This window comes from Gossypium hirsutum, chromosome A09, assembly GCF_007990345.1.
Source record: "Gossypium hirsutum isolate 1008001.06 chromosome A09, Gossypium_hirsutum_v2.1, whole genome shotgun sequence".
Taxonomy (NCBI): domain Eukaryota; kingdom Viridiplantae; phylum Streptophyta; class Magnoliopsida; order Malvales; family Malvaceae; genus Gossypium; species Gossypium hirsutum.
In genome coordinates this window covers 54,944,653-55,016,741 of record NC_053432.1, presented here as the reverse complement: position 1 = coordinate 55,016,741, position 72,089 = coordinate 54,944,653, and the positions used below count along the sequence as shown (strand labels likewise).

General features: G+C 33.0%; 2 protein-coding genes and 1 pseudogene across 2 annotated transcripts; all 3 read right to left on the bottom strand.

Annotated features, from left to right (window-relative positions):
* Positions 1-20,990: 20,990 nt before the first annotated feature.
* Positions 20,991-22,542, bottom strand: LOC107889988 (1-aminocyclopropane-1-carboxylate oxidase homolog 1-like). The gene is made up of 3 exons (XM_016814518.1): positions 21,974-22,542; positions 21,574-21,895; positions 20,991-21,134 (listed from the first exon to the last, which is right to left on the bottom strand). The coding sequence occupies exons 1-3, from the start codon at positions 22,525-22,527 to the stop codon at positions 20,991-20,993; spliced, it is 1,020 nt and encodes a 339-aa protein (XP_016670007.1). The 5' UTR covers positions 22,528-22,542.
* A 17,866-nt stretch (positions 22,543-40,408) lies between these two features.
* Positions 40,409-46,756, bottom strand: LOC107889989 (1-aminocyclopropane-1-carboxylate oxidase homolog 1). The gene is made up of 5 exons (XM_041076160.1): positions 46,699-46,756; positions 41,914-42,103; positions 41,506-41,865; positions 41,103-41,424; positions 40,409-40,663 (listed from the first exon to the last, which is right to left on the bottom strand). Exons 1-5 carry the CDS (start codon positions 46,754-46,756, stop codon positions 40,409-40,411), a joined length of 1,185 nt encoding a protein of 394 aa, XP_040932094.1.
* Positions 46,757-46,832: 76 nt separating this feature from the next.
* On the bottom strand, positions 46,833-60,603 carry LOC121206006 (uncharacterized; annotated as a pseudogene).
* Between the last annotated feature and the right edge of the window lie 11,486 nt (positions 60,604-72,089).

Here is a 72,089-nt window from a genome sequence, read left to right as displayed (position 1 = left end):
CTCAAATGATATAATTTCAAAACAAAACTTTCACACAATTATTTAATCATACTATAAACATTAAAATAATAATAAAATAATCATTTTGACTTTAGATTTGTGGTCCTGAAACCACTGTTTCGATTTGACTAAAAACGGGCTATTACAAATGTCTTCTTGGAGGATTGAATGAATTTGTAGTGAACTATTTTTGTTTAATTTTGAAAATTGATGCTAAAATTAGTTGTGTTAACTGTCGATTTAAGTGTAGGGGTACTTGATTGTTGATTTTAGGGTCATGTGCCAGGCCATGTGGTAGGCCGTGTGTGACACATGGCCGTGTGCTGGATCGTGTGAGACACACGATTTAAAATTTTTCCCTAGGGTTGTATTTGTTGTACGAGTCAAACGTGAGCCTTTTGTAGGGTCTGTACGATACAAATTAGTTTATAAATCATGATATCCAATGTTCTGATGTGATAAATATGATATAAGTATGCATGATTATTATGTTATGCACTTAGTATGACCTAAAATATGATATGTATAATATGATGTTTGTAAGCACGATTTATATCTATATGAGAGCATGTATGATATGTGTGTTCTGACATCCGTTAATTTTGTATGTGCATTAGGCCGAAATTTGTGTTATGGGGGAAGTATAGGTAGTTTAATTATATGTCGTACCTGGTGGCACTACTATATATATATTTGTATTTGGTGATAAATCACCTAATGATCTCGCAGCTAAGCTGCAAATATTCTGAAAAGTGTCATACCGACACTAAGCAGTGTGTAGGGATGGATAGGTATTTAATACCTTATATTGTGTGTTAGGATGGTCGGAGATGGTGTGTGATGCGTCGTTGAGAGTACAAAAAATATCATATCCCTATAAAATAATGAAAAGAATAGTATAAAGAAAGTAGGGTCAAATCCTCAGGGATTGGATTTGCACAAATTCCTGTTCGTCGAGATCCCGAACAGAGTTGTGCCCAAGAAAACCTGCGTACTTGGAAAAAAAACATAATTAAAAGTTTGATTGCATTGAAATTACGAAAATTAAAATTAAAATTGTATAGATAAACAGAGTTGAGGAAAAAAAGTTTTTTATGGAGAGATTTCAGCCTCCAGTTGTCTCGACCCTTCTTAGGTTCAATCCTAGGCTTTTAAGTGATCCTTCTCGAACAGAATAAGCCAGTTATAATGCAAGAGGATGCCTACAACCACCAACTCCACTTAGATTTTAGACTTACAATTTAGAATAAAATAGTTAAATAAGATAAGTTTTCGAATGATCTAGGATTTTAAGAGTTCATGTTGATTTTCAAAATATACGAAAGTTAAATTGTCAACCGTTGTATGTAAGAACTTCAGATTTGGTCATAATGTCTAGGCCGGGTTTGGAGTGTTACACATTGCATAAGTTAATATATAAATTTTTATTTAATAAATGAAAATGAAACTTCAAAAAAGTTAATGGTTTTTCTTTTTAATTAACAACTCTTTTATCCATAAAATCAAAAAATAAATGTGTGAAATACATATTTCTTACATATATCATTATGTTAAAAATATTTGAAATTAATAACTTCTTTATATATAATATAAACATCAACTAATTTTTCTGATATATTTTTCTTTATATATAATATTTATATGTAAAATATTTATTTTCTTCACGTAAATTGTGAGTATGGTGATTTCTAATATTATAAAATGAAATAATTATTTCAAATATAATTATTATTTTTATATGTAAATTACTAAGCCAATTTGCCACCCTATTTTTACATACCTGCACAAGCATAATTTGCAGCATTTTTTAACTCAATAGGCAGCCAATCCATAACATTTCATACACATATTATACCAATTCAACATAAACAAATTTCACGTATTTGATACACACAATCAATCGAACATAGTATTCAAATACCTAATTAATATCATGCATTTTCCATTCATATGCCTACTACATATCAAGACAACATTTGCATATTTCCATTCCATCTACTACTTGCCAAAACATACCATATTTGAATACTTATACACAACCAAAACATTATACCAAGTTAAGCCAAATCACATGGCTTTATCATATACCACAACATGTACCAAAATCACTATCTCAAGTAACCATAACTATCATTTTTATAACTAGCTTATACACAAGCATTCATCAACATGTTAGTCCCATAAGGACATATAATCAACCTTTATCTCAATTTCATATATCAATGTATTATATCATACCAAATTCATGTAACATGTATAATATATGTAACAATTCATCCTCATTCATATACTCGACAATCCATTTATATAACCAGTAATTCATCCGTATAGCCATTAACAGAACTATGCCCGTTGAACCTATTAGAATATCGATAGATACACAGGTGATACACACTAAGTGCATTAATCGGTAATCGGTAATCCATCAATTCATCATCGTATTCGCTCTTTGAGAGCTATGATCGATAAGCTCCTCCTGAGCTGATGAACAGTAAGCTCTATTGAGTTGAGACAGTAAGCTTTGACGAGCTGAGAACAGTAAGCTCTTATGAGCTGATATATCGGTAAGCTTATACGAGCTATGGTGAGTCCGCAACACATGCAGGATCTTGACCAAAACAGTAACCCTAGTGACATGTCACTCGTATCCAACAAATTCCTACGGTTCAAACGGGGCTCGGTAACCATTAGACTATATCAATAAGGCATTCATATTTCAATTAGATCAATTACTCAATTACATACATTCATTTCAAATAATTAAAAGTATTTAAAAGTTTGATTTTAATTATACGAACTTTCCTCGTATTACTCGAATAACAAATATTGGCTAATCGTCAACCTTTCCTTTTTTTCCTGATCCAGATTCAATCTTTACTTATCTTGATCTATATGTATTTCAAAATTAGCACATTCAATATTTGATCTATTCAATTTAACCTTTAATTCATATTTTGTAAAATTTACACATTTACGCTAATGTTTCACACTTTTACAATTTAGTCCCTATCATATAAAATTGCAAATTCATACAATTAATCACAAACCCATGCTTAGTCAAATTTTAATGGAGTCCCTAGCAGCCCATATTTTTTATTTATTCACACATTTACCCACATAATTTTACATTTTAACAAATTAATCTCTTTTTGACATTTTTATAAAAAATCACTTTACAAAACTAGTAAATCTATTAATAAACCTTCAAAATCTATCATCAATATCAATTTACTCAAACATTCAACAATGGAAACATGTTAAATCTTATCTAGATCCCAAAATTATTGGTTTAAATTTTTTTAAAATTTTAACCTTTTTTATATATTCTTTAGAATTTTTTAGAAAAATATATATGTTTAAAAAAGTGTTATGAAATATTTATGTGGACGTCATTATCAACCCCATAAGTTATAAAACTTTTCCTATACCCCATAAGTCATGAGACTCTTCCTATACCCCATTAATATGGGAGATAAAAGGTCATGACCCTTTACATGCCCTATAATAATTAGAGAGTTACTTTTAACCCCTATATATATGGGGCTCATGTACTCATGAAAAATATATATATAAAAAAAGATACACTCTCTCTTCTATATTCTCTCTACACTCTTTCTTCTATCACATTTTAGTTTATTCTTTCTTTATTATTTCACAACACGTTATCAGCACGAGTCTCTAATACAAGAAATCAAGGCCAACAAATTTTTCCTTAAAGATTGCCGAAGGACGCTTAGGTGAAGTAAGGGTAACAAGTTGATCTATTTCATTTGCATATGTGTTATTTCATTTGCATATTAACATGCTTTATTTTACATTATTGACTTGTATATTTTGTCTTATAGTTTATAATGTCAAATCTTACAAAACTCGAATTTGTGGCTCTGGACATCACTGGAAATAACTATTTATCATGGGTACTAGATGCTGAAATTCACTTAGATGCAAAGGGTCTTGGTGAGACTATTAAGGAGGGAAATGAAGAAAGTACACAAGATAAGGCCAAGGCCATGATTTTCCTTCGCCATCATCTCCATGAAGGTCTAAAGACCGAATATTTGACTGTTAAGGACCCTCAAATTCTTTGGGCCAATCTAAAGGAAAGATATAACCACCAGAAAACTGTAATTTTGCCTAAAGCTCGTTATGAGTGGCTGAATTTAAGATTGCAAGACTTTAAGTCTGTTAGTGATTATAACTCGGCCATGTTTAGAATTACTTCACAATTGAATTTATGTGGAGAGAAGATTACTGATGCAGAAATGTTAGAAAAACATACTCAACTTTCCATGCAAATAATGTTGTCCTACAGACACAATATAGTGAAAAAGGCTTCCAGAAATATTCTGAATTAATTTCTTGTCTCCTAGTGGCGGAGCAAAACAACGAGCTGCTAATGAAAAACCATGAATTACTCCCAACTGGCTCTGCTCCATTCCCTGAAGCGAATGTGAGTTTACACAATGGGCAAGAATTAAAAGAAACACACCATGCAAATAGTAGTGTGCGTGGCCGTGGTCGTGGCCGAGGGCGTAGCCGCGGACATAGATATGGATATGGTCGAGGTGGTCGTTTTAAAAATTCACATTCCTACCAGAAGTGGGATCGAAAAAATGGTAACAGGGAAGAGAAAGAAAAAGTTGAAAATGTGACTAATGTATGCTATCGTTGTGGAGGAAAAGGACATTGGTCTCGCGTGTGTCGCACACAAAAGCATCTAGTTGATCTTTATCAGCAGTCCCTAAAATAGAAGGGAAAGAAAGTAGAAACCAATCTTGTGTATAAAGATGGCGAAGGTGATTTTGATGATGGCAATGCAACCCATTTAGAAGTGGCTGATTTTCTTTCTACCCCTGAAGGAAATTATTAAGGCCACAAATTTCGATAAATAATAAAATAAACCTCTACTACTCTATGTTTCATTTAACAACTTTAATAATGATGTTATGATCTTTACTAGTGCTATGTTTTATGTGATAATTTTGTTTTATAGACCTTTTAGTAATTTGAACTTTGAATACCTATTTTCACCATTATGTGTGACATTTTGTGGTTATTTTGTTTCTTTGAAGAACATTATCTCACAAAGGAAATCAGTTATGAATGGTGAAAATATATGTCTAGCAGACAGTGCAACTACTCACACCATATTGAAAGATAAGAGATATTTTTCTCATTTAATAATGAAAGAAGAAAGTGTGAGCACTATATCTGGTAGTACAACTATTATAGAAGGCTCCGGAAGAGCAATTATTTTATTACCAAGGGGAACAAAAATTGAAATTATTAATGCATTATACTCCCCTAAGTCTCAAAGAAATTTATTGAGTTTTAAAGATATCCGCCAAAATGGATATCATATTGAGACTTTAAACGAAGGAAATTGTGAATTCCTTCAAATTACGAGTATTGCTCAAGGCAATAAACAAATTGTTGAGAAATTGCCTGCATTCTTTACTGGTTTGTACTACATAAAGATCAGTTCTATAGAAACACATGCTATAGTAAACCAGAAGTTTACTAATGACTTTGTTTTTTGGCATGACCGGTTAGGCCATCCCGGTTCAATAATGATGCGAAAAATAATTGAAAACTCATGTGGACATTCATTGAAGAGCCAGCAGATTCTTCAAAACATTATATGTGCTGCATGTTCGCTGGGGAAATTAATAATCCGACCATCACCAGCTAAGATAAATAACGAACCACTTATTTTTTTGAGCGAATTCAAGGGGATATATGTGGGCCTATACATCCCTCATGTGGACCACTTAGGTACTTTATGGTTTTAATCGATGCATCGAGTAGATGGTCTCATGTATCTTTGTTATCAACTCGCAACCTGGCGTTTGCGAGATTGCTTGCTCAATTGATTTGATTACGAGCTCATTTCCCAGATTTTCCTATTAAGACCATCCGTCTTGATAATACTGGTGAATTTACTTCTTAGTCTTTTAATAACTATTGCATGTCTATTGGAATAAGTGTTGAACATCCTGTAGCTCATGTTCACACACAAAATGGTCTAGCAGAATCTTTAATAAAACGACTTCAATTGATAGCAAGACCATTACTTATGAAGTCAAAACTCCCAATCACTGCTTGAGGGCATGCAATTTTACATACAGCTGCATTAATTCACATCAGGCCAACAAGTTATCATAAAGCTTCCCCCTTACAAATAGTTCATGGTCAGGAACCAAATATTTCCCATCTAAGAACATTTGGATGTGCCGTATATGTTCCAATTGCTCCACCACATAGAACTAAGATGGGACCTCAAAGAAGGTTGGGTATATTGTTGGATTTGAATCCCTATCCATAATTAAATATCTAGAACCATCTACAGGGAATCTATTTACGGCTCGTTTTGTAGATTGTCATTTTGACGAGTCAATTTTTTCAACATTAGGGGGAGAAATCAAACAGCTGGATAAGAAAATTAGTTGGAAAGAGTTGTCATTAGCCCATCTTGATCCTCGAACTAAGCAATGCGATTTAGAAGTTCAAAAGATTATTCATTTACAAAGTTTAGCTAATGAATTGCCAGACGCATTTTCTGACCCAAAGAAAGTGACTAAGTCACATATACCAGCTGTGAATGCTCCAATAAAACTTAATGTCCCAGAAGGACAAAATCTAGTTGCTACTGAGTCTAATACACGCCTGAAGCGTGGTAGACCAATTGGTTCCAAAGATAAGAATCCTCGAAAAAAGAAAGGAGCAAAGATTAATGATGGAAAAATCAAAGAAAAAATTATTATACCGGGATCTCCTGAAGAGACTATAGACATGACTGGAAGAATATTTTCAGAAGAAAATCAGGTACCTGACAATGAAGAGATCTCTATTGATTATGTCATGTCCGGTATAAAATGGGACCGAAATCAAATCGACGTCGATGATATTTTTGCATGCAATGTAGCACTAGATGTTATAAATAATAAAGAGGATTATGAACCAAAATCGATTGAGGAATGTAAACAAAGAGATGATTGGCCAAAATGGAAAGAAGTAATTGAAAATGAATTGAAATCGCTAGCGAAAAGAGAAGTGTTTGAACCTGTAGTCCGTATACCTACAGGTGTGAAACCAGTGGGATACAAATGAGTTTTTGTGCGTAAAAGAAATAAAAAGATTGAAATTGTAAGGTATAAAGCACGTTTAGTTGCACAAGGATGCTCACAAAGACCTGAAATTGATTATGAGGAGACATATTCTCTTGTGGTGGATGCAACTACATTTAGATTTTTTGTAACACCCCGTACCCGAGTCTGTCGCCGGAGTCGGACACGAGGGGTTTGCAGACTTAAGTCACTTCTTTGCACAATCCATTTTAAATTTTCCAGGCAAGCTGGCTAACTGCGTCACTGTCACCTTAAAAATCATATCTTGAGTTTCACAACTCGAAAATCAGCTTCGTGATTTTTCCCTGAAACTAGACTCATATATGCATCAAATTTTTTTCTAGAATTTTTGGTCTGGCCAATTAGTACAGTTTATTAGTCAAAGTCTCCCATGTTACAGGGATCGACTACACTGACCTTTGCGCATTACGACTTGGATATCTCCCTGTACAGGGCTTCAATACTGATGTCGTTTGTTTCTATAGAAACTAGACTCAAAAAGGAATCTATGAATATATGGCATGACTTCTAATTATCTCTGGTTAATTTATAATGAATTTCCAAAGTCGGAACAGGGAATCCAGAAACTGTTCTGGCCCTGTCTCACGAGAACCTGAATATCTCTTAACATACTGTCCATATGATAGTTTCGTTACTTTCCTATGAAAATAGATTCATCAAGGTTCGTTTACATAATTTATTCACTATTTAATTACATTCCTACTATTTTTAGTGATTTTTCACATCCACATCACTGCTGCTGCCAGCATCTGTTTTTTTAAGGTAAACTTTACCTATTTCATGATCCTCCATGGATCAACTAGGGTTTGTCATACATATTCCAAAAGTGATCAAGAATAACCCTTCCCATGGCTAACCGTTACCAACATTTCCATACCTCTCGACGGACAACATACAAAACGATTATAATGCTATGATCAAAGTATATTTAAGCCATTTTCGCATGGCTATCCAAATTTACACATGACCAACAACAAAAGGGTAGTCCTATACATGCCATTTCAAAGTTCAACCAAAATTGTACCAAAAGGGGGCTTTGATAGTGTGGGAGACTTCGACTTCCAAAAATCCCGAGTCCGATAGCTGACGAGCCAAAATCTATAAAACAGAGAAACAAAGAAACGGAGTAAGCAATTTATGCTTAGTAAGTTTTGAGCAAGGGATTCCAGCACAACAAAAGTATAGCATTCATATAGCTAAACGGATAATTTCATATGCACAAATTTTCAATATCATACTTACTTCACATTACCAACCCTTATGTTCATACACAAAAGATCAACTTAGCCAAAGGCCGGTAGCTCATTTATCGACTGAGCGAATACAGATTTGTAAGGGATCAACTAATTCAAAGCACACACGAAACATACCTCATCGCTGGGATTTTACGAGCGTATTAATTTAAATTTTTACAGCAAGATCGCTCGTTCCCAAATCAAGCATCTTCGGGGTTTAGCCGGATATAACCACTCGCACAAGGCCTTCGGGTCTTAACCCGGATATGGTCACTAGCATAAATGCCTTCGGGACTTAGCCCGGATATAGTCGCTAGCATAAATGCCTTCGGATCTTAGTCCGGATGTAGTCGCTTAGCACAAAAGCCTTCGGGACTTAGCCCGGATATCATTCGAGTAACCATGCACATATATCAATAAATCATGACACATTCATATTTCATTTTCATTACCAAAGCTCAAACACAAGACACTTATCACATTTACAATTTTGGCTCAATAGCCACATATAAGAGCATGATTTTGATTTACTTAAGACATAATCTAATCGAATCATAATTTAAGTCCCATTACTCGAAAACTTACCTCGGATGTTGTCGAACGATTCCGATGGCTATTCGACCACTTTTTCCTTCCCTTTATCGGATTTAGTTCCCCTTTGCTCTTGAGCTTAATTTAACAAATAAATTGATTTAATCATTTGAGCATCGAAAAGAGGAACTCAAGGTACTTGGCCCACATATATTCATTAGACATTAAAGTCACATATGTACGGAATCATGAATCAAACTCAACACATTAGTTAATACTCTCCTTAGCCGAATTTTCTAAGTCAAGATAAAGCCTTCAATATGCTTACCTATGGCCGAACAACACATCAACCTATGTACTCATTCATGTGGCCGATTATGCATGTCTATGTTGAGGCCAATTATATACTTAATACCACACACAAATGGCATACCTTTTACTAACTAATGCATTACATATTATAACTCAATACGCATCCATCATGTACTCCATAACCGAAACACCATCATATGTAAATATATACCTTGAGATATTGTATATGTCATACCAATACGTCATGTGCAAACATATATATATATGTGCAAGAGCCGAATCTCAAAGTTGATTATAACTAAACATGAACATAAATCCAAAACACAAATCTTACCTACCATGCAATAAGCATAAATCATACTTATGGATATACCATGGCCGAATACATCACAACACCATACCATTTCAATTTTGGTCATGGTTAAACAAAGAACTTAATGTCTCACTCAAAAATGCTAAAAAGAAAATCCAAGAGTCATCAATCCACCATCACATGTATCATTAACAAGCTTCATATTTAGCATGCAATGGCATTAACACAAAATCCACCTAGGCCGAATATCATCCCCATGACATAGCAAAGATTTGAACCATGGGCTAATTAGAACTCAAGCTAGCAACTAAAAACATGCATGAATCTCATGGCACAACCTCAAACATACCTTAATCTAGATACAAGTATGGCCAAACCTCCTCCTAATCCTCTTCCAAACCAAACATGAAGCAAGAACTCCTTCCTCCTTCCTTAGAATTTTCGGCCAAAAGAAATGAATTCCTCCTTCCTTAGAATTTTCGGCCAAAAGAAATGAAAAAGGATGAACAAATTTTTTTTTCTTTTCTTTAACTCACGGCAATGGGGGGAACACTCACACACATTCTTTCTTTCTTTTTTCCATTTCTTTATTACCCATACTCCTTATTTTATTTTTCCTAACATACCTCACTAACATAACATGTTTGTGACATGTTTCCACTCATAGCATGGCCGGCCACTACTAATTAGGGGGAAATTTGACATGCAAGTCCTCCCTTTTTATTACATGCACTATTAGATCCTTATAGATTAGCCTATCACATTTCAAAAGTGTCACACAAATCCTACTAACTGAATTCACATGCAATCGACTAAATCGAAGCTTGAAATTTTCACACATTCATAATTACATATTCTAGACAATAAATATCACATTCAAACATTTCGGTGACTTGGTTTAGTGGTCCCGAAACCATTTCCCGACTAGGGTCAATTTTGGGCTGTCACATTTTTGATAAGTCTGGCTATAGGAGAAGGGCTTGATTTACGCCTAATGGATGTAGTAACAGCTTATTTGTTTGGCCCACTGGATACTAACATTTATATGAAACTCCCTGAAGGATTTAAACTGCTTGAAGCAGTGAGTTCAGGTTCTAGAGAACATTATTCGATCAAATTGCACAAATCCCTTTATGGATTGAAACAATCCGGACGCATGTGGTATAATCGCCTAAGCGAGTATTTGTTGAAAGAAGGATACAAGAATGATCCAATTTGCCCATGCATTTTCATTAAGAAGTTTAGATCTGGATATGTAATTATTTCAGTATATGTTGACGATTTGATTATCATTGGAACTCTTGAAGAGATCCAAAAGACTGTTGAGTGCTTGAAGAAAGAATTTGAAATGAAAGACCTTAGAAGAACGAAATTTTGTTTGGGGTTACAAATTGAGCACATAAAAGAAGGAATCCTTGTGCATCAATCAAAGTATATTGAAAAGGTGCTAAAGAGATTTTATATGGATAAGGCACATCCAATAACTACCCCGATGGTTGTAAGATCACTTGATCCAAGTAAAGACCATTTCCTTCCTCGGGAAGATAGTGAAGATTTTCTTGGTCCTGAAGTGTCATACCTCAGTGCAATTGGGGCATTAATGTATCTTGCTAGCCATACCCGACCTGATATATCTTTTTCTGTAAATTTGCTAGCAAGATTTAGCTCATGCCCAACTCGGAGATATTGGACTAGAGTAAAACAGATATTTCGTTATCTCCAAGGCACAAAGAATATGGGTCTATTTTTCCCTAATAAATCAAAGACAGAGTTGATTGATTTTGTAGATGCAGGATTTATGTCAGACCCTCATAATGGAAAATCACAAACTGGATATGTTTTTACATATGGAGGTACTGCAATCTCTTGGCGCTCAATGAAGCAAACAATTGCAGTAACCTTGTCTAATCATGCAGAAATCTTAGCAATCCATGAAGCAAGTCGTGAATGTGTATGGCTAAGATCTATGATCCAGCATATAAGGAATAATTGTGGTTTATCATCTGGAAAGGAAGCTACAACTATCTTGTTTGAAGACAACACAGCATGCATTGATCAGCTCGATAGTGGATACATCAAAGGTGACAGAACAAAACACATTGCACCAAAATTCTTCTTTACTCATGACCTCTAGAAGATTAAGGAGATAAAAGTTAAGCAGATCAGTTCAAGTGAGAATTTAGCAGATTTATTCACTAAGGCGCTTCCTACATCAGTGTTTCAGAAGCTTGTTTACTACATTGGAATGCGTCACCTTCGAGATCTCAAGTGATGTAGCCATTAGGGGAGTTAATACGCGATGTACTCTTTTTCCCTTAACCTTGGTTTTATCCCACTGGGTTTTCCAGGTAAGGTTTTTAATGAGGCAGCATATCAAGCGTATAATTATGTACTCTTTTTCCTTCACTAAGTTTTTGTCCTACTGGGTTTTTCTTAGTAAGGTTTTAACGAGGCATAATTAGATAATGAACATCCAAGGGAGAGTGTTATGAAATATTTATGTGGATGTCATTATCAACCCCATAAGTTATAAAACTCTTCCTATATCCCATAAGTTATGAGACTTTTCTTATACCCCATTAATATGGGAGATAAAAGGTCATGACCCTTTACATGCTCTATAATAATTAGAGAGTTACTTTTAACCCCTATATATATGGGGCTTATGTACTTATGAAAAATATATATATAAAAAAAGATACACTCTCTCTTCTATATTCTCTCTACACTCTTTCTTCTATCACATTTTAGTTTATTCTTTCTTTATTATTTCACAACAAAAAGATAAATTTTGAAATTTTTATAAATATTTTGAATTTTAAAAATTATTTTATTTTTTTGTTGAGAGAGATCAATTTGATCATTTTCAAAATTGACAGGGATCAAAGTGATATTTACACAAATTTGTTATTCGAATTATTCGAATTATTTAAATTATTTAAATTATAAAATTTAACTCGATTTGAAATCAAAACTCAAATTATTTATTAAAATTGATTTAAAAAATTAAATAACTCAAAATTTTCAATTTAATCACCTCAAAATTTAACTATTCAATTATTATAAATTTAACTATCGTTACAAAGGGGCAATGCTGGTGACGGGAAAAGCCCTGCACCCCATCTACCCCATGGAAATGCTTTTTTTTTTTTTTTTACTTTTGGACTTTTACTAAAGCCTCCAACTCTCTTATTTTTATATCTATTTATTAACATTATTGAATTCTAGAGTATCCACCTCAATCAAATTGAATGTGACAAGTTAACTTTGGTTTTAGTATGATATAATACTATTAAAACCAACAATAATTTAACTTCCCTTATTACATTTAAAAATGTAATTATAAAATCGGTTAAATTTTAATTTAATTCATATCAATATTATTATTAGTATAAAAAATGTCAATACAAGTGTATTAAAACATATTATTTTTTTATTTAATGATTAAAAAAAATTATAAATAATTCTAAACATTATATATAAAATTATAAATATAATAAGAATTTATAATAAATTTTATACACCATTTACCTCGTGGAAATGCATTATTTACTTTTGGACTTTTCCTGAAGCCTACCTCATGGAAATGTATTGGTTACTTTTGGACTTTTCCTAAACCCTCCGACCTCTCTTATTTTTATATCTATTTATTAACATTATTGAATTCTAGAGTATCCAATTCAACCAAGGTGAATGTGACGCCGTAACTTTTGATTTCAATATGATATAATACTATTAAAACCAACAATATTTAATTTTGTCTTATTACATTTAAAAATATAATTATATAGTAAATTGAGTTTTAATTTAATATTATTATTAATATAAAAAGATATAAATTTAAATACGTTAAAATATATTATTTTTTTATTTAAAAATTAAAAAATATATAAATAATTTCAAACATTATATATAAAAAACATATAATAAGATTTTCTAATAACTCTTACACCCCATCAATCTCATGAAAATGCATTTTACCTAAACCTTCCAGCCACTCTTATTATTATATTTAGAGTATCCAATTCAATCAAGCTGGATGTGACACAACAAAGAAACTTTTGGTTTCCGCATCATTATAATAGTAAAAAAAAAAAAAACCAACAGCTTCACTTAAGTGGACTCATTGTTTGAATGGAAGAGATATCCTCCCATCAAAATAAAAGGCTTCTTCATCCAACAACTAAATAAATTTTGGGCTCATCAGAATTTTATGTTCAATTCGTTTCAGTTCACTCATTGAGCACATACTTTCATTTCGTCATTCCTTCAATTTGGTTCACATATTTTATCTTTTTTTCTGTTCAACGGATGTTAATTGTTCTCCTGTGTTTAAATAATTTTTAGCGTTTACATATATATTGGTGATTATGAATTAAAAATATTAAGGTGTTGTTTAATAACTTACGGTAAAAAAAAATTCTAAGTTATAGATTCTCGTCTTTGTCAATTGGTTCGTATTATTATGATTGAGGGAATTATTTATAGAAAACTTATTCATTTAATAATATTATAAATGATAATGCTAAAAAAATAATGACAACAAAATAAATATTATAAAATTTTAAAAAATTTATATACATAATTTTGAAGGAGAAATTAGCAAAAAATGCTGTTTTTAAAACTTAATTAGGTATTTAGGCCATTTTTCTCAAATTTGAGGGAATAGACTTCTTTTAGAGAGAAAAACAGAAAACGCTTTTAGCAGGTCGCGTTTTTTTCTTTCTAATTTTTTTTTTGTGTTGGGTGTTGGTGTTGGTGTTGGAGATCGACTCGATTAAGCAATGGACAAATAAAAATAACGAAACAAATTAAGAAATTAAATACACAAATTTAACGTGGAAAAACCTTTCCAAAGAGGATAAAAAATCATAGGTAAATATAATTTTACTATAATGACAAAAGAACGAATAGTACAAAATATGGAGGTAAAAACTAAACCCCGAAACCCGAAAATAAAGAACCTTCAAAATGTAGACACAAAATTCTCCAAAAGTGTTATGAGTTCTAACATTTAATGGATGTGTTTTCTAAGGTTGTAAAAGATTGTATTTATAGGCTAAATTCGTAGGTCAAATAATAATAAAATAATTTAAACTGATCAGAGTTCGACTGAAACAAATAAATAGAGTTTAACTAGGAGATTATCTCTCAAATTTGACTGAAATATGAGTCATACTCAACAAATTCCAGCTTGACGCATATTTCCATAACGCCATCTTTGTCAACGCACACCATGGCCTATCTTGAGCTATGCAAAGAATTAACTGAGTTGAATCTATACTTGGAAGCTGGAAGACTTCTAGCCTTTGACTTGAGCACTACCAAATCAAAACTAACCCGGATTTGATTTTCACGAACACAGTGCCCTAACTTTTCAAAACCTGCATCTAAAAGAAAACCTCTCTTTAATTAAATAGTTAAACCTTTTTCCCTTCTATGACCAAGTTGTCTCCACTCCAAACGAGTTGACTTAGACTCCGTAACGAACTAGGGACATCGATTTCACTGGTCACTATAGAACCTTCCAGAATATAAAGGCTGTCGGTCCTTTTACCTTTTAACAAAACGAGAGCCCCACGAGACATCTTAATACTGTTCGACTTAATGTTGATTCTGCAACCTTTCGAGTAAAAAAAACTCAACAAGATAAGATTCTTTTGTAAATCGGGTATATACATGACATCTAAGAGTGTTCTAATCGTCCCATCGTGCATCCTAATTTTAAAAGTACCAATACCGATTACCTTACTGGATAAATTGTTTCCCATGCGCACAAGTCCACCTTCAACCAAACTTTATGTGAAGAACCATTCTATGTTGGGACACATATGGAAAGAACATCCCGAATCTAGGATCCACTTGGACGTAAGCTCAGAGCTATCACTAGTTCACACTGACAAGAAATCATCACCACTTTCATCGGTCAAACTAGCACCAACTACATCTTCCTCGTTACTCTCAACAACCCTTTTATTTCACACTTTATAACAATCTGTCTTGAAATAACCTAACTTCTTACAACAGCGACACCTTTTGTCTCACTTCTTTTATGCTATCAAAATAGAAGCTTGCTTATCTGCCTTGCTATTCGAACTAAACTCATTATTGAGTTTGTCTTTACTCAATAAATGACCCTTCACATCCTCGAACGAGAGTTTGTCTCTACCATAAATTAGGGTCTCCCCAAAAGATTTGTATGGAGAAGGTAAAGAGCACAATAATAGTATAGTCTGATCTTTATTGTCAATCTTAACCTCAACATTCTTTAAATTATTCAACAGAGTAATAAATTGACTAATGTGATCTCCAAGAAGCTCACCTTCATTCATGCAAAATGTAAATAGATGTTATTTCAATACTAAACGGTTAGCTAGAGACTTAGTCGAATAAAGAGTTTCTAACCTTTTCCATAAGGCGGATGAGATTTTATCCATCAATACCTCCTACAACACCCTATTTATGAGTTACAATTGGATTGCAAATAGGGTTTTTTCATCAAGCTCTTCTCATTCTATCTAATTTAGATTCTCAAGCTTTTTTTCCGATAACGACCTTTTTAAGGCCGATTTGAACTAAAATTGCCATCAACTTGCCATAGATTTTAATTTGTGACACCATCAAACTTCTTAATGTCAAACCTTATTGCTATCATATTTGAACAGGTTGATCTATGAAAATTAAACTAGCTTTGATACCACTTGTTGGGGATCGACCTATTAAGTAACGAACAAATAAAAATAGCGGAAGAAATTGAGAAATTGAACACACAAATTTAATGTTGAAAAACCCTCCAAAGAGGATAAAAAATGATGGGCAAAGATAATCTTACTATAATGGAAAAAGAATGAAGAGTACAAAAGATGGAGATAAAACTAAACCCCAGAACCCGAAAACAAAGAACCCTTAAAACATAAACACAAAATTCTTCAAAAGTGTTGTGAGTTCTAATATTTAATGGGTGTATTTTTCTAAGGTTGTGAAAGAGCCTATTTATAGGTTAAATTCGTAGGTCAAATAAAAAAAATCTAGACTAATGAAAGTTCGAATCAAACAAATAAAAAAAGTTTAATTGAGAGATTATTTCTCAAATTCGACTGAAAAATGAGGCATACTCAACAGTTGAAAATTTGGGGAAAAAGATTTATTTGTGTTTGTGTTTTAGGGAGAAATTATGATAGTTTTAAGGTATGTTTGAGTTCACAGTAATGTGATGGCGCTCGAAGACCCACACATTTCATTTGCCTTATAGAGAGTGCACCATCACCTTAGAAGATATCGCATTACAACTTGGGCTCCCAATTCATGATGGTTATATGGTCACAAGTAGAAGTATAATTAGGGCTTTCAGTTGACGGTGGTTATGCGGTCAAGGGTTCGAGTATAACTCGGGCCCCTAGTTGCAGCGGCTATGCAGTCATGGGTTCAAATTTCATGCCACCAGAAGAGGATACTTTATAAACCCCATACATAAGTTTGAGATCATAATCATAGGAAATAAAAGGGGCTCACCAGTATTATTAACTTATTTTTTTATCCATCAGAGTAGTATCTTTAACCTTATTGTTTGAAACCTGTGTCAAAGGTGGCGGCAAGAAGACTTTCATGGAGGAGTGACTATAATGGTGGAGAAAAAAGCTGAAACTTGAGTCGAGGCGAAAACATTTGTATCTATTAATGATTTCTTGAATCACAACAACCGTTGTCACCCCCGAGTTGCATTTCAGCTTTTCTCCACTGTCACAGGGACTCCTCCCCCTGGAAATCTTCTTGCACCCAAATCTATTACAGAATTGGGACAATGAGGTTAAATATACTACTTTGATTGAAAAAAAGAATAATTTGATTATACTGGTGAACTCCTTTTTCTTGCTCTATGATTATGATATCAAACTTATGTATGGGGTTTATAAAACATCCTATTCTAATGGATCTGGTGCCCTAAGTATACACTTGAAATATTTTCGAACAGATTGGGTAATAAAATTATTCATGATTACATTAATACCCTTTGTATATGGTCATCATATGGTTTTTGCATGTAAAAAAAATAGAAACAAATTTTAGCTCATTATTTGTCAATGTTTAACTAATACTAAGTGATATTACGTGGTCGGATTATAATATGAAAATACAACTTATATTACTACACGAATCTAAACATGTCTTTAGTCTAATCGAAAATAAGTAAACCAATTGAAAAACAGAGTTGTGACACCAATGTTTGGGAGTCGCAACACCAAGTGGTAAGGTCACGATACTATGATGTTGAAGTCGTGACATCAATGGCACTCACCACTGTAGAAAGATCCCAATTATTCAAGGAGCCAGAGTCGCGACACCAATACTGCTAGACAAATTTGGGAGAATTCTACTGGCAAGGTCGCGACACCAACGTCGAATCGTCACTTGGAGCTCATTGCAAGAACCGTTTTATTCAAAAAACTTAACAACATAGTGACTTAAATAAAAACTTTTCAATTGTTCAGTGACTTAAAAGAAGATTTTCAAAAAAAATTCAGTGACTAAGTTGTAGCTGTTTTTAGTAAGTGACCAAAACGAAAACTTATCTATAATTTAGTGACTAATGATGTAGTTAACTCTTAATTATATTTTAGTGAAATGGGATTGGAGAAAAGTTGCCGCCTATTCTGAATAAAACATGCGGGGATATGTATATTTTGAAGTTCATGGCTTATTTTCGGTTTGGGCCCATCAAAGTTTGCCAATTTTACTGTTTAATGCTTAGTTCATTTCAGCTCACTCGTTGATCACGTAATTTTATTTAGTCCTTGGTTGAATTTGGTTCACATATTTTACCCCTTTTGCTGTTCATTGGATGTTAATTGTTCTCGTATGTTTAAATAATATTTTGGATTATTTAGTTTATATATATATATAGGTGATAATTAGCTAATAATATTAAGGTGTTGTTTATTAACTTATAGTAAACAAAGTTTTAAGTTATAGATTCTTTCACGGGTGTAAATTGGTTAGTATTATTATGATGGAGGGAATTTCCTATAGAAAATTTATCCATTAAATAATATTATAAATAATATTGATGACAAAAAAAAGAATGAAATCAAAATAAATATTATAAAATTTAAATTTTTTTAAATTTATAAACATAATTTTGAATTTACCATATTAATTCAAATTAATTATTATTTTTAAATAATTTAATAATTTTCATTTCTATATAATTTTAATATTATGTATAAATTTAGATATGAATATAGACGAAAATAAAATTTGTAGTTAATAATATAATTAGATTGTCTTCTCGTTTCCTCACCAACTTAAATTTTTTTATAATCTTAATTATATTAAATACTTTAATATTAATTTACGAAATAATTATATGTTTTAATATAAAAATTAAATATTTAAATTAATTTTTTAAGAGTACATTTTTAAATAAAATTTAAATAGTAAAATTAAAAATTTTAAAACCAAATCATAAATACTATTTTTTTGGAGGGATTATTAGTTAATTTTATATTTCTTGTTATTGTTTATTATTGTAAAAAGTTACTTTTGTGTTTAGTTTTTAGTTAGTAAGGTTAAACTTAGTCTTACATAAGTAGGGGAATGAATCCAACATCACTTCGGAACAAAAGGCAATATGATTATTCGCGTCTATATATAAAGACTATGTCTCCCATTGCTTAGAAAATAAGAGAAAGGGGATTTTGGGCATATAAAGACCAATGTTGTAAGTATTATTTGCACCAAAATCAAATATCGAGTTTTCTATTTGGTTTCTTATAATTCCTCCTTTATTTTCTTATTTGGAGTGTTGTGAGGTGTAGTTAAATATTAGTTTATTGGTGTCATAGGCATGAGCGTTCTACAATTAACATCAAAGCTTGGTTGGAAGAGTGAAAATTCTTTTAGTATGCTTCGTGGTTGCAACATCGTTTGATCTTTCACATCAGAAAAGAAATTTCATAGCTACTTGAATATTATCCTTGGTTTCTTAGTTGTTGGAGAGAAGTGTGGTAGTGTGAAATTCAATGTCTAGGAAAGGTTCTGGCTAAGGAAAAACATAATACTTAAAAGTGACCATTGTGACTGACCTCTCTGTTTTGGGAACTTACCTGGCACATTGTTCACAAACTACTTTCACTATAAATTTAGGTATTCAATAGTGAGAATGATTTGTTGATACGATGATAGACTTACAAATGATTTGTTGATACGACGACAGACTTACAAGTTGTCAGCATGAAGAAGCTTAATAAAAACAAGTACAATACTTGGTCAACTTGCATAATTTCTTATATGTAAGGACAAGACTTTTGAGAGGTTGCTAACGATAATGAAGTGACACAACTGGAAGCCGAGGACACAAGTGACACACTAAAAAAAGGGGAAAACAAAAGCTGGTGAGGTAGTGTTCACCTTAAAAACAACAGTCGAGGAAGATGTGTTAAAGGACATACATGATGCCAAAGCTCCGAAGGAGCTTGGGATACACTCACCAAGTCATTTTCTAAAAAAATGATATAAAGCTCCAACTTCTAAATAGTGAAATGTTGTTAGTGGCATAAAGAAATATGTCAATAACACAATATTTCCACAAAGCAAAGACGTTATGTTGAGAGATTTTTGAGTTGGATCCTAAAGCTTCTATCAGTGATACTAGAACGAAATGAATCATCATTCATTAGTTGAAGCTAGAATATAGGAGTTTTGTTGGTGCTATACAAGGATGGTAAAATCAACCATCACTTGTCAAATTTGAAAATTTGTTAGCTGGTCAAAAAACATTAGCTAAACAAATTGGAGGAGTCATGTTAAAGAATGAGTAAGAGGCAACCTATGTTAGTAAAGGTGAAAAGAAATTTAAACTGCATGATATTGGCGAGTCCAAGAAAAATGATGACAAGTTAAAAGGTTATCGAGGCAAAATGAGCATTCATGAAGGGGGAGTTTTGAACAACCACAACAACAATAAAATTTTTGAAGGAAATTTCTATAATTGTGGGAAAAAGGCTACATGGCAAGAGCTTGCTGGTCGAAGAAAAAGCCTATGGAAAGTAATATTATTACTTCCAAAAATGAAGAAGCTTGGGATCTAGAGGCATTATTTGGTAATGAAGAGAATGCATGATGGAGAATCAAGGTGTTTTGACAAGGGGCAAGAAAAGCGCCTCAAGAGAGAACTCAAAAGACTTGGCAGCATCTATACAAACTAGGCTAATGAAGGTGCAACAAGCCCCAGTGAATGTCCTATAATGTATACACAAGTTCAAGTAATTATAACTTTAAAACATAGAACTCAACAAAAGACAGAAATAAGCTCAAAAATAGTTCAATTAGGTTCATGAGCAACTCATAACTTAAAGTATTGAAGAGTTTTACAATCAAGCCTTTTGGAGTAGAAGATTGAAACGAAGTCTTTAGTAGTAGTTTCCCAATAAAGTGGAGGATTTTCTTGAGATATCAATTCCTTAATTGGCCCGTAAAGCCTTGAAGCATTCTCTGGTGGAAGATGTGTTCTAAAGAAACTTGCTGCTGAAACTCTTGGACCTTTTGTATTAGCAAGCACTCTATGATGACACTAATAAATTTGTCATTGGATATTAACTGCATAAAAGTTAAAAAACAATTAGAATAGATATAAGAAACTCTTAAAAAAATATTTACTTTCTAAAATCAAAATAATCTAGAATCTATTGAATGTCAAAAGTAATATAAAGTTAATGACTTTTTTTTAATTCAATAGAATCAATGGATTAAATAGACAATTAAAAGAATGTATTGAATGTTAAAATTAAAATGTACATTATATACAAACGTCTCAAAATCTATATAATAGAATATAAGAAAAGTTTATACAAACATAACTAACTTAGACTTAAGTATGAAGGTTAAATATACATCAAATTATGTATTTTAAAATTCCTGAAAATCATAACTCTTATCTTAAAATCTGAAAAAATGAATATTCAAAGCCTTAATTATAATTAATACAGACAAAAATACAGTAATTCTCATATTAAGGTTAAAGATAAGGTGGACTTGCCTGCATCATATCGACCAAATTTACAATAAGAGCTCCATGTATAAAATTAACATCAAGCCATTGATTTTGATGGCGGACTTGAAGTCCGCCGATTTGATCTTGTAAAAGTATGGTGAAGAAGCCACAATCGGTGTGACTGCTGATGCCCAATGTCAAGTCCGGTTCAAGGCACGGTGGATAGTAATTGCCTATCATAAACAGTCCCTCACCGCACCCAATATCTTCCAAATAACTCCGGTTTAGACCCAAAGCTTCCGAGAACAATTCCAACAAAGTATGCCCTAATTTCATCACTTTGTTTGAATATTCTATGAATATATCTCTGCAAATTGAGTTGGCTTCGTATATGAGTTTTAACGAAATGAAACAATGGAACACGTCAATAATAATAAAGAATTACCTGCAAATAGTAGGCAGTTGTTGAGGAAGAGGTCCACGAGGTGCCATAACGCAATTCAAAGAATCCCTCCAATTGGTTGCTTCAGCCAAATAAAGATCGAAATTACTATTATAATACACTTTCCTGGTTATATCTCGAGAATAAAACTCTTTCTTAGCTTCCTTATCTTGTTCATGAAACCTCCGAATCCCATCCATCATTTCATCCAAAGTTGTCATCGGAATCCCATGGTTGATAATTTGAAAGAAACCCCATTTCTCGCAAGCTTCTCCAACTTTCTTCACTATTTCGCGACGTAAATTTGGATCATTGTCCACACCGGTCAAGTCTATGATCGGGATACCGCCATTGTTGGTGGAGCTTCCAGATTTCTGGTTATGGATGTTGTTGTTTCTCTCAAGCATGTACTCTTCGTTGATGAAAATGGTCGGAATCTTTGATAAACCTGAATCTACCAACCCTTTCACTCCTGATTTTGTTTCATCGAAAGCCTTCAATACGTTTATCCGATTGTAAATGGATTGCTCAGTTGGTTCTGAGTTTATTTCAACCATTTTCAAGAGCTTTGACTTTTGTTTTGAGCCTTGAGTGTCTCTAACACTGATTATCTTCTTTCTTTTTTAACAACTCTGAATTATCTACATTTATTATGAAGATAAAGATCAGATAAGTTAGCGTTAGCGTTACGCCTCTATCTTTTGTTTTTTCTTTTTGGATTTAAAGATGGTGACAAGGGTAGATGTATGCATTGTATCTAAAAATATATATGTTAAGATTAGAGCTGTTTAGTATATTCAATTTCAAAAAATTGAAAAAATATATATATTGGAGTTAAAGCTATTCAATGTTCAAACAATCTAGTTAAACAAATCTTAATCTTTCGGCAACGTTAAGTTAAATGTTGGTGTTTTTTATTTTCGACCACTCAAATCAACTAAGATGTGAAATTATTAAAGATATACACATATGTATCTATATTATATTTGTTGATTCAGTTTATTATCTCCTCACAATTTAATTGTGAAATTATTAAAATTTATTATTTTTACAAAGTAATAAATATTATTTTAAGAATTTTTTTTATATATTTTTATATAAAATTTAGAAACAAAAATACAAACACATCCAAAAATTTAAACATAAAGCACCATAATTTTCAATGTTTTAACTTTATTATTTCAATCAAAATTTCATTTGATTTTTATCCATTTTTATAATTTTGTTACATATTTTAGTTATTCACGTTGTGAATATAGTACATATATGATTGAATTATATATATTATTTAAAGTTATAATTAAAATCATAATCAATAACTTCTAATAATCAAAATTAAAATCAATTATAATAATTATCCTGATGTAAAAATTGAATAGATTAAAAACTGGAAAATATCTAAAAAAAATTTTCACATAATAAAATTTAAAACAAAATAAAATGCAGACTAAAAATCAATGCATAATATTTATGTACTATAAGATTTTAACTGAGATAAAGAATTAAGACCTTAACTTTCCATTAAATCAATGCTTAATTTACAATTATATTTGCAATTTTAAATTCAGTGTTTGATATTAAAAGGAACATTAATAATTGAACTTTCAATATTAATCATTTTTCATGACCTTATACAAAATGAGTCAAATACTAAAGTAAGTCAACACATTTGGCCCCAAACATTTTGACACTGAAACAAGGTTAAAAGATCCTATACATGCCATAATCAAAATAATAAAAAAACTAACTATACCAAGTGCTTCAGATGATAGTGTAACTAGCTTCTTCGACGTGTGGCATGATCCACGGGCTACTTTAACGGCACTATAAGAAAATGGAAAGGAAACCGGGTAAGCATAAAGCTTAGTAAGTTACATGAAAATAAACATCAACTAATTATCATACAACGATATGCTCATAACCTTTCATGACTTGTTCATGAATACCATAAATAGAGATAAGTACAACTTACTCATCACCATCCAATACAATTCATATGGCATATATTAAGTCCACATCTCATACATTTTAAGTAGGTACCTGTACCACTCACCACAGGGTCATAACTTTTCTCATTTCGATATAAATCATAAATCTTTCGTTGAACCATTTAGAATACTACCGGATACTCAATAACCTTGAACATGGGATAAGATGCCGACGCCATGTCCTAGACATGGTCTTACACTGGCTAGCACATTAAAGTCGAAGTCGAGCCCCAGACAGGTCTTACACTGACTTTCATATATCGAGGTCGATGCCATGTCCCAGACAGATCTTACACTGGCTCTCATCTATCAATGTCGATGCCATGTCGTAGACAGGTCTTACACTGACACACAACAAGCTGACGCCATGTCCCAGACAGGTCTTACACTAGCTTGTATATCCCGAGGCCGATGCATGTCCCAAACATTTCTTACACTAGCTCACGTCTCAATGCCGATGCATGTCCCAGACATGTCTTACACTGGCTCACATACCACCCAATGTCATGGTACGAATATCCAAGTCTATTCCAAATGTTCAACAGGAAGTCTTTACTACATTAATTTATCGACATTCATTGTCATAATCACAATAAAAAATTTATGCAATATCAATTCAATCGTAAATCATAGAAATATAGTTGCATTATTAACATACAACTTACCTCGGATTACAAAATGTAGGCGACTAGACAATTTACTCTACTTGCCTAGCTTTCCCTCATTCCAAGTCTGGTTTTCGTCTTTCTTGGTCTAAAATGATAAAAAAAATTCATTCATTTGATCACCATATTAATAAAAACATCGACAATATACAATTTGGCAAAATTGACCATTTTGCCCTTAGACTTTTACAAAAAATATAATTTTGCCCTTGGGCTCGTAAATCGATTTTTATCGAATTTCTTCAAATTTTAAGCCTAGCCGAACCCTTTTTACTCTTATAGTGACCTAAAATTTCCATTATTTCACAATATTACCTATCCATTTTACAAACTTTACAAAATGGTCCTATTAGGGTTTTCATGAGAAGTTTTTTCACAAAAGTTGTTTACTACACAACTAAGATTCATTTTCTTCCATAAAAACTCAACAAACATCATAAATCCTTTCATGGAAAATTCCTAGACTATCAACCATTTTACAAAATGGTCCCCCCACTAGCTAGCTCATGCCATAAGGGTTTCAAAAGTACCAAAATTATCAAAAATGGGCATCTAAATCACTTACTTGAGAGAGAGATGAATGGCTGAAAGTTCAAGCTTCCAAAACCCTTGAATGGCTGAAAATTCCAGTGGAGGAGGAAGGAAAAATGAAAAAGATAAAGGCTAGTATGGCCGGCCATGCCTCTAATTATGGCTCTCTATCTGTTTAACACCTTTGGCTAGCAAATTACACTTTTTCCCTTTATGCGATTTAGTCCTTTTTTCGCAATTAGACTCACAAACGCTAAAATTAATTCACCAAATTTTCCATGCACTAATATAATCATGCTATAACACCAAAATAATAATAAAATAATTTCTCTAACTTCAGATTTATGGTCTCGAAACCACTATTCTAATTAGGCCCAAAATCAGACTGTTACAATTCTCCCCCCTTAGAGATTTTCGTCCCCGAAAATCTTACTGGTGAATAGATTCGGGCATTGGTCTGTCATGGTCTCCTCGAGTTCCCATGTGGTTTCTTCGACTCCATGTCTATGCCACAAAACTTTCACAAGTGCCATACTTTTATTCCTCAATTGTTTAACCTCCTGAGCCAAAATCTTAATCGACTCCTCGCCATAAGTCATGTCCGACTGAATCTCAACCTCAGTTGGCGCGATCATATGCGAAGGGTTTGATCTATATCGACGTAACATGGACACATGAAACACGTCATGAATCTTTTCCAACTCTGAGGGCAAGGCCAATCAATAGGCAACAGGCCCCACTCTTTCGGTAATCTCATAAGGTCTTATGAAACGATGGCTCAGCTTGCCTCTTTTTTCGAATCTGAGGACTTTCCTCCACGGGTATACTTTCAGAAACACCCTATCATTGACTTGGAACTCAATTTCCTTTCATTTCAAATCTGCGTAGGATTTCTGTCTATCTGAAATAGCCTTCAAACAATCGCGAGTCACCTTAACTTTCTCTTCGATTTCTTTAACTGAGTCAACCTCGTGAATCTGATTTTCTTTAAGTTCGGTCCAATATAAGGGTGTCCGAAACTTGCGTCCATATAAAGCCTCATAAGACGCCATTTTCAGACTTGACTGATAACTATTGTTGTAGGCGAATTCAACTAGTGGTAAGTATTTTTCCCAATTGCCTTGGAACTCGATAACGCAACACCGCAACATGTCTTTTAAGACCTGAATCACTTTTTCTGACTGATCATCGGTTTGCGGGTGAAATACTGTACTAAAATTTAGTTTTGTTCCCAATGCCTCTTGCATCTTCTTCCAAAACCGAAGGTAGACCTCGGATCTCTATCCGAAATAATTGACAAGGGTACTCCATGAAGTCTCACGATCTTGAAAGCATACAATTCAGCTAAGTTGTCATGAGGATAGTTGGTACACACTGGTATAAAATATGCCGACTTTGTTAATCTATCAACAATGACCCAAACGAAATCCTTTTTCCTTGGCGTCAAGGGCAATCCTGACACAAAGTCCATTGTTATACGGTCCCATTTCCATTTGGGAACCATCACAGGTTGAAGTAAACCCAAGGGTACCTGATGCTCGGCCTTCACTTGTTGACAAACTATACACTTAGAAACAAACTCTGAAATGTCTCTTTTCATTCCCGACCACCAGTACATTTTCTTCAAGTCATTATACATTTTTACACTACCTGGATGGATAGATAAGCAACCACTATGTGCTTCTTGCAAAATTTTCTGAATAAGCTCATCGTCCTTAGGCACACAAATCCTGTCTCGGTACATTATACAACCGTCGATACCAATACGAAATTCTGATTCGTTTCCTGTCCCATATTGAGCAATTTTAGCTTGCAAATCCTTATCACATTTTTGAGCTTCACGAATCTCTTGAAGGAACATTGGTTAAGCTCTTATCTCGGTTAGAATTGAACCATCATCAATTATGGTCAGTTGAGTATTCATAACCCTCAAGGCGAATAATGATTTCCTATTCAATGCATCGGTGACTACATTCGCCTTTCCGGGTTGGTAGTCAATCACCAGCTTGTAATCCTTTATTAACTCCAACCATCTTCGTTGCCGTAAATTCAGCTCCTTTTGAGTCATCAAATACTTTAAACTCTTATGATTAGTAAATACCCAGTATATCTCGCCATATAAATGGTGTCTCTAAATTTTCAACGTGAACACGATGACGGCCAACTTTAAATCATGAGTCGGGTAAATTTTCTCGTGCGGCTTAAGTTGTCTCGAGGCATATGCTATCAGTTTGCCTTCTTACATAAGCAAACATCCCAACCTATTTAAGGAGGAGTCGCTCTATACCAGGAATTTTTTTTCGATTCTGGTTGTACTAAAACTGGAGCTTTGGTCAACAAAGCCTTCAGCTTCTCAAAACTCTATTGGCACTTCTCTGTCCATTCAAACTTGACATCTTTCTGTAACAACCTTGTCATCGGAGTAGCTATAATTGAGAATCCATTTACAAATCTTCTGTAGTACCCTGCCAAACCCAGAAAGCTTCGTATCTCTGACATTCCTCGGCAGTTTCCACTCAACGATAGCTGAGATCTTACTCGGGTCAACTCTGATCCCATCACCTGACACAATGTGTCCTAAAAATCTGACCTCTCGGAACCAAAACTCACTTTTACTAAATTTGGCATATAGTTGCTTATCCCTCAAGGTTTTCAAAATAGCTCTCAAGTGTTCTGTGTGTTCACTCGCATCTTGAGAATAAATTAATATATCATTGATAAAAACCACCACGAACTTATCCAATTACTGTCGAAATATGTGGTTCATCAAGTCCGTAAACACTATAAGGGCATTTGTTAAACCGAAGGGCATGACAAGGAACTCATAGTGCCCATATCTCATCCTAAACGTGGTTTTCAGCACATCTTGCTCCTTTACACTGAGCTGGTAATAACTGGACCTCAAGTCTATATTGGAAAACACAGTGGCTCCTTTTAATTGGTCAAACAAATCATCTATTCTTGGAAAGGGATACTTGTTCTTCACTGTCACTTTTTTGAGTTGTCTGTAGTCTATACATAACCTTATTGACCCGTCTTTCTTTTTCACAAAGAGTACCGGAGCACCCTATAGAGAGTAGCTCGGTCTCGCAAAACCCTTATCCGTTAGTTCTTGTAGCTATACTTTCAACTCCTTTAATTCTGTTGGAGCCATCCTATACGGAGTAATTGAGATGGGTGCCGTACCAGGGACTAACTCAATCCCAAATTCAACTTCCCTCACTGGAGGCAGTCCAGGTAATTCCTCCGGAAACACATTTGAGAACTTACATGCCACTGGTATTGATTCGATCTTCAATTCAAATGCTTGAGTATTCAATACAAAAGCGAGATAAGCTTCATATCCTTTTCTCAAATATCTCACTGCTGATATGGATGATATTACCACAGGTAAGTTATTCGTTCTACCCGATTCAACTCGAAGAGCATCCCCGCTTTCACACTTCAACTCAATAACTTTTCTTCCACAGTCCACTGCAACGCTATGAGAAGTCAACTAATCCATCCGAAGGATTACATCAAAATCATTAAACGGCAATAACATGAGGTTAGCTGGAAAACAATGACCTCTAATCGTCAAAGGACAATTTCTGCATACTTGATCAACTAATACATGCTTGCCTAAAGGGTTGGACACTTTCACCACAAATTTAGTGGGTTCAACTAGCATATTCATGTTGGGTATCAATTTCATACAGATATAAGAATGGGTAGACCCCGGGTCAATCAAAGCAACGACAAATATATCATGGATAGAAAAGGTACCCGTAATCACATCGGGAGACTCAGCTTCTTCAAGGGCACGTATATAATAAGTCTTTGCAGGTGTTTTGCCTTCGAACCTCACAGCAGCATCTCTAAGCGCACCTCTTGCTAGCCCTACTTCCCGGGTTCTTATGTGGTCTACCCATTGAAGGAGCATTACCCAATCTCACACTTTGATCCTTATATTTCTCAACCATCTCAGGATAGCTACAAATAAAATGGTCCAACAACCCACATTTAAAGCAGCCTCTTTCATTACTTCGTCATTCACCGAATTTTTTTTATGTGGGATTGTAAATTAAAATTAATAAAAACTCCTATTTTAAAATTTGTAAATAATAGTTGTAATCATTTAGGTTTAAATAATAATTAGTTGTTATATTTGTGTGATACACAGCTTTAATGAATTTTAAAAATTTTTGAAAAATAAAAACTGCTAATAAATATTTATAAAATGTATAGGGTAGGAAATGATGAAATATCCTAAAAATGTCAAAAATAATAAAAAAAATTTACATGTTTAGGCCATTTTCATGAATTTTTTTTGGAATAAGCCAATTTTTGAAAATGCTTCCACTTGGCAAAGTTTTTAGGTAAAATGCAAAAAAGCGCATCCACGTGGAAGCGTTTTCAGCGTATAAAGGCTGTCGGTCCTTTTACCTTTTAACAAAACGAGAGCCCCACGAGACATCTTAATACCGCTCGACTTAATGTTGATTATGCAACCTTTCGAGTAAAAAATACTCAATAAAATGAAATTCTTTTGTAAATCAGATATATACATGACATCTGAGAATGTTCTAATCGTCCCATCGTGCATCCTAATTTTAAAAGTACCAATACCGATTACCTTACTGGATAAATTGTTTTCCATGCGCACAAGTCCACCTTCAACTGAACTGTATGTGGAAAACCATTCTATGTTAGGACACATGTGGAAGAACATCCCGAATCTAGGATCCACTCGAACGTAAGCTCAGAGCTATCGCTCATTGAAGCTAATAAGAAATCATCGCCGCTTTCATCAGCCAAATTAGCACCAACTACATCTTAATCGTTAATCTCAACAACCCTTTTATTTAACAGTTTATAACAATCTGCTTTGACATAACCTAACTTCTTACAATAGCCACACCTTTTGTCTTGCTTTTTTGATGCTACCAAAATAGAAGCTTGCCTATCTACCTTGCTATTCGAACTAAACTCATTGTTGAGTTTGTCTTTACTCAATAAATGACCCTTCACATCCTCGAACGAGAGTTTGTATCTATCATAAATTAGGGTCTCCCTAAAAGATTTGTATGGAGAGGGTCAAGAGCACAATAATAGTATAGCCTGATCTTTATCGTCAATCTTAACCTCAACATTCTTTAAATTATTCAAAAGAGTAATAAATTGACTAATGTGATATCCAAGAAGCTTACCTTCATTCATGCAAAACATAAATAGACGTTGTTTCAACACTAAACGGTTAGCCAGAGACTTAGTCGCATAAAGAGTTTTTAACCTTTTCCATAAGGCGGATAAGATTTTATCCATCAATACCTCCTACACCCTATTCACGAGATACAATTGGATTGTAGATAGGGTTTTTTCATCAAGCTCTTTCCATTCTGTATGATTTAGATTTTTAAGCTTTTTTTCGATAACGACCTTTTTAAGGCCGGTCTAAACTAGAATTGCCATCAACTTGCCACAGATTTTAATTTGCGACACCATCGAACTTCTTAATGTCAAACCTTGTTGCTACCATATTTGAACAGACTGATCTACAAAAATTAAACTAGCTTTGATACCATTTGTTGGGGATTGATCTTATTAGGCAACAAACAAATAAAAATAGCGGAAGAAATTGAGAAATTGAACACACAAATTTGACGTTGAAAAATCCCTCAAAAAAGGATAAAAGGCGACGGGTAAAGATAATTTTACTATAATGGAAAAAGGATGACGAGTATAAAAGATGGAGACAAAAACTCAACCCTGAAATCCGAAAACAAAGAACCCTTAAAACATAAAAGCAAAATTCTCCAAAAGTGTTGTGAGTTCTAATATTTAATGTGTGTGTTTTCTAAGGTTGTAAAAGAGCCTATTTATAGGCTAAATTCGTAGGTCAAATAAAAATAAAATAATCTAGACTAATTAGAGTTTGACTGAAATAGATAAACAGAGTTTAATTGAGAAATTATCTCTCAAATTTGATTAAAACATGAGGCATACTTAATAGTTGAAAATTTAGGGAAAAAAATTTACTTGTGTTTGTGTTTTAGGGAGAAATTGTGATAGTTTTAAAGTATATTTCAGTTCACAGTAATCTGATGGCTCTCAAAGACCCGCACATTTCATTTGCCCTATAGAGAGTGCACCATCACCTTAGAAGATATCGCATTACAACCCGTGCTCTCAATTCACGGTGGTTATACGGTCACAAGTAGAAGTATAACTAGGGCTCTCAATTGACGGTGGTTATGCGGTCATGGGTTCGAGTATAACTAGGGCCCCCAGTTGATGGTGGTTATGTCATGGGTTCAAGTTTCATGCCACCAGAAGATGATACTTTATAAACCCCAGACATGAGTCTGAGATCATAATCATAGGAAAAAAAAATGGGCTCACCAATATTATTAACTTATTCTTTTTATCGATCAAAGTTGTATCTTTATCCTCATTGTCCGAAACCTGTGTGAAAGATGGCGGCAAGAAGACTTTTAGGGAAGAGTGACTATGATGGTGGAGAAAAAGCTGAAACTCAAGTCGAGGTGAAAATGTTTGTAGCTATTAATGATTTCTTTAATCACAACAACCATTGTCACCCTCGAGTTGCATTTCAGCTTTTGTCCACTGTCATAGTGACTCTTCCTCCTAGAAGTCTTCTTGCACCCAAATCTATTACAGAATTGGGACAATGAGGTTAAGTATACTACTTTGATTGAAAAAAAGAATAAGTTGATTATACTGGTGAACCCCATTTTCTTTCTCTATGATTATGATCTCAAACTTATGTATGGGGTTTATAAAACATCCTTTTCTAATGGATCTAGTGCCTAAGTGTAATATTTTTGTCTATATACACTTGTAATATTTTCGAACAGATTGGGTAATAAAATTATTCATGATTACATTAATACCCTGTGTATATGGTCATCATGTGGTTTTTGCATATAAAGCAAAATAGAAATAAATATTAGCTCATTAGTTTTCTAATATTTAACTAATACTAAACGATATTACGTGGTCGGATCGTAATACGAAAATACAACTTATATTACTACATGAACCTAAATATGTCTTTAGTCTAACAAAAAATGAGCAAACCGTTTGAAAAACAAAGTCGTGACACCAATGTCTGGGTGTCGCAACACCAAGTGGTAAGGTCATGACACTATGATGCTGAAGTCGTGACATCGATGACACTCACCATTGTAGAAAGATCCCAATTATTTAAGGAGCCAGAGTCGCGACACCAATGCTGCTAGACAAATTTGAGAGAATTCTGTTGGCAAGGTCGCGACACCAACATCGAATCATCACTTAGAGCTCATTGCAAGAACTTTTTTATTCAAAAAACTTAACAACATAGCGACTTAAATAAAAACTTTTCAATTATTCAATGACTTAAAAGAAGATTTTCAAAAAATTCAGTGACTAAATTGTTACTATTTTTAGTAAGTGACAAAAACGAAAACTTATCTATAATTTAGTGACTAATGATGTAGTTAACTCTTAATTATATTTTAGTGAAATGGGATTGGAGAAAAGTTGCTGCCTATTCTGAATCAAACATGCGGGGATATGTATATTTTGATGTTCATGGCTTATTTTCGGTTTGGGCCCATCAAAGTTTGACAATTTTGCTGTTTAATCCTTAGTTCATTTCAGTTCACTTGTTGAGCATGTAATTTCATTTAGTCATTGGTTGAATTTGGTTCGCATATTTTATCCATTTTGTTGTTCATTGGATGTTAATTGTTCTCGCATGTTTGAATAATATTTTGGATTATTTAATATATATATATATATAGATGATCATGAGCTAATAATATTAAGGTCTTGTTTATTAACTTATCTAAAAAAAGTTTTAAATTGGTTAGTATTATCATGATTGAGGGAATTTTCTATAGAAAATTTATCCATTAAATAATATTATAAATAATATTGTTGACAAAAAAAATAATGAAATCAAAATAAATATTATAAAATTTAAAAATTTAAAAATTTATAAATATAATTTTGAATTTACTATATTAATTCAAATTAATTATTATTTTTAAATAATTTAATAATTTTCATTTCTATATAAATTTCATATTTTGTATAAATTTCGATATGATTATAGATGAAAATAAAATTTATAGTTAATAATATAATTAGATTGTCTTCTCGTTTCGTCACCAATTTAAATTTTTTTATAATATTAATTATATTAAATACTTTAATATTAATATATGAAATAATTATATTTTTAATATAAAAATTAAATATTTAAACTAATTTTTTAAAAGTACATTTTTAAATAAAATTTAAATAGTAAAATTAAAAATTTTAAAACCAAATCATAAATACTATTGGGGGGATTATTAGTTAATTTTATATTTCTTGTTAGTGCTTATTATTGTACAAAGTTACTTTTGTGTTTAGTTTTTAGTTATTAAGATTAAACTTAGTCTTACATAAGTAGGGGAATGAATCCTACATCACTTAAGAACAAAAGGCAATATGATTATTTGATTCTATATAAAGACCATGTCTCTCATTGCTTAGAAAACAAGAGAAAGGGGACTTTGGGCATATAAAGACCTATGTTGTAAGTATTATTTGCACCAAAACCAAATATCAAGTTTTCTATTTGGTTTCTTATAATTCCTCATTTATTTTCTTATTTGGAGTGTTGGGAGGTGTAGTTAAATTTTAGTTTATATTCGTGTCATAGGCGTGAGTGTTCTACAATTAACATCATAGCTTGGTTGGAGGAGTGAAAATTCTTTTAGTATGCTTCATGGTTGCAACATCGTTTGATCTTCCACATCAAAAAAGAAAATTCATAGCTACTTGAAGATTATCCTTAGTTTCTTAGTTGTTAGAAGGAAGTGTGGTAGTGCGAAATTGCATGTCTAGGAAAGGTTTTCTGGCTAAGGAAAGACTTAATACTTAAAAGTGACCATTGTGACTGACCTCTCTTTTTTGGGAACTTACCTGGCACATTGTTCACAAAACTATTTTCATTATGAATTTTGGTATTCAATAGTGAGAATGATTTGTTGATACGACGACAGAATTACAAGTTGTCAGAATGAAGAAGCTTAATAAAAACAAGTACAATACTTGGTCAACTTGCATAATGTCTTATATGTAAGGACAAGACTTTTGAGAGGTTGCTAACGATAATGAAGTGACACAACTGGAAACCGAGGATACAAGTGACACACTAATAAAATTGGAAAATAAAAGCTGGTGAGGTAATGTTACCTTAAAGACAACGGTCGAGGAGGATGTGTTAGAGGACATATGTGATGCCAAAACTCCGAAGGAGCTTGGGATACACTTGCTAAGTCGTTTTCTAAAAAAAGGATACAAAGCTCCAACTTTTAAATAGTGAAATGTTGTTAGTAGCACAAAGAAATATGTCAATAACACAATATTTCCACAAAGTAAAAACGTTATGGCGAGATATTTCTGAGTTGGATCCTAAATGTAACGCCCTAAAATATTAAGAACTTGTTTGTGAAAATCTGCAGTAATTGATTTTTGTATCTGTGGTTTTGTGTTCCGCTATTAAGTTTAAAGTCTGGAGTTTGAGCCGTATCATTAAAGGTTTTGTTGTTTTGGAATCAACCTTTAAACATGCATTATCCACTTAAGTTCAATTCTTTGTGAAGGGGTAACAAGAATGAGCTTGCTGGCTCACTGGTTAAGCATATGTTTATATTCTATTTGGTTCCGAGTTTGAATCTCATAGTACGCATTAGAAATGTATTTTTTTGTAAATATTGGGAAGGGGTTGGTTAGTTTAAGTAATCTAAAGAAAAAGTTATCGTTCTTTTTCTTTTACTCCTATTTCTTTAATTTTGCTTCTTTTTCTCAAAAATTTTTCCTTTTCTTTTCTTCCTACAATCGATTTTGTAGAGTAGTAAAGTTTAGTTATTTGTGAGACCAATTCAATGTAAGTTTTGTTGTAATTTCTATCGTTATACTTTTTATTCGGTTATCATTTTCTGTCAAAACGGGATTTTGCGGTTTAATTAACTTACTGTTAAACGCTCGATTTACTACTTTGTTTAGGCAAGGGTGTTATCAAAGACAATAATCCGCCGTGTGAGGCTATTTCCTCTTGTGTCGTACGAGGTAAGAGTGCGAATTAGATTAGAATGGTGTCGAACCTTTCGACGTACGATAAGTGGGTTTTTGCTGAACGTTGGAATTGATGATGTAACTGTTTGTGGAATGGATAATTAAGTTATGAGTAGTCTCCGTATCATTTCTATGTTGAAACCAGAACAAGTACGTACCGAAAACTCTACTTTTAAGTTTTGGATCACCAATAATAGAGGCTGTCATCCACATATGGCCAGGCACACGGGTGTGTGGTTAGGCCGTGTGCGTCACATGAGGGTGTGGCAGGCCATGCGAATGGTCGTGTAACTCACTGTTTACTAAATTAAGCACAGGCGTGGGATTAGGTCGTGCACAACCATTCTACTGTAGGGTTCACATGGCTAGGGACATGAGCGTGTGCCCAGGCCGTGTAGCTCACTGTTTGGGGTGTAAGAACCACACGGTGTAACACCCCTCACCCGTATCCAGCGCCGGGATAGGGTTTGAGGCATTACCAGAACTTTACATTTTCAGTATACTAACTCGGATCACAAAATTTCATTTGAATTTAAAACTTTTCAATCATGAATGTCTCGTCCCTTGTATAGGCCTTCGAAACCTATATCATATCGGGAGGCAATGCGGGACAAATACGGGCAAGTTCGATTAACCTTGGACTCCTCAGAAAATTTTTCCTTAACATAAAAGGGACACATGCCCGTGTAGGTGGGCCGTATGGACTCATATGCCCGTGTATCTTGGGGCACGCCCATGCCCTTCATCCGTGGGCAACACTGACTTATCAACACGGCCATGGAACACGCCCGTGCTACATGCTCGTGGACAAAACTGTCATTTTAACACGGCCATGGCGCACGCCCGTGCGGCCTACCCGTGTACAACTTTGAGCTAAAATTTTAAGTGCAGGGGACACACGGCCATAGCACACACCCATGGGAGGGAACCGTGTGTCACACAGGACCTAGACACACGCCTGTGTGTCAAACCATGTGGACTCTAATAGGCTATTTTCCAAGCCTAAAGTCACCCACTTTCTACTTATTATGCTTAGAAATTTCCAAGTTTGAGAGAAAATATGATTTTACACTTGTAAATAATCTTAATGAAACTCATTGTATGGAAACCTCATATCATTGGTTTCCTACATGATAGGTTATTTCCCATCTAATATTTATGGGTTCTTATGGTATTGTAGCACATTCAAAGTTTGGCTTGTTTTTGAACTCATTGCCAATTGTAGCAACCCATCATATAAGAACATAAACATGCATATAAAGGCAGGTCATAGCCTACTTTCAAATATGCCAATTTTCATGGCCTTATACAAAAAGATGAATACATCTTTACATGCCTTCATTTGGCAATTCAAATGACACATGTGACAAAATACTCAAAGCCCTATACATGCCATTAAAAAAATAGAAGTGTCTTTATACCAAAGCTTGACTAGTTGATAGTATGATTGCTTCTCCACCCGTCTTCCAATCCTTATTAGTCCTCGAGCTCTGTGAAACAGGGAAAAAAAAGGGGTAAGCATTTTCGTGCTTAGTAAGCTCGAATAACTTGAAAGTAAACTTACCAAGTAATTAGCATATATCCATACTTAATTTATGAAATCATCCATTATGAAATGATTTCCTATCACATGTACTCAATCAATGAGTTAGTCACATAATCATGTATCATGTAATTTAACTAGATGAGCTCATCATTCATCATCTTATTGACATACATCATATTAATCCCATTGAGTTTCTAGGAAATCTCGATGGAATACCCATTATCTGTCAATTCTTACGAATGATCATTTCACATATATGCGCTCCTGCAAACCTCACATCTCATGGCAGGATTACTAGTCCAGGCTAAATCCCCCATATCATAAACTCATAAGGTGATGTCGGGATTACCAGTCCAGGCTAAATCCCTTATTGCGACAAACATCCTTAATGAGCTCGGATCTGAATTACCAGTCCAGGTTAAATTCAGACCCTAATAGGATTACCCGTTTGGGCTAAATCCTCAATGCACATATATTCTTCGGGAGGCTCGATCATTCAAGGAACACCTGTCCGGGCTAGATTTCTTTCCATACCTGAGATCACAGATTATCCGTCCGAGCTAAATCCTTATTGCAACACATGCAGGATCTCAATTCACATGTAAAACATGGTTTATCCATCGAATCCCCTTTTTTTAACCTCAACCGAGATAGTTGTCATCAAGTCATTACCAAAGGTGCATTTCATGCATTTTCATACTATCGATAAATGCAAATATCATGCATTCATAATTCATACAATTATGCATATTAAGGGTTTACTTTAAGTTATCCAAACTTACCTGGTTTCGTTTCAGAGATATGTTTCGGTTATTCCGAAACCTTGCGTTTACCACGATCGACCTCCGAAATTTGTTCCTCGGGGTCTATATCAACCAAATAAACTCATTAATACCCCAAATTATACATTTCAAGTTTAATATCTACCCCCGGTCCAAATGACCGTTTTGCCCTTAAGCTTTGACATTTTTACGATTTAGTCCCTAGGCTCGTATAATGAAACACATGTAATTTCTATCTTGCCTAAGCCTAACCGAACATTTTTATCTCTTTTGGCAACCCCCATTTTTTATTATTTTCCCCATTTCTACCACACATTTACATCTTTTGCAAAATAGTCCCTATAAGGGTTTCTCATGAAAATCAACTAGAAGAAGATGTTTAACACACATTAATCTTTCATATTCCTCCATAATCCATCAAAATAAAATTAACTCATGCATGGGTAAATTTTTAAACATGAACCCTAGCATGAAATATGGGTAGAAACAGAGAGATCAAGCTACCGGGATTTTAAAAATACAAAGAGCTTGAAAAACGGGGCTTGGGAGCACTTACTATTGACCTTGGAATGCTTGAAAACCCTAGCTATGGTGGCCCTTGGAGTTTCAGCTGGATGAAGGAGAAAATGAGCTGATTTTGGTTCATTTTTCCTATTTTATTTCATTAAAATGACAAATGACCAAAATGCCCTTATGCCTTTTTTTTTAAATTTAATCCATGCAAGCCCATTTTTGTCCAAAAAATTTAAATTTGGGAAAATTACTCTCCAAGACCTTCTAATTCATAATCTAAAGTAATTTCATACAAATTGCTTCTAGAAACCAAGTTTTGCAATTTATTCAATTTAGTCCCTAATTTCCAATTGGACACCTTATACTTATAATTTCTTCATGAAACTTTAACACATGCATATTCCCATATTCTAGGCCTTATAATAATCATAAATAAATATTTTGATGTCAGATTTGCAGTCCCGAAATCACTATTTCGAATAGACCCTATTTCGGGATGTTTCACACGGCCAGGGATATAGACGTGTGCCCAGGCCATGTAACTCACTGTTCATGGAATAAAACTATACAGCTAGGGACACGGGTGTGTTCCCAGGTCGTGTGACTCACTGTTGTGCTTAAAATCCACACGGTCAAAGCACATGGGCATGTGCCCAGGCCGTGTGGCAATATGTTGAGCCCGAAAACTATTCTGGGGCTGAGGTGGTTGCTCCACTTTGGTGTTGGCTTCCTCGATATATGAACGGCTGAATTCGCTTACATGACACTGAACTATAGGTCACATACTTGAAATTGCACTGTGATATTATTCTGTTATTGAACTGCTTTATAAGTTATGTAATGTATTGGTATAACTGAACATGTTATATCGACTACTGTATTATGCATTATTATGTGGTGAGAGATTGGAAAGAAGATGGGAGTCTATACTGAAATCGTGGTTATGCCACAATATATGTTACACTGATTCGGGCACTTGTCGCTTATTGAACTAGTAGCTAAGCTGTGTTTCTGTGAAAGTGTCATTGAATACTGTTAAAGTGTACAGGGATGGATGGACAGTAATTGTCCAGCGGTGTGCTAGGATGGTTGAAGTTGGTGTGAAGCGGATGGAATACGAACATTGCATTTGAATCTGACCTGAATTGTTTCTGAACTGGAATAATGTATATATGTAAAGTTTCTGCTCTGGACTTAGAACAAACACGTTTTTGTGTTGAACCGAATCTCTAAATTGGAAAATCCTCTGTAAGTTACAAATGTTGTATTACATTCCTTTTGATGCACTGAGTTTATAACTCACTCTATTACTGTTTGAATTTCAAGTGGTTATCAGACTTGATGGGGTCTGTTTTGCGAAAGCTCGCATTGTTAAACGATGTTCTTAGCATAGTTACTACTAGTAGGAATATTTACTTTATGATGTTATGAAATCAGGAGAACTATGTGTTTAATTTACTGTTGTGTTGAATATTACATGATTACTGGTTTATTTTGATTGTTTAGTGCTTGCGTGATTCATGAAATGTATGATGTAAGTCTTGGACTTGGTATGGACGTCTATAGGCCTAGTTTAGGGTGTTATACTAAAGCTTCTATCAATGATACTAAAACGAAATGAATCATCATTCATTAGTTGAATCTAGAATATAGGAGTTTTGTTGGTGCTATACAAGGATGGTAAAATCAACCATCACTTGTCGAATTTGAAAATTTGTTAGCTGGTAAAAAAGCATTAGCTACACAAATTGGAGGAGTCTTGCTAAAGAATGAAGAAGAGACACCCTATGTTACTCAAGGCGAAAGGAAATTTAAACTGCATGATATTGGCAGGTCCAAGAAAAATGATGACAAGTCAAAAGGTTATCAAGGCAAAAGGAGCATTCATGAAGGGGGAGTTTTGAACAACCACAACAACAATAAAAATTTTGAAGGAAATTTTTATAATTGTGGGAAAAGGGCTACATTGCAAGAGCTTTTTGGTCGAAGAAAAAGCCTATGGAAAGTAATATTATTACTTCTAACAATGAAGAAGCTTGGGATCTAGAGGCATTATTTGGTAATGAAGAGAAGGCATGATGGAAAATCAAGGCGTTGTAACAAGGGGCAAGAAAAGCGTCTCAAGAGAGAAGTCAGAGGACGTGGCATCATCTATACAGACTAGGCTAATGAAGGTGCAACAAGCCCTGGTGAATGTCCTATAATGTAAACACAAGTTCAAGAATTATAACTTTAAAACATAGAACTTGACAAAAGATAGAAATAAGCTCGAAAATAGTTTAATTGGGTTGATGAACAACTCATAACTTAAGGTATTGAAGAGTTTTACAATCAAGCCCTTTGGAGTAGTAGTTTGACACGAAGTCTTTGGTAGTAGTTTCCCTATAAAGTGGAGGGTTTTCTTGAGATACCAATTCCTTAATTGGTCCATAAAGCCTCGAAGCATTCTCTGGTGGAAGATGTGTTCTAAAAAAACTTGCTACTGAAACTCTTGGACCTTTTGTATTAGCAAGCACTCTATGATGAACACTTATAAATTTGTCATTGGATATTAACTGCATAAAAGTTAAAAAAAATTAGAATAGTTATAAGAAAATGTTAAAAAAAATATTCACTTTCTAAAATCAAAATAATCTAGAACCTATTGAATGTCAAAAGTAATATAAAGTTGATGACTTTTTTTTTATTCAATAAAATCAATGGATTAAATAGACAATTAAAAGAATGTATTGAATGTTAAAACTAAAATGTACATTATATATAAACGTCTCAAAATCTATATAATAGAACATAAGAAAAGTTTATACAAACATACCTAACTTCAACTTAAGTATGAAGGTTAAATATACATCAAATTATGTATTTTAAAATTCCTGAAAATCATAACTCTTATATTAAAATATGAAAAAATGAATATTCAAAGCCTTAATTATAATTAATACAGACAAAAATACGGTAATTCTCATATTAAGGTTAAAGATAAGGTGGACTTGCCTGCATCATATCGGCCAAATTTACAATAAGAGCTCCATGTATAGAATTAACATCAAGCCATTGATTTTGATGGCGGACTTGAAGTCCGCCGATTTGATCTTGTAAAAGTATGGTGAAGAAGCCACTATCGGTGTGACTGCTGGTGCCCAATGTCAAGTCCGGTTCAGGGCACGGTGGGTAGTAATGGCCCATAACAAACAGTCCCTCACCGCACTCAATATCTTCCAAATAACTCCGGTTCAGACCCAGAGCTTCCGAGAACAATTCCAACAAAGTATGCCCTAATTTCATCACTTTGTTTGAATATTCTATGAACATATCTCTGCAAATTGAGTTGGCTTCATATATGAGTTTTAACGAAATGAAACAATGGAACACGTCAATAATAATAATAAAGAATTACCTGCAAACAGCAGGCAGTTGTTGAGGAAGAGGTCCACGAGGTGCCATAACGCAACTCAAAGTATCCCTCCAATTGGTTGCTTCAGCCAAATAAAGATCGAAATTACTATTATAATATACTTTCCTGGTTATATCTCGAGAATAGAACTCTTTCTTAGCTTCCGTATCTTGTTCATGAAACCTCCGAATCCCATCCATCATTTCATCCAAAGTCGTCGCCGGAATCCCATGGTTGATAATTTGAAAGAAACCCCATTTCTCGCAAGCTTCTCTAACATTCTTCACTATTTCGCGACGTAAATTTGGATCATCGGCGACACCGGTCAAGTCTATGATCGGGACTCCGCCATTGTTGGTGGAGCTTCCAGATTTCTAGTTATGGATGTTGTTGTTTCTCTCAAGCATGTACTCTTCGTCGATGAAAATGGTCGGAATATTTGATAAACCTGAATCTACCAACCTTTTCACTCCTGATTTTGTTTCATCGAAAGCCTTCAATTCATTTATCCGATAGTAAATGGATTGCTCAGCTGGTTCTGAGTTTATTTCAGCCACTTTCAAGAGCTTTGACTTTTGTTTTGAGCCTTGAGTGTCTCTAACTCACTGATTATCTTCTTTCTTTTTTAACAACTCTGATTATCTACATTTATTATGAAGATAAAGATCAGATAAGTTAGCGTTAGCGTTACGCCTCTATCTTTTGTTTTTTCTTTTTGGATTTAAAGATGGTGACAAGGGTAGATGTATGCATTGTATCTAAAAATATATATGTTAGGATTATAGTTATTTATTATATTCAATTTCAAAAAATTGAAAATATATATATATATTGGAATTAAAGCTATTCAATGTTGATGTTCAAATAATTTGTTGAAACAATCTAGTTACAAATCTTAATTTTTCAGCAACGTCAAGTTAAATGTTAATGTTTTTTTTTAATTTTCGTCAACTTAAATCAACTTAGATATGAAATTTTTAAAGATATAAACATATGTATCTATATTATATTTATTGATTGAGTTGCTCATAATTTAAGTACGAAATTATTAAAAATTATTATTTTTATAAAATAATAAATTTTATTTTAAGGGTATTTTTTGTATATTTTTATATAAAATCTAAAAAAAAATTTACATACACATTAAAAAATTCAAACCTAAAGCATCATAATTTTTATTGTCTTTAACTTTATTATTTCAATCAAAACTTCATTTGATTTTAATCCATTCTTATAAATTTGTTACAGATTTTATTTATTAATATAGTACATAAATGATTGAATTATATATATTATTTAAAGTTATAATTAAAATCATAATCAATAACTTATAATAATCAAAATCAAAATTAATTACTATAATTATCCTGAAGTAAAAATTGAATAGATTGAAAACTAGAATATATCTAAAAAAAATTCTTACATAATAAAATTTAAAATAAAATAAAATTCAGAGTAAAATCAATGCATAATGTTTATGTACTATAAAATTTTAACTGGCATAAAGAATTAAGACCTTAACTTTTCATTAAATCAATGCTTAATTCACAATTATATTTGTAATTTTAAATGCAGTGTTTGATATTAAAAGGAACATTAATATTGAACTTTATGTTGCATCATTCTATTTATCTACAAATATCTATCTATACATATTTATATGCATGTAAATGATATAATATAATTTAAAAATGATACATTAATATCATTCACATAATTTCCACCGTCTTTAGCTGAGATAGAGTAATCCCAGCACTAAAATTTTGCTAACTTGTCTAGCATAACTAAAGTAAAGGTACTTATAGGATCCGCGTCGAAGTTTCTGATTCTTTTTCTACAGACTCGAAAATAATTAAAATTTAAACACACACTTTTCATAAACCAAAATATCAAAGTCAATCAGAAGTTCATCGTACTTAAAACAATTTTCAGGGAGATTTTTGAACCTAAAAGTCATAACCCGATTTTTGCAACTTGACTTTGATACCACTAAATGTAACACCCCAAACCTGACTTAGAAGTTGTGGCTGAATCTAAAGAGATTAATCGACTCGTTTGGAAAACTATTCCCAATAAATATTTAGCAAATACGAAAATGGCAAACAACCATTGAAAAACTATCTATTCATTTACAGAAAACACTTAGGAAACTACTTAAATTGCAGTGGAAATTCTTTTTGGAGTTTTATTTTTGAAAGCCAAAATTCATTTTGTTGACTTCAGTAATTTTGTAGTTTCACGCTTGAAAATACCAGTTATCGACGAATTAACAAAAACCCAAAACAAGTTCAAAACATATTAAAGATTACAGACCCAAAAGCTCAAAACAAATAATAACGAAAATCACCATATTTACATTAAGGACGAAAATATCCGAGCTCCCACACGCCTTCTGGTCCTAAGTCAAAAGTTTATCTAAACAGACAAAGATAAAATAAATGAGTGAACTATGAAGCTCAGTGTATAACTAAACTCAAACGGAGATTAACAAAACACAATATACAAGTCAGAGAACGCAGAGAATTTCGTATCAATCATATAATCGGAGTGGAACAAGCTAAACTATCATAAAGATTTTCATAACAATTGTATAACAGAATAGAAAATATATGATTATGCCAATGCGGTGTTTTTTTGGAAAATTAGGATATAGATTATTAGAGAACATCCTACCAAATCCATTACGCACCAAAATAGAGTTCCCATAACTCATCCAACCAAATCACACCAACAAATAATTTTTGACATTGCCACCAGAATTGCAGTTAAAATTATCAGATCAAGTATATGTGGTCAAGCCACTATAAATGTAGACAAGCTACCAAACATAATTATGGATAACCCACCAGATAATGCAGATCATTAAACTGGCAAAAAACTTCCTCCGTTCACATCATCCCAAACCCCATACTATGTGTCATGGCATGCATATTTAGAATCAAAATGATAAGCATGTAGGACATGCTGTCGTACAATAACAGAAACAGAAGGCATGGGATTCCATGCTTTGCAGGACAAATTGATCAAATCTTAATAAATTATATCATATTTTCCATGAAGTTACATGCATGGTTACATATCACAACCAGTACCAGATACAACAAGATATTTGGATATCACGTGTTCTCATCCAACTCAGTAACACAGAAACGAATCATCAAAATTAACAAAGCATAGATCATACCTAAATAAATAACATACCTTAAACACGTCCCAACAAAAACACCTCATACGCTAACAAATCATACTTAGCTTATATTATATCAAACATACGTATAGATAATGGGTTTTATGTCAATTGATCATCGATTATCAAGTTTTATAGCTTGTTTTAGATCATATAGGTCCTATAGTAAGCCCATGTTTGGCTTGAACGACGATTACGGCCCTAGGGAACAAATCCTGATTTTTGGTCCACATATTCATATGGACTCATACGTCCTGGGTGGCTGGCCCGTATGGTCCACACAGACTAGCACATGCCTGTGTCTCTAGCCCGTGCGACTCTAATTCCAAAACAGTGAGTTACACTACGTGAACACACACCCGTGTCTCTGGTCTGTGTGACTCTAATTCCAAATAGTGAGTTGCACGACCTACCACACAACCGTGTGGTTCACAAAGCCTGACACACGGCCATGTGGCATCGACAGCCATGGATTTCGACTTTCGATGTTTGCAGAAATTCAGGTTTTTCTTTCCTTATACAGTTTTGACGTAGAAGCAACAAAGAAGATTTTGGGACCAAAAAATGACTTTACATTGACCAAATTAGATGATTAAACCGAATCAAATCGCTTTAATTAGCATCCAAATCGAAGTCACGTCAAAAAACTTCAGCACAAAATCTCAAATTAAACATAAAAATTGAGTGAGCAAATTTGAAGTACGAAATCAAGTTCAGGTATCATTTTGAACCAATAAGCTAAGTCTAGGTATTTAAGTGAAAAAAAAAAATTGAGGTACCAAATTGACCCTTGAGGCTAACTTTAGGTACCTAATTGGATAAAAAAACTCTTAAATACTAATTTGAACCTTGAGACCAAATTTACATACCAATATATATATTTATAATTTTAAAAATAGAATGAATAAAAAAAAGGAAAATGCACTTTTTCAATCCTAAAAGATAAAAAAAATATGAAAACAATAATAATCTAGAGCTAAGTTAAAATTAAAAGAGAAAACTTCCATCAAAGAAACATTTAATATTTGATTGAATTGTTAAAAAAAAGTTACTTTTTAAGCAAATTTTTTTATGTGGGATTTTAAATTAAAATTAATAAAAACTCCTATTTTAAAATTTGTAAATAATAGTTGTAATCATTTAGGTTTAAATAATAATTAGTTATTATATTTGTGTGATGCGCTGCTTTAATGAATTTTAAACATTTTTGAAAAATAAAAACTGCTAAAATAAATATTTATAAAATGTATAGGGTTGGAAATGATGAAATATCCTAAAAATGTCAAAAATAATAAAAAAAATTACATGTTTAGGCCATTTTCTTGAAAAATTATGAGAATGAGCCAATTTTCGAAAATGCTTCCACTTGAAAGTGTTTTCAGGTGAAATGCAGAAAAGTGCATCCACGTGGAAGTGTTTTCAGCGTATGTGCAAGAAAACGCTTCCACCTGGAAGCATTTTTTTGCTTTTCACCTGAAAATGCTGTTAGGTGGAAGCGTTTTCCACGTGTAACGTTTTATTTAAGGTTAGGATTTTGTTTTTTAAAATTAAGGTTATGGTTTAGGGTTTTTTTTAGATTTTAAGGCTTAGGTTTTTTTAGATTTTAAGGCTTAGGATTTATTTTATATATATTTTATAGTTTTTAATTTTTTATAATTTTAAAATTTTTTATATATAATTTTTTATAATTTTTTGAGATGTAAAGTTAATAATTATTTCAGTGGAGACGATAGAATCGGAGACTTATATGGAAATAAACAGTAGACTTTGAGGCACTGATGACGCTTTCCAAGGAGAACTATTTGCCCTAACACAAAGTTTCTAGAGGGTTAAGACAAAGGGCCTCTTGGGGTACAACGAAGTTTTGAATTTCCTTTGGTTAGCAAAATTGAGGAATTACCTAACTTTTACTCTAGTTTCTAAAAATGGGATTGATTGTAATTGTGATTTTTGAGCACCATAGACCCTCTATTTATATGCTCTCAAAGGGTACTAATTTGAAGACTCACAACATTTCATGTTGGGCAGATTTCTTAGAAGAAATATGTCCCATGAAAATGTATCCATTGAATGATAAATTATCACTTTCTAAATGTATCTTTTGATTCCAAAATTGAATAAGTGCTCTCCAAAAATTAAATTTTCAATCTATAATTTCCAACAACCCCCTATCCAATTTTCGTATAAACTGGCAAACAAGGTATTTTATCATTAGATTCCCAAGACGATTCCATTATGAATGGAATTCAGACCATAAATCAAGAATTTCTTTTTGTATAGCTCCACTAGGATGGGTTTCAAGAGAAATTTGGATATCTCCAAAATTCTCCTTACACAATCTGTCATTAATGAATATTATTTTATCTTCTCTATTTATATATTCCATCTTAATAGATCAACACTGATCGTTATAGGTCCATCTGGCACACTTGTGACAAACCACTCCAAGGTGTTTTGCTCTTCGCTTTGTTGCATAACTACTCCTTCTTGTGCCAGGTAAATGCAAAACAGGAAGATGTTCCTCGTATCATACCTTTCCTTCAATGATCACTCAAATGTCTATAGGCATTCCCTTATGCATGAGCATTCTTAATCTCTCACATCTAACCTTGTAAAGCTTCACTATCATATTTCTGGGGAGACAAGAAAATTGTGTGTGCAACTGTGAAACAACATTATCCATTTTGAAAACAAAGAAAGTTTGAGAAAAAAATTAGAGTACTTTGAAAGCAAAGAAAACGAGATGAGAGAGAAGAGTACAAGGATTTGAATTGGAGAAAATTTGAAAGTAAGAATATATTGTATCAGTTTTATGGGTAGATGATGGGACCGACTATAAAGCCATGGAATACCGCTTTATGCTATTTAACCGGGGTAAAAAATAAAAATAAAAAACAAAAGGGAATTGAAATAAATAGTAACAATAACAATGATAATAATATTTATAATAATATGAATTTCTAATTAGTAAAATATATATTCACACTTAAATATTATTGTAACAAGGATCAGAAAGATAAAGAATTTCATCTTGAGCAAATTGATTTTCTAGGAATAATTTGAGTCTTTGTCCATGAACCTTGAATACATTACCATTCTTTGGATTCTCAATGTCGACTGCCCCATGAGGGTACACATGCTTTATAACAAATAGACCACTCCACCATGATCTTAGTTTTCTAGGAAGTCGGGAGCTATAGAGCAAAACCTTTTGTCCAACATCTAATTCTTTCTTAATACCATCTTGTCATGAAAAGCTTTGGTTCTTTCCTTATTTATTTTTGAATTCTCATAAGCATCATTTCTAAGTTCTTCAAGTTCAATAATTTGCAACTTTCACAACTTAGAAGTATCATTAAGATTGGAGTTAAGCATTTTAATTGCCCAATATGCCTTATGTTCAATTTCCATAAGTAAATGACAAGATTTTCGATAAACTAATTGATAGGGAGACATGCTTAAGATATTTTGAAAGATGTTCGGGTAGCCTATAATGCATCATTAAGTCTCAGAGACCAATCTTTGCGAGTTAGGTTAACCATTTTTTCCAAAATGATTTTAATCTCCCTATTTGAAAGTTCTACTTGTCCATTTGTCTGAGGGTGATAAGGGGTTGCAACTTTCTGTGTAATGGTATATTTCTTCATTAGTGATTAAAAAATTTTGTTGCAAAAATGTGTACCCTCATCACTTATAATAGATCGAGGAATCCTAAATCAATTTAAAATATTTTGTTTTAAAAACTTAATCATTGTTTTGTGATCATTATTTCGACATGGAATTGCCTCTATCCATTTTGAAACATAATATGTAGCAACCAAAATGTATAAGAAACCAAACGATGATGGAAAAAGTCTCATGAAGTTAATACCCCAACAGTCAAAAATTTTAATCACAAAAATTGGATTCAAAGGCATCATGTTTCGTTTTGAAATGGATCCATATTTTTGAAAAATTTCACATGATTTGCAAAAATTATAAGTGTCCTTGAATAAGGTTGGCCAATAAAATCCACATTGTAAAAATTTTGCAGCAAATTTTTTGGATGAAAAATGACCAGCACATGCCTTAAAATGAAAAAAAAAATTAATGAAACTATGTACCTCATTGTCAGGTATGCATCTTCGAAAAATTTGATCAGGGCAGTATTTGAACAAATATGAATCATCCCAATAAATTTTTTTACCTCAATAAAATATTTCCTTTTATCTTGTAAACTCCACTAAGAAGAAATTTTTCTTGTCGCAAGAAAATTAGCAATGTCAACAAACTATGGTATAACAGAGATATTAAAATTTTTTTCCATTAGGATAACTATCATTAATTGGGGAAGTTTCAAAAGATTCATCACAAACAAGTCTTGACAAATGGTTAGCCACAACATTTTCTATTCATTTATTATCTTGAATGGTGATGTTGAATTCTTGAAGAAGAAGAATCCACCTAATCAACCTAGGTTTGGCATCCTTTTTGGGCAGAAGATATTTTAAAGTTGCATGATCACTAAAGACAACAATAGATGATCTAACAAGGTAAGGTCTAAGTTTGTCCAATGCAAAAACTACTACAAGTAATTATTTTTCAGTAGTAGAATAATTCATTTGAGCACTATTTAAAGTTTTACTTGCATAATAAATGACATATGTTTCTTACCTTTCCTTTATCCTAACACAACACCAATAATGTTATAACATCCCAAAATAGGGCCTAGTCAGAACAGTGGTTTCGAAACCATAAATTTGAATTAGAAATGATTATTTTATGAATATTATAAGGCCTATGACATGTTTATATGCTTGCGTGAAAATTTCATGAAGAAATTCCATGTGAAAAGTGCTTAATTTGGCTTTAAGGACTAAATTGAATAATTTGTAAAACTTGAGTTCTAGAAGATTTAAGCATGAAATTGAATTGAATTATTAGTTAGAGGTCCTTAAAGAGTAATTTGACCAAGTTCTAAAAAATTGGACAAAAATAGGCTTGGTTAGGCAAATTTTGAAAGAAAGGTACAAAGGACATTTTAGTCATTTGGTAATTAATAGATTAAAAAGGGAAAATAAAAGCCAAATTGTGTCCATCTTCAACCTCGTGGCTGTGTGAACCAAGGGAGACTCCATGGCTAGGGTTTTGTCATTTCCAAGCCCAATAGGAAGTGATCCCGAGCCCCGTTTTTAAATGTTCTTTGCATTTTTGAAATTCTTGTAACATGATTTACTCATTTCTACCCATATTTTAAGCTAAGGTTCTTGTTTAAAAATTGACCCATGCATGACATGTTAGTATTTTGAAGATAAATGGAAGAATATGAAAGATTAAAGTGTGTTTAACAACTTTTACTAAGTGATTTTACATGAAAATGCATAAAAAGGACTAAAATGTAAAAGTTGTGAAATGGGTAGTAAACATGTGAATAAAAGAGAAATGTGGGCTGCTATAAGATCAATAATGGTTCGGGTAGGTTTAAAGTACAAGAAAATCAAACACATTTCATTTTACGAGCCTAGGGACAAAAGTAAAAATATGTGAAAGTTTAGGGGTCAAAATGGAAATTTTGTAAAAGTATGATTTATGGACCCATTTGAATAATGTGAGTAATAAATGATCTATATTTGAAATGTTAGATCAAGAAAACCAAGATTCGAGCTTAAATCAGGAAAGTACGAGATAATGGAATAATTAGCCGTACTCGAAATCGAGGTAAGTTCATGTGATAATAATAATAATGCAATGTCATACTTTTTTAATTATATTATTGTCTCATAAATTGAATAATTTATCATACGGTTGCATACGACGAGAATTCGACAAGTAAGTACATACGAAAATGATATTGTTGTTTGTGATTGACCCTAAATTGGTATGTCAATTCGAATTTGTGAGTTAAAGGTTATTGATGCTTTGTATGTAATGGTGACATAACTTGAAGGTTTATTGTATGCTATGCATGAAAAGTGATTTATGATATGTCTATGATATGTGATGTCCATGTGATGAATTATGATTTTTGGTGATAAAAAGTGATTATTATGATTACATTGATTATGTGAAAGCACGAGCTTAGCTACAACCATGAGATATATGATTTGGTCCCCGAGTCAACTTTGATGATAGTTTTGTATCTTGGAAACTCCTAGAAACCCTAAGGGATACTTAGCATTCGGATATCATGACACCATGGTTAATGAGAGCCAGTGTAAGACCATGTCGAGGACATAGCATCGACACCGATATGAGACTTCGTGTAAGACCATAGCTGGGCTATTGGCATCAATATGTGATCCCATGTAAGACCATGTCTGAGACATGGCCTTGGTACTTTATTTGGTGTATGATAATCCCAATCATCCTTTAGTATTCTAAGTGGTTCAACTTGTAGTTCAATGGATAAATCGATGTGAATTCAATGAGTAAGGTAAAGATGAAAAAGTAAGTGAGCATGTTATGAGATAGTACAGGTATGTACTCGAAACTATTGATTTACGAACTAGATGCGTGAGGAACATGTGGTATGAATGCAACGAATGAGTACTACTTATGAGAATGATTCCTATAATGATCTTGTGGTCATAGAATTTTATCTTAATGTATAATTATGTGATGAGTTTGATTGATAAGAATGTGTAAGGCTTGTAGGCCAATGTGACTAAAGTCTAAGTATGATGAATTATGAATATTGTTTTAGAAGGAAGAACTTTGTATTGGACTAATTTGCTATTTCAAGAACATATTGGTGAATCTTAAAAAATGTATGCTAATGAGGTATTTATTATTTTCATACGAACTTACTAAGTGTAAAGCTTACTCCCTCATTTCCATTTCTTTTAGTATTGTCAGGTTAGCTCAGGGTAGGAGATCATCGGGGGCAGCATCACACTATCGAGCCATCATCTTTGGAGTATTGATATATATATATATATTAAGCGATTTCAAGTGAGTGGCATGTATAGGGATTTAGTTATTATGTTAGATGTTGCTATGACTAGCCAAATGTATTGGTTTATATTGAGTTACTTGTGTATAGCCATGAGATGTGGCTCATAGCAATTATGATCTGTAAATCCATCTATCCATGCTAAGTTCTAATGCTTGTGATGTGATGATGTGAATATGCTTGTTGAATATGCATGATTGGTGTATGACATGTGTGTATGATGAATGCTTCATGACCAAACGAACCAGTCATAGCTATGAGAAATTGTATGATATGGAAATAAGATATTGATTGAACTTGAATGCTTAAGGCCAAATGAAATAAATTGATAAGTGGATAATCATAGATTATTGGTAAATGTGGTACAATAGTAAAACTAATGGATATGGATAGTTGTATCTAGACTTGATATTGCATGAGCATGCAAAATACATGAATGATGTCATGTTAATGTTAAGAATATATCTTAGTGAAGGATGCTAAATCTTTAAAATGATGCCATGATATGTGTCCTTAATGTATGCAATGAGTTGTGGAATTAAGGGTAACACAAAGGCTTGGAAAATAGCCTAAGTGTTGGCCACCTGGGCAGAGACACGGCCGTGTCTCTCAGCCATGTGTAGGACATGGCCTAGAGACATGGGCATGTGTCCAGGGTGTGCGAGGTCTGTAGCATGGTTTCGAGAATTTAATTTTTCACATGGCCTATCACATGGGCGTGTGGCTTGGCCGTGTGGCTCAATTTGTTTGATGACGTCATAGTCAGAGAGTTACACAGCCTGAGGACACAGGCATGTAGAAGGCACACGGGCATGTCCCTGTGTCCACTCGGGCGTATGACTCTGTTGTATGGATTTTTTTTTAAGTTTTCTCCAAAACTTTCCAAAGTTCTCGGTTTAGTCCCAAACTACCTTTAATGTATGTTTAGAGCCTCAGTAGCTCGTGTATGGGACATTATGCATGTGATTGAATGTTTTTAATTTAAATGAAATTTTATGGCCCGATTTTACGAAATGGTGTATGTTTAAGTCAGGTAACGTCTCGAACCTTGTCCCGGCGTCGGATATGGGTAAGGGGTGTTACAAGGGCAATCACTAGTATCACACATTACTTCAAATGGTAAAGACCAATCAGCGGGTTCATAATAGGAATAGAAGTAAGCATACTGCTAAGTTTTTCAAAAGTCATTTCACACTCTTCAGTCCATTCAAGCAAACTATCCTTTAATAAAAGATTACACAAAGGTCTAGATATAGCACTAAAATTTTTTATGAATCTCCTATAAAATTCTACGTGTCCTAAAAATAACCTACTGTCTTTTACAGTTTTTGGTGTTGGCAAATTGGAAATTAACTCAATTTTTGACTTATCTACCTCAATACCTTTTGAAGGAACTATGTGTCCCAAGACAATTCCTTTAGAGACAATGAAATGACATTTTTCCCAATTAAGAACAATATTTTTTCTTCAAATCTGATTAAAACCTTTTGTAAATTGGATAAGCAATCATCAAATGAATCACAAAAAAAAAACAAAAAATCATCCATGAAGACTTCTAAAATGTGTTTAACTATATCACTAAAATTAGTAAGCATGCATCTTTGAAATGTGGCTGGTGCATTACATAATCCAAAAGACATCTTTCGATATGCAAAAGTGTCAAAGGGGCATGTAAAAGTGGTTTTCTCTTGATCCTCAAGTGAAATTGCAATTTTCTTATACCCGAAATATCCATCTAGAAAATAAGAAAATTCATGCCTCTCAATTCTTTCTAAGATTTGATCCATGAAAGGTAAAGGGAAATGATCTTTTCTAGTCACTGAATTAAGTTTCCTGTAGTCAATGCAGATGCACCAACCAGTAATAGTCCTAGTTGGGATCAATTCATTATTTTCATTTTGACTACAATAACACCAGATTTCTTGGGTACAACTGGGGTAGGACATACTCATTTTTTTGTCAAAAACAGGATAAATGATTCCATAATCCAAGAGTTTAATGACTTCATTTCTCACCACTTCTTTTATATTAGGATTAAGAATTCGTTGCATTTGTTTAAAGGGTTTAGCATTTTCCTCTAAATAAATGTTGTGTGCAAATCAATGGGTTAATTCATTTTATGTCAGTTATGGTCCATCCTAATGCATTTTTACACATTTTCAAAATTTTCAGTAGATTACCTTCTTGTTGTGTATCAAGTTTTGAGGAAATTATGACTGGAAAAGTTTCATTCTCACCCAAAAATGAATATTTCAGATCACATGGTATTTGTTTCAAATCAAGCTTGGGTGGTTGATCAACTGATGTGTTAAAACATCTTGTAACGCCCCAAATTTCTTATTTTTGTTCTTGTAAATTTTGACACAAATTTGTATCTGCTTCAGTGATTAAGTGTTCTGTGTGTGTGTGTGAGGTCCCAAGTTCAAGCCATGCCTTTGGCAAATTTTGAAATTTTTTCTAAGTTAAGCCTCATTCTTGTTTAGTAGGCTTTTATTTAATTGTTTGTAAAACCATATTAGGATGGGCCAGCTGGTCTAGTGGTTAAGTGGAGTGTTGGTGTGTTGGAGGTCTTGTGCTTGATTCTTTCGATGGCAAGGATTAATATTTTTGCTTAAAGTTCGGTCAGAGTTGTGCTGAATTGGGATTTTGAGTGGTGGATGTATAGTGGGAGTTGAGGGAGAAAATTAAGGGATTAAGATAGTGTAGGTAGTGGGATTTGAGTAAAACAGTTTCCCAAGAATTCTCTCTATAAAAAAAACTGATCATTTTTTTCTCCATTCTTCTTTCTCTTCTTCTCTGTTCTCTGCCGAATTTTTGGTTCTTTGTCCTCCCTTTCTATTCATTTTTTCCTTTAGTCTCCATTCTGATCAGTGATTGAAGGCACACGTTCTTTCTTGCGCTCTTCTTTTTGTCATTGCCCCTTTCATTCTTTACTGTCAATTTCTTTGTTTGATTCTCCTTCTAATTCTAAATTTTCTATGGCTCGTTAATTCGGCTTTTGCACAATATCAGTAAGTTTTGGTTGCTTTTTAAGAGGGGTTCCTTTTTGGTGTTTAGGAGTTAATCAAGGGACTAAAAATCGTTCCTAACAGACGAGTTGAGTGCATGGATTTCTTGTTTCGATTGAAGGTAAGGGTTTCGATAGTTATGGATGAACATTTAGTTACAATACTGTTTAAGTGTCGGTTATGTTACTACAATTGGGGCTTTGATTTGTCGATTTTAGGTATTGGAATGCTCGTGAGTGATTAGGCATAAAAAATAATACAGGTGTACTCGATTACACAAAAAAAAAGGTTTCGATAAAAGCTGAAAACCTCACTGTCGACGCCACCCGGGTGTGTGGTTGCCCGTGTGGTAGGCTGTATGCCCTAAACCGGTTGTGTGATCGACGAGGCCAAGTCATCACCACCAAGGCTAATTTGGGCCATGTGGGCCACACGGGCGTGTAGGCCCACACGGGCAAGCCACATGGGCGTATGAGCCCATTTTTATTGAAATGACTGTTAAGGTTGAACGGGTTGCCCAAGTCGATGTGAACCTTCCGTAGGGTCGGTAAGCACTACTTAGAACCTTATCTGTGAGATATTGATTGTGTGAATTTTGTACTAAGCATGTTATATACAAGCATGTATACTAAACTGAATGTGTATCTGACAAACCTGTGATAGCATGACATTTCATTGTATGTTGCATTGCATTGCATTGGGTTGGGTTGATATTATTTGGAGAGAGTGTACTGAGAGGCTTTTAAGCCTAATACACTTGTAGCTCAGCTGCAAATTACTGTTTTGTGCTGTATTCGTTACTATCTGGAGTGTAGGGATGGGTGGGTTGATTTAATCCCCATATGGACTGTAGGGTTGGACAGAGATGGTGTGTAGAGGCTGGCTGGGTAGGATTTTGTTATTGAAAACTGCCTGATTGATACTGATACTGAGATGGGCTAAGTCCCAGACCGTTACTAATACTGAAAAGGGCTTAGGCCCAAGACTATTTGACTGTGCACTGTAAGTACTAATTGTTTGTTGCTTTTTGGGGGATTACACACTGAGGTTACGAAAACTCACCCCTCTCTGATTAATGTGCACAGGTAATCCCTAGACCTAGATGGATTGGTGCGGCGGAGGACTCGATGGTGACCACAGTTCTGGACTGTCATGCTTTTAATTTATGAGTATTGGTTTTATTTTTAGTCTATTTTTGTAACAGCTCGGTTTAGACCCTAATCGGAATGGTGGTTTCGAGACCACGAATTCGATTCAAAAAAATTATTTAAAAATTATTTTCTATGTTTATTTTGTGTGAATTTATATCTGTGAAATTTTCATGATTTAATTTTGTCGTTTAAGTGTCCGATTAAATAAAAGGACTTAATCACGTAAATTAAAAAAATGATAGTATTAATTGTAAGGACTGAATTAGTAATGGCTTCTTAAATGGAAGCCCTTAAGTTGTAAATAGTCCATGTCTTTATAAGTGGTACGGTGGTAGATAAAAATTTAATAGTTTTTATATTATTTTATTTAAGTTATCCATATATGTAAAATTAAGCTTTATTTTATAATAAGATATTATATATATATTTATATTATAATGCATGAAATTGAAAGCCAACTCATGTCCATTAACTTATGTAAGAGACGAAAAAGGGCTTATAACATAAAGCTTGGTTTTGAATTTAAAAAAGGGGTAATTTAGGAAACAAAGTAATAAATTATATAATATATGTATGTTATATCATAAAATTATCCTGAGTGCTCATATACCTCCATTGCCGAAACTTAAGCAAGAAAGAAAACAAAACAAAAAGCTAGGGATTCAGTTATATTCAGGCTTGATTCAGGTATGTGTTTTGCTTGGTTTTTGATAATTTTTATGTTTTTGAGATCGTTGCTTCGAGTACTACAAAATTCATGTTTAAATTTTGAATTTTGATGAATATTTTAAGTTATGCCATTGATGAGAGCCTTGATTTTATTTGTTTGATGATGAAATATAAAAGATAGGTGTTAGGTTAACATATTTTGTATTGGAATTTTTGACGATTTTGAGTAATTAGGACTTAATTGTAAAAATAAAAAGTTGAGGGACCAAATTGTGAAATTGATGGAAAATATGGACTTGTATGTATATAGGGAGCATTCGGCCTAACTAGAGTGTAGCCAAAGTTTGTGTATTTTGTGTTTCATGCAATAGGGACTAAATTGTAAAAATTGCAAGTGTTAGGGGCAAAATGGTAATTTTCCCATTTGTGTGTTTTTGGACAAAAATGAATGAAAATATGTTTGAATGAGCTTAATTTGAATATGTTTAGATCAAGAACCAAAGAAATCGGATTTGGATCGGGGAAAAACGAAAGTTGTCGACTAGCAGCCCCGTCCTGTTTTACGACGTCTGAGGTAAGTTTATAATCAAATAGATGTGTTTATTTGTAAATTAAATGTTATGTTTATATGCTGTTATGGAATGTTAAAATTAAATATATGTTGGCCGAATATGATTAAATGTGGCTAATATACTTCCAAGCTCAATCCGACCGAGTTACGACGTCCGAAAGCCCCGTATGAACCTTAGGAATAGCTAGGATACATATGTCATGACAAAGGATTCTGATATATATGTGCAAGTAAGTCCATGTCATCAATTTGTGATTTCGATATGTGTTTACGAATAAGACCCTGTTTGGGACAGTGACATCGATATGTGGCTACTTGTAAGACCACGTCTGAGACGTTGGCATTGTACGATAAATGTGATAATCTGAGTGTCCTATCCGATTCCGAATGGTTCATCGGGCAAATGTAAATTGGGTACGAGTCTGTATTACGAGTCAAACGGCCAGGTATGAATTAGTTTGTTGGCTATTAATGATAAGATAAGTTTATTCTTGATATTCGTTTGTTCATGTGAAATTGATATTAATAAATTTAAGTGATTTTGGTATGTGAATTCGGCTTTGTGATCATATAAGTTGAGCATCAAGAAATGATTCATAATTACAAGCAAGTGTGTGATTATATATATAAATGGTCCTGTTGGTGATATACATATATATATAGATATATATTTATGCGATATTATACTATGAATTACTAGTTTATGTAAAAAGTATATGCAGGTTTGATTATAATATAATTAGTTGTTTGGAAAGTTGAATGATAATAAGACAATTTGGCCTTTTGACCATTCAGCCAAAATAATGTCCATGTGCGAATGTATACATTAAAATTTATATACAGGTTTTAGGTTAAAATTAAATGGTATATAGTTATTATTCACAACGTGTTAGCCTAATTGAGTTGAACACTTTGTTAGGTCAATTATTTGCTAATGAATTGCTAAGCTATAATAGCTTATTGTGTATATTTGTTTTTTTTTTTTTAGATTTTGAAGTCAAGCTACAAGCTTAAGGACCGTCCGCAAAGTTCATCACACTATCAGCTATTTTGGTAACCTTTTAAGTTAAACTCGAATTATGGCATGTATAGGCTAGAGCGTGGTATGGGAAATATTGAGCTTTAATTTTGTATTAAGGCCATGCGAATATGGCTTATTTCCATGCTTGTGTTCGGTTCTAGTTTGATAAAGGTATGAGTCCATTTTGATTAATGTGTTGTGTGCTATGAACGGATATAGTATGAGTTATTCGTCTGAATATTGAATTTAGTTAATGGCTTTGCATGAGGCATGGAGAAATCTATCTTAAGCATGTTTGGTTGCTTTGGATGTCCTCTATACTAATTTATTTAGTGAATAAGTGCATTTGATCACCATGTTTAGACTTAGTCTTATATGTTCTAGTTGTAATGTTTAGTGAACTTAATTTTAGTAATTTCGATGATGGAATTTATGGGTGTCTTCATGGCTTTTAGTAGTGGAATTCGGTCATGTAAAGCAAATAATAATAAATAAAATGTCCCATGAATATTTATATCATTTCTTTGTATGGAATAAAATGTGAAGTGTGGTGCTCAATGTAAGGTAAAAACGTACAGTATGTATGTGAGTAAAAGAAAAAGCATGTTCAGCCATGTTGTGTCATAACAAGGTTACATACGTGTTTAACTATTAAATTAGGTAATATGTTTTAATCGGTTATATTAAAAGCTTCATTGATTATGCCTAGTTATTTCCACTTATGAGTTTATATTTACTAAATGGGTGTAATAGGTAACCTTAATGTTTGACTTGTGAATTATATATTTAAATTAACAAAGTAAAGTCACGTATATAAATAAAATAAAAGTATTTGGAAATAGTTTCTAATAGTGTTTGATGATGTACGTTGGCATGAATCATATATGTTGGTTTTACATTCTATTAATCAAGCCATATTTTTTATACATGTTCAGTATATAGCTAAATAATTTAATAGACGTAGCTTATATTTTATATTATGCCAAGTTAAATAATAATAATAATAATATTGAATCTTTGATTTAGGTTGTATATTAATGTAATTAAAAAATTCAAATTGTAATATGTTTTGCAAACCTGTAAGATATGTATTATGATCCGTAACGTTTCATAACCTTCATCCGGCGACGGATAGAGGTTAGGGGTGTTACAATTTTTACTGGTTAAATTTTTGGGTTGTAATTGGACTTTTGGACTTTGTTTTGGTTTTGGGTTTTAATTATCTTTACCTTATGGATTACAACTGCTAGTAGTAGGAAACCTCGGATTTCAAAAGAAACAAATGATTTTTGGAAACGCCCGAATTGTTTAAACTGCTTTAAAAGCTTTCGCAACAAAGAACATTTTGAAACTATCGACTAAATAAGTAACACGATTTCGGAACTAATAAGATATGAAAATAAATAATTCAATGGAAATGGTTTTATCACGATGGCACAATTTTCAAACATCCTATAATGTGACATCCCTAGATCTGACTATAACATCTAGGCCGGGTTTAGGGTGTTACACATCTGTAGTTGTTGGATGTTCCTCAAAATTTTGTTTTCAATAAAAGTTCTTATCTTGTCCTTGAAAAGAATTTAACATAGAATTAATGCATGGATTTTTTTTTTGTTATCAATTTCAAATTCAGTTAAATAATTTTCCAAAAGATTGAATAATTTGGAATTGATGAACTGTTTATGGACAAGTTGTTCAAAGAATTCCACTTCATGTACATTAGAATCTTTAGCAAGTTTAAACACATTTAGTTCTAATTTCATGTTTCCAAAAGACAAGTTTAGAACACCGTTCTTGCAATTAATCAAAGTAGTTGAAGTTGCAAGGAATGGATGACCTAAAATAACAGGGATTTGTACAGTACAAATTGAGACAAGATGTTTGTCCAAAATAATAAAATCAACGAGAAAATAAAAATTGTCAATTGAGCCATCTTCTACTATCCCTCGAGGAATTTTGATAGATCGATGAGCTAACTGAAGTGTGACAGATGTTAGCTTAAGTTCACCTAAACCTAATTTCTAATAAACAGAGAAAGGCAAAAGATTTAACATTAGTACCAAGGTCAAGCAAAGCACAATCTATTATAGTGTTCCCAATGATGTATGAAATTGTAAGACAACCAGGATCTTTATATTTAAGTGGAGTGATATGCTGAATGATTGAACTCACACGTTCAGTTAAAAAGGTTTTCTTTTGCACATTATGTTTCTTTTTAGCTGTGTACATATCTTTCAAAAACTTAGCATAAGACGACACTTGTTTAACCATATCCAATAAAGGAATATTAATCTTGGCTTGTTTGAAAATTTCTAAAAATTTAGCATTTTGATTCAAATTCCTATTGGTTGTAATCTTTGAGGGAAAGAAGCAGAAACCTCACATTTTTCCTTGTCTAGGTTGTTAGAACTTTTAGGCTTGCAATCATGCTTACCACTACTTTGCGGAGTGAGAGAGGGCTCTTGGGCTTTGGAAGGAATGCTCTTGTCGATGGCCTTACCACTTTGAATACTTGTGATAGAATCACATATTCTTTTTGGTTCCCAAAGGAATATGACATTGAGTAAAAGGATAAGTTGAGGTAGAGCAAGAAACTTACCTTTTTCTTAAATAAGCAATGAGGCTGTCAACATAGAAAGTATGCTCTTGATTTTATTGATATCTTGTGGAGTTTGATTGTTGACATTTGTTTGTTGCTTTTGATTTCATTGATATCTTGTGAAGTCTGATTGTTGACATTTGTTTGTGTATGCATGAATTCTTGTAATGTCTCTTTTAAACTTTTAACATGAGAAGATGGTTAGGTTAGAGTGTTGGGAGGTTTTGGAGGTTGGGGGAAATGAGCACGATTATTATCTTGCCACCTGAAGTTAGGGTGGTTTCTCCATTGAGGGTTGTAAGTGCTTGAGTATGGAGAATGAAAGGGTTTTTTGAATGTTTCCACAACTTTTGCTTGTTCATGCAACATTTCTTTTAAAAGTGAAGTGTTTAGGCATTCCATACTAGAATGTCCCATGATTTTAAAAATACCATAAATTTCTTCAGTTTTTCCTGGTTTAATTTCTTATATTGTCCTAAGCACCATGACTTAAACCTTTCTAGTTAAACTAGTCATCCTAGCACTTAGATCTTCTTCTTGACTAAGGTGATATTTTCTTTTATTATTAGCAAGATTTGATCTAATGGAACCTTCAGATAGGTTAACTATGTGCCAAGATTGTGAATTTTTTGCCAAATGCTCTAGGTAGTCAAAGGCCTTTTCAGGTTCTTTATCAAGGAACTCTCTACCAGCTATGGGCTCGATCATCTTTAGAGCATAAGCCTTGACTTATATCAAATCACATTAGTTGCATAGGCATGGTCATTAACAAACGAAGGGTTTTGGTAAATCACACCATGAACGCTACAAGTGAATTAATTCACATATAGATTCAGAATTAATTCATCTTGATTCTTGTCCAGTGTATTATTCTACCAATGAATACATCTATATCTCTACTTGTAGAGTCAAATGCTCCGATAGCCAAGACTAGTGATCTCCCTAATTACAATTGTAGAGCACATAATAATCCTTCTAAGTATTTGAATCAAATGCTTACTTTGATTCTTTTACGGGATTACAAACTCATTTCGATTATCTAGTGAAGTAAGTTTTCTTCCTTACAATGTAAACATTCTTTACATTTCCACTTATCTTCAATTTGAACTTAGACAATCAATGAGCTATTATTTTCTTGTCACAATTTTGCTATGCATGCAAAATATAAAAGACAAATACAAAAGACATAATAGTGAAATGTGAAATTAACTTTATTTATTTATTCATCGTTCAAATAAATAGAAAATAGTTACATGTTTACTATAATATGGGCACATTTCCTAACATTAAAAGGAGTAGGTGAGCTTAACAAGCTCAGTGAATGAATGAAACAACTACCATGCAAACATTTCATCAAGCATTATCGAAACAACCATATAACATAATCTCAACAGTTCCAACTTTAGTGTCATATTTTACTTATTCATACATATCTAATGGTCCATTTACATAGTTATCACATTCACTTTCATGCATACATTACAATACTTACAATCATATTTAAAGATAATTTGGCACTTGAGTTATGAAACATAAAAGTTGACACTATCACCACACATAGGATACACGGATTTCAAACACACCAAATGACTCATAAAGTTGAACAGATCCCAAAAAGTGAAGCATATAGCTAACATTCTCCATCACACCAAACATGTCCCGTTAAACGGAGCTTAGCTTACATTCCCTTTGTAACACCCCTAGCCTGTATCCATCACCGAATTAGGGCTACAGAGTATTACCGAAGTATAACATCAAATAAGAAACATTTTAGTATTACAAACAAAACAAAACATAAATCATAGTAATATCAACCAAAATGGTACATACGGTCCCTTTTACGAACCCTCGAAGCCCTAAAAAGATATTAGAAATGAATTGGGACTAAATTGGAAACATATGTAATTTTTTGAAAAAAGACAATTTTTCAATTTGCAAAGGTTACACGGCCAAGAAACACGCCTGTGCCTTAGGCCCTGTGGGCATTCGAAATAGGGACACACGGCGGTGTCCCAGCCTATGTCCGTACCCGTGTAACTCACTAACTTAGGTCACACGGCCAAGCCACATGTCCGTGTGCCAAGTCATGTGTTAGGTCGTGTGCTAGGCCGTGTAACAGCCTGACTTGCAACCCTTTGAAAGCTACAGGGGACACACAGTTGTGTTGCCTGGGTGTGTGCCACACACGACTATGTTGCCTGGGCATGTGTCACACACGACTGTATTGCCTGGGCGTGTGTCAAACACGGCTGAGACACACGCTCATGTCTCTGCTTGTGCGGACAAAAAATAGGCTATTTCCCAGCCAGTTTTCTCACCCAAACTCACACCTCATGCACAAGCCATTTGTACCTATAATCAAGCATTTAAAACACACTTGACATATGCATACTCAAGCTTATACAACATAGAAACTATCCATTGAACCAATATGCCAAAATGGCACCTCAATTTCAACAATCAAACTCACCTAAACACCTAACCAATTCATTCAATAATTAAACTACCAATTGAACAATTTCAAAGCCACATTTATCCATATGTTCTTATACCCAAAATGCATGCACAACCAATACCAAATGACCATTTTCACAACTAACATGTACCATACCAATTTGACCAAAAGATGATCACTATCAAACCACCAAATCAATCCATTAGCAACATTCATAGACTATCTCTATTCACACCATTCACCATTTCATAAAATACCATTACCATATCATTTCCCTACCATCATTTTAACCGACACAACATCGAAATAACAACTATACCAAAATACCATATAATTACAATATTATACCAACTAGATCATCAACCATAATGTCATATATACAAGCCACACATAACAGTTAAATTTCATCAAACAAGAGACCTATACATGCTATTATAACCATGATTCAAAATCATCACAATCTATCAATTTAGTTGATGGATAGTGTGATTGATCTCCGACAACCTTCCAACCTAAACGAGCTTTCGATTATCTAGAAACACAAAGGAAATAACATGAAGTAAGCATGTAATGCTTAGTAAGTTCGTAATTCATAAACAAAGCTTACCATTTCAATTTATAAGCATAAAAACAATTTTGATAATCCAACATGACTTGGCATTAGCCTTAACAACAACAACAACCTTTCAAGTTAGATAATCATATAGCTTAGCAAATCATCTCAAAATATCATCAACTCATACCATTTCATACTTTCATAGCATCACATATTGAGGCATTTATCAAACCTTCCCTTTTTCATACCTATTGAACCACTAAAATAATATTGGATACTCGAGATCTCATACACTATGTGCTAACATGTGGTCAAAACCACTACTATCTCATATCTCATATAAATGCTCTCTCAAGCCATAAGTGGGTCTGCTCACACAACCTATCAGTCAGGACGTAGCTACACGGTGCTACTCACACAAGCTGTCAAGTAACCGCAACACATGCCGAAAACTCAACCACCAGCAAGACGCACAAGACCAGCACCCGAAATACGGTAACCCCTAATGTTGAAACGGGATCTGAAAGTCGCCGAAACTTCAATGGATATTTTCGTAGAGTCGTAATACCAAGAATATAACATAAAAGCATTTAAATAAAAAATAATTCATTGTTAATTAAAAATACAAACTTACCTCAAACACGAACAGAGAAATACGATCGATTAATCCAATACTTTTTCGTTTCCCCGATCTAAATCCGTATGTTGCTTTTCTTGATCTATATAATCAAATTTAACTAATTCAAACTTCATTCTATTCATTTAATCCAAAATCATATTTTTATAAAATTACACTTTTGCCCTTATAATTTTAAATTCACTACAATTTAGTCCTTAGTTCATAAAAATGAAAATTCATGAAATTCTCCATTAACCTAGCATAGCCGAATTTCATATAGGTCCCTAGCAAGCCTTATATTTAATTTATTTCACAATTTCACCATGAATATTTTCTAATTTTGAATTAAATCCCCCATTGACAATTTTAAAAAAATTTCTTAACAAAAGTTGTGTAACTAACAACAACCATTCATTTTCTTCCATCGAACATCACAAACAATGTATATACATTCATGGTAAAACCCAAGGCTTTTAACAATTTTGCAAATTTGTCCTCGAGCTAGCTAGATTAAGTTACAAAGACTCCAAAAACATAGAAATCATTAAAAACGAAATAAAAAAAATGCTTACATGCACAAAAAAAGGTTGGTCGAACCTTCAAGCTCCTCCCATAGAGTTTTTAAGTCTAATTTTCGGTGGATATATGCATTTAGAAAGGTGACAAGTTGTTTTTTTCTTTATTTTACTTAGTTTATTTTATTAAATTACATTTTAAACCTTAATATAAAGCCTTTAAAACACTTAATAATGTGTCCATATATGTCCACTCACATTATGGATGGTTTAATTACAACATAAACCCTCCAACCTTTTATTATCAAAGTTATTTAATCACTTTAGCTTATAGAACTCAAGTTTTGCATCTTTTTCAATTTAATCTTTTTTATCAAATTAAGCATGCAAAAAATTAAATTTCTTCATGAAATTCTTATTCGACACTACTAACATGTTGTAGACATTAAAATAATAAAATAAATTTTTTGATGTCGAATTCATGGTCCCGAAACCACTATTCTGATTTCATTGAAAATGAGTTGTCACACACTTATCTCTCCAACATGTCCCAGGGCCTTAGCGCCCAAATCATATAACAAATATAGGTGAGTACTCACAATCCTATGGCATGCCAACTATATCCAACGGTCTCAAAGTTCAAAAGGCCAAAAAAATTATTATTAAACACACATATTACTTACTGATTATCTGCTCACTATCACTGCATATTTGCTTCATTAGCACATTATTATCACTATCACTTAGCATGTATGACATGCCTACATATAAATTTTCACAACAGTAATCATCAACGTATATCACATGTAATAACATCTCATCTTAATCCACATATTCACAATAACACAAACACATATTTCACAAGTTAAACATGACTACGAGAAAGCCTACACTCGCTATTTAGAGTAAGGTTCTAGGCTACAGCTAAATTCCCAAATAACACATTGAATCGTGTCTACTAATAGTGATTCCAAACACTCCTTAATTACGCTTTTATCGAAATGTCAAAAGCCCAAACTAGCATTTCCTTAACTCGTAGATGGTCTTAATGAATCCAAAGCTTTAGCACAACAAATCACATAAGAACACATTCAAAAATTAGCTAAGGACTCAACTCAAGCAATCAAAAACATAAGCCTAAGCTAAGTTCTCAAGTAACCAAACCTTCAACATAGCAAACTTAAATTCCAAATATCTCAGTCTATACTTAATTTTTTGCCTAAAACAAATTCTATTCATCTATTTAATCACTATGACTAATTCTCAACCTTTAAACTATACAAAACTACTCAATTCATAGTATCAAATTTTTTGAAATGTTTATGGCAATTTTCACGAAAATTCATTAAATCCTTAACAAAACATTAAACTCAGTTTAGAAACCTTATAATCATGTCAAAACTAATTGAATAACATTTTGAAATCACATTTTTACTGAAAAATATGAAATCCACCATTAATGACCCAATTTTTGGCTTTTAATCAAGACATGCGATTTAATAATTAAAAACTCAATTTTAAAGACTAGATAATATCTAAAACTAATAGAAAGACAAACGGTTACCTTCGTTGGAAGAAAAATGAACTTTTGACGCGAATTTGAGAAAACCCATGGGTGAGGAAGATGATGAAATCAATGAGATTTTAGGGTGTTTTCTTAAAATGTTATGTAGATTAATGACTTGGGTGATGATAGGAATCAAAAGGATGATGACCTAACAATGAAAATCAAAGATGAGAGGTTGGGAGAGCAAGGACGGAACAAACTAGCAAAGCAAAATAGTTAACGTGAAATCTATAAATAGGGTATGATTTTAGGTTGTATTTTTTAAATTTGGTAAAACTGCTTTATAAACACACAGAGTTTTGACCATTTTACAAATCAATCCTTATTTCAAAATTAAAAACCTTTTTAGTGTTATTTTCCAAAAATTGGTTTCACTTTCAAAATGCCAAAAACAAAAAAAATTTACAATTACCATGCCTGTGAAATTCCCAAGCTCACTAAAGCTAAAATCCCTAAAATACCCCTAAAACTCCTAGGCCCCAATTTTGTGGTGTGACAACACCGGCGGACACACGGACAGGGGCACGACTATGTGTCCAGACTTTGTATGTCCACACGACCTGGGCTATGTCATATGGCCATGTGACCCTTGTTCCAAAATTTTCAAGTTTTTTCAAAATTTTCTGATTTTGTTCGAACTGATTCCAAAATGTTTTCAAACTATTTTTAGGGCCTCGTAGGCTCGATTTAAGGCTCGTTAGTATATTTTTATCATGATTAGATTCAATTATTAAATGTTAATATTTAATTTGCATAATTGTCTCGATGGTGAAGTGAAATGTTCTAATTTGTACAGTAATGCTCTATAATCCTAAACCAGCAACGGGGACGGCTAGGGGTTTTACATCGGTCTTATTTATTCTTAGTTTAATGTTAGTCATCTTGATATAAACACCAAAACTTAAGCAAAAAAAAATGCCAAAATAAAATTTAAAATCCCAAACAACTTTAAAATGTCGAGAAGTCTAAAAAGTCCATAACATACTAAACCAAAAGTGTGATAATTGATCTCCAAGGTCACCATTCAACCCCTAAGCTTGAAGATCACCTAAAGTGATATAAGCCAAGTGTGTGACTTGGACCAGAAATAGCATTTGCTAAAACAAAGTTTGCATATACAAATAATCAGCTCGAAACTTTACATATCATGTAGCATATCAAAATCATATTGTATAACTCATCAGAGTCATAACATATAGCGTATCAGAACATATCAGAACATATCCTACCCGCATCCACTACACACCATCTTCGACCAACCATTCACAGTAATTAGGACTACAATAGTCCATCCATCCAATCACACCATTATGTGAAGGAATGCCATTTATATATATATGCAGCAGAGCTCCCAAGTAGAAATTTGCTTTCTAGTCACCATAATTGCAATAATAACTACTAGATCACACTTCCTTCATCATGTCATAACCCACCCCTTTGGATATGCAAAATCATAATAACATACAAATATATAACATGAGTTGTATGACATGCATACCTAACACATATTATTATAAAAACCCAACAAAAAACACATTCAAACGTCAAAATCTCAATCCGTAATATACGATTCGTGTACTTACCACTCTAAAGCAATGTCTAAAATGAGCACTACTCTATTGGAAGAACCCGATCTTCCAAACCTTTGCCTAACCAACAAAGGGAACAGTTAACATAATATAGAATGAGGGCTAAAACTAAAACTCAATCTTGAACAACAAATGAAGTACAACTAAAAGTAACAGAAAATAATTGTTGAAACTTACATTATTGATGAACTAAGATCACAACAAACAATCAAACGTAGCCCCAAAATAAACAAAATGTGGCGAGCAAGAAAAAAACCAAGAAAAAAAAGAAAATCACAAGAATAATGAAGGAAAAGAAGAAAAAAAAAAGAAGAAAATGAGAAAAAAAAAGGGAACAAAATGTGAAACCAAGAAAGGGAAAAAGTGGATGGTTACTAGGTTAAGGGAAAATAGGGATTTTTGGGTAAAATTTGAATTAAAATAAAATATTATCTTAATCAAAATCCTACCCACCTAGTTTCATAGAATTTGCATTAAACTCAACAACCAACAAAGATAATGAGAAAAAATATTCCTACTCGCACAATATGGGATTTGAACACAAGACCTAGAGGTAAGTTGAAGCTTTACCACTAAACCAATAAACTCATCCTTATCACAACCCAACAAGATATAAGATAAGCCCAAAAGATCAAGCTTGATATAATGCAAAAATAAATAGGAAAAACTCAAAACAAGGGGATTGAACTCAGGAACTAAAACATACATCCAAGGAACTTAACCAACACACTATATCAAATTATTTGACATGCTTAACAATAAAAATTTATGAAATTTGAGGCGTTATTTATATTATAATAACATGTATTGTAATGACCCGATTTTCAGACGTGTCAAAACATTTGATTTTAGGACTCTATCTCCGTAAATCAAGCCTATAAATATTAAATGGAAATATTTATGAAGCTATTGTATTGATGAATTGAAATTTAGATGAGTAATTTAGCCAAAATTGTGATTTATTTGGGCCCAGGGACTGAATTGTAAAGTTCAATCGTTATAGATTTTTAATTAGAAAATAACATTGGGACTTAAATTGTAATTAACCAAAGGTCCAAAATAGAAACTAGACCATGTTAAAATAAGACTTAGTGGTCGGTGGAATGGTGATTTATTAATTTAGTAAAATTAAGATTAATTCTTAATCAAAGCATAATTAACTTAATTAAACAACATTAAGCTAAGTATAAAAGAAAAAAATTAGTGGAAAGAAAGAGAAAATATATCATCTTTTCTTCCTCACCAAACCAACACCATTGAAAAAGACAGTTATAGGTTTTTCAAGCTTTTATCTATATAATTAGGTATGAAAATTTAGTCATTTTCTTATAATTTTTATAGTTTTAAGGTCATGTGTAATAGCCCGATTTTGGGCCTAGTTGGAACAGTAGTTTCGAAACCACTATTTCGGGGCCATAGAAATTGTTTTTAATGTTATTTTATGTGTTATAGTATGATTATATGAGTGGATGAAAATTTTGGTGAAATAATTTTAGCGATTGCTAGCTTAATTGAGAAAAAGGACTAAATCGCATAAAAGGAAAAAAGTTTTGTTTTGTTAGATAAATATGTTAAATAGCTAGAGAACAAAAATTTGGGGTCTTTAAAGAGAAAATTGACCCTTAAGAAAGGCTTGGCCGGCCATAGAGAGAAAGAAAGTAGAAAAGTCAAAATTAGGTGTGGTTGGTAACTTAATTTTGACTAGAAATAGAATAAAATAAAACAAAAAGGAATCATCTGTTCATCTTTCTTCTTCCCCACTGAAAATGACAGCAAACAAGGGGGTTTTAAGAGCCTAAACTTTCAGCCACTTAGTTCTCTTGCAAGTAAGTGATTTTGATGACTTTTCTTGATAATTTTTACATTTTTTAGACTCTTAAAACTTAATCTAGCTATTGAGGGGACTATTTTGAAAAATGGTTGAGAGTTTAGGGTTTTTCCATGAAAGTATGTGTTTTTAACTGAAATTTTATGGAATAATATGAGTTGTGGTTGTGAAATAAACAACTTTTGTAAAGTGATTTTCATGGAAAACACCTAAAAAGACCATTTTGTAAAAGTTATAAAATAGGTTGTAATTGTGTGAAATAGTGGAATTTGGGGTTTTCATAAGAGTAATAAATGGTCAATTAGGCTTGGATAATAAGGAAATTTGATGAAAATCAATTTTCGGGCCTAGGGGTAAAATGATCATTTTGTGAAAGTCTAGGGGCAAAACAGTCATTTTGCCAAAAAATGTGAATTTTGATTGTCCAAATTTATTTATTGATTAAATGAGTGAATTTCATAATGTTAGATTGAGAAAAATAGATATTCGGGCTTAAATCGAGAAAGTACGTGGTTAAGGACAAAAAGAGAATAATTAGCCAGAATTTCATTTGAGGTAAGTCTGTGTGACTAAATAAACATGTTATCCATGTTATTTTTAATTTGCTTGAAATCTATTTTGTTATGATTTTATTTAATTATATGTTGACGGGATATGAAATTCCATTGAAACAAGTAAGTTGTATGTTAATAATGCAACTACATTGTTATGATGTGTGATTGAATTGATACTGCATAAATTGCTTTGATTGTGAATATGAGGATGCACGTTGAGAGATTAATCTAATAAATACTCCCTGTTGAACACTAGGGATAGATTTGGATATTCATGCCATGACATTAGGTGATATGTGTGCTAGTGTAAGACATGTCTGGGACATGCATCGGCCACATTTTGAGAGCCAGCGTAAGACACGTCTAGGACATGCATCGGCATTGGGACAAGAGCCAGTGTAAGACATATTTAGGACATGCATTGGCCTTGAGATATGCAAGCTAGTATAAGACCTGTCTAGACATGGCATCAGCTTGTTGTGTGTCAGTGTAAGACCTGTCTGGGACACAACATCAACTTTAATGTGCTAGCCAGTGTAAGACCATATCTAGGACATGGCGTCGGTATCTTATCCCATGTTTAGGGCTAGTGAATATCCTGTTGTATTCCAAATGATTTAATGGTTTATATCGAAATGATAGAGCTTATGGCTATGTTGCGAGTGGTACAGGTACTTACATGAAATTGATGAGATGTGAATTCAATTCATGTTGTATGATTAATAAAGAATGAATATGAGTAACTATATGAGCATGTTGAGTAACACATGTATGTATGTCAAACTTATGAGAAATGATTTCGATTTATGATGTACATTTGGTGAGTATGTAAATAGGAAAGTCATGCCTATGGGAATGATTTTGTGATGACCTTGTGATTATAGGTCTATCCTTATGATGTATAAACATGTATTTTTACCAATGTCGTGAAAATGAATTAATAAGGTGTGATAAACTTAGTATCATTAATTTACACTAAAACATTTTTAGACAGCAGCAGTAGTCTGACTTTGAAAATCAACCAAAAATTTTGTAAATTGAGTTAGAGGCTGAATAAAATATGAAATTAAATCTTAATGAATCTAGTTTTACATAGAAGAAATGATGTAAGCAAAAGAGTTTCATGTTATGAGATATTTAAATTGTTGTGAGACAGGGTCAGAATGATTTAGAAATCACTATTTTAATTTGATAAAATAATTGAAAATTTTACAAAAATAGTTATGGGTTATAATTTATATGCTTAGAATTATTAATGACTCTATTTTTAATATAAATAGATGGGAATGTCATCTGAGTCCCGTATCATGAGATAATTAATTTTTAGTGAAGAGGGGTCGAAACTGTCAAACAGCAAAAAGGGGTAAATTTATGGAATAAATTGTACTTATTGGCTAGACCAAAAATTCTGAAAATTTTATCATAAGAAGATATGTGAGTCTAGTTTTAGGGAAAATTAGCGGATCTTAATTTGGAGTTTCGTAGCTCCATTTATAAATATTTTAGTAACTATGATTTGAGAAAATAGCTTGACTGGAACATAAATAAAAGTGCAAATATAGTTGTATTACCTTGAGAAGCAAGTTGATAAATTGCTTATTATTTTCATACAGTCTTACTAAGATATAAAGCTTACTTCCTTCCTTTCTTTTTCTTTAGTGTTGACTGGTTAGCTCGGGGTTGGAGATCGTCAGAGGCAGCATCACACTATCAAGCCATCGCCTTTGAAGTATTGACCCATATTTGCTATTTACGTGACTAGTA

Excerpts from the sequence above, each read along its gene's own strand:
- LOC107889988 (XM_016814518.1), bottom strand. The coding sequence starts at position 22,527 with ATGGTTGAAATAAACTCAGAACCAACTGAGCAATCCATTTACAATCGG. Across the intron at positions 21,896-21,973 it reads CAACTGCCTACTATTTGCAG|AGATATATTCATAGAATATT; the intron begins GTAATTCTTTAT and ends CTCAATTTGCAG. Across the intron at positions 21,135-21,573 it reads ATTTGGTCGATATGATGCAG|TTAATATCCAATGACAAATT; the intron begins GCAAGTCCACCT and ends ACTTTTATGCAG.
- LOC107889989 (XM_041076160.1), bottom strand. The coding sequence starts at position 46,756 with ATGGATACATTTTCATGGGACATATTTCTTCTAAGAAATCTGCCCAAC. Across the intron at positions 41,866-41,913 it reads ACCATTTTCATCGACGAAGA|CTCCACCAACAATGGCGGAG; the intron begins GTACATGCTTGA and ends GAAATCTGGAAG. Across the intron at positions 41,425-41,505 it reads CAACTGCCTGCTGTTTGCAG|AGATATGTTCATAGAATATT; the intron begins GTAATTCTTTAT and ends CTCAATTTGCAG.